This window comes from Electrophorus electricus, chromosome 14, assembly GCF_041902795.1.
Source record: "Electrophorus electricus isolate QZ-2024a chromosome 14, ASM4190279v1, whole genome shotgun sequence".
Classification (NCBI taxonomy): Eukaryota; Metazoa; Chordata; class Actinopteri; order Gymnotiformes; family Gymnotidae; genus Electrophorus; species Electrophorus electricus.
This window is the reverse complement of record NC_137510.1, coordinates 19,320,613-19,392,701: the sequence shown is the minus strand read 5'-3', so window position 1 is coordinate 19,392,701 and position 72,089 is coordinate 19,320,613. Positions and strand designations below refer to the sequence as shown.

General features: G+C 37.8%; 3 protein-coding genes, 1 long non-coding RNA gene and 1 other non-coding gene across 5 annotated transcripts in view; 4 read left to right on the top strand and 1 right to left on the bottom strand.

Moving 5' to 3' along the window:
• Positions 1-7,043, top strand: part of mrs2 (magnesium transporter MRS2) — a 7,608-nt gene extending 565 nt beyond the window's left edge. The window contains exons 1-11 of the mRNA XM_027023211.3: positions 1-65; positions 380-453; positions 840-876; positions 971-1,083; positions 1,323-1,496; positions 1,779-1,909; positions 2,316-2,432; positions 2,625-2,777; positions 3,232-3,349; positions 3,731-3,844; positions 6,577-7,043. The exon at positions 1-65 is cut by the window's left edge and continues 565 nt beyond it. Of these exons, the coding sequence (XP_026879012.2) occupies positions 1-65; positions 380-453; positions 840-876; positions 971-1,083; positions 1,323-1,496; positions 1,779-1,909; positions 2,316-2,432; positions 2,625-2,777; positions 3,232-3,349; positions 3,731-3,844; positions 6,577-6,648 (1,168 nt within the window). The 3' untranslated portion in view covers positions 6,649-7,043. The remainder of the gene's footprint in view (positions 66-379; positions 454-839; positions 877-970; positions 1,084-1,322; positions 1,497-1,778; positions 1,910-2,315; positions 2,433-2,624; positions 2,778-3,231; positions 3,350-3,730; positions 3,845-6,576) is intronic.
• A 729-nt stretch (positions 7,044-7,772) lies between these two features.
• LOC113585632 (syndecan-2-like) lies at positions 7,773-23,925 on the top strand. The gene is made up of 5 exons (XM_027023239.3): positions 7,773-8,105; positions 19,127-19,232; positions 20,201-20,355; positions 20,968-21,109; positions 21,588-23,925. Exons 1-5 carry the CDS (start codon positions 8,049-8,051, stop codon positions 21,749-21,751), a joined length of 624 nt encoding a protein of 207 aa, XP_026879040.2. The 5' UTR covers positions 7,773-8,048; the 3' UTR covers positions 21,752-23,925.
• A 1,386-nt stretch (positions 23,926-25,311) lies between these two features.
• Positions 25,312-27,054, top strand: LOC145651106 (uncharacterized). Its single transcript, XR_014116778.1, has 3 exons — positions 25,312-25,729; positions 25,973-26,180; positions 26,316-27,054. It is a non-coding gene; the product is annotated as an uncharacterized LOC145651106 (long non-coding RNA).
• A 13,262-nt stretch (positions 27,055-40,316) lies between these two features.
• LOC113585627 (uncharacterized) lies at positions 40,317-48,910 on the top strand. Its single transcript, XR_014116777.1, has 4 exons — positions 40,317-42,402; positions 42,720-42,831; positions 44,566-44,657; positions 48,525-48,910. It is a non-coding gene; the product is annotated as an uncharacterized LOC113585627 (transcript).
• A 17,938-nt stretch (positions 48,911-66,848) lies between these two features.
• Positions 66,849-71,375, bottom strand: cmtm8b (CKLF-like MARVEL transmembrane domain containing 8b). The gene is made up of 4 exons (XM_027023210.3): positions 71,193-71,375; positions 69,949-70,122; positions 69,650-69,769; positions 66,849-69,091 (listed from the first exon to the last, which is right to left on the bottom strand). The coding sequence occupies exons 1-4, from the start codon at positions 71,343-71,345 to the stop codon at positions 69,005-69,007; spliced, it is 534 nt and encodes a 177-aa protein (XP_026879011.1). The 5' UTR covers positions 71,346-71,375; the 3' UTR covers positions 66,849-69,004.
• Positions 71,376-72,089: the final 714 nt, after the last annotated feature.

Genomic DNA, 72,089 nt, shown 5'->3' with positions numbered 1-72,089 from the left:
GTCTTCATGGAAAGGAACGCAAAGCAATCTTGTTCTGGGAGGGGCAACGTGGCGAAGACCCAACGGTATTTGTAAATGTTGATAACAATGATAAGAAATTGTTGGGAAGTGCACCACTGAACGCAAGTTTCTTTAAACAGAATTTTATAACCTAAAAATAGTCTCACGGTTTTTGGTGTAGACCTGTTATTTATTTATAAATGTAATAAATATAGAATGAGCGTTTACATAATGGCTTTAATAAAGTGATATGAAAAGTAAACTTAATCTAGAAATGCAGCAAAGCAAGGGTTAATGTTAAATGATATACTTGATCTGACTTGTCTCTGTTTCTGTGCAAAATAAAATGCACGCAAATGATCCCCCCCCCCCCCCCCAGCCCTCTTTTGTCGTGACAGAGTTACGGATGCCTCTCATGCAGCACTGTCCAGTGTGGCTCCTGTTTTTGTTGTGGTAAGATCACAAACTGCTTGGGGTGGGTGGTGCTACCAGCCCAGTGGTTAGAGAGCCACAGCTATATCTGGTTGTCTCTTAGCATGCCTGCATAGTGTAAGTTGCTTTGTAAGAACTGAAACACAATCATGTATTAACTGTAGATACCTTTGCTGCTGTATTAACAGTGGTGTATATAAATCTGCTAAAGTGAGTGTGAAATCAGGGCTATCATAGGGTCAGGCCACTGGCTTACTGTCTGAGTGTTTATTTAACAGCTGCGCTCTCTGTCCATATAATCATGATAATTCAGATGTGTAAGGCACATATCCTTGGTCAGGACAGGAGATGTTTGGTGTGTGTAATGCCAGAGAGACCAGTTAAGCAGGGACTGTTTTGCTCAACAGATGAAATTTGAGCAAGATGGGAATGTCACTGCATTTGGTAAGTTTGTTTATTCACTCATGTCCAGAAACAATGTGGCAGTGTTTTTGTTGTAAATAAGAGCTGTCAAGTGTCATTTGTTTTCTTTCCTCAGAAAAAAAGAAAACAGAGTTCTATCAGGAGCTTGGCTTGCAGGCAAGAGACCTGAGATTCCAACACCTCAGCAGCATCACATCACGCAGTAATATGATCATCATTCGCATGGAAGTATGTCATGTTTTCTTTTATTAGTGGTTTGCTGGCTAAAGGCAAACACCAGAGTCATTTCTAGTGACACATTTCAAAGTTTTGCTATCTTAATGCTTTGTACCATCCAATGTATGAGATGACAGACTATAAACTAACCTCATTCTCTCACGTCTTTGCTGTGATCAAAGGAAAAAAAGTCTGGAAAACTGTAATTGCAAGAGTAGTTTCCAAATAGTCTTTATTTCTGTATTTTGAAGTCCCTCAAAGCTGTAATAACTCCAGAGTGTTTGATGGTGCTGGATTTCCGTGGGCTGGGTCTGGAGAAGTGGCTGGTTTTGGAGCTCGGACCCCAGTTAGCAGGAGATGGAGCCCTGGCTACCTACTCACTGCCCTTTGAGTTCAGGGCCCTGGAGGCCATTTTGCAACACAGGGTAAATGATTGGCATTTGGTGATGTACTGAGGTTGCGATGAGCAAGCAAGTAGTTCTAGAGTAAAACTGTGACACAATGGACTTGTTTTCTCATTGAATTGTAACCACATACAGTCATGTGTTGATTCTGAATAGGAAGCTTTGTCATGTTTATTCTGACAAAGAGGATGATGATGATATCTTTGTCCAGAATATTTGACCTCTGGTGGAAAAACATGGCCAGAGACTTAGGTGTGTGTATGGGATTGGAGAGCTCTCCTGTGTATGTGTGTTCTGATACAGATAAGCACACTCCAGACAAGGTTAAATGAGGTGCAGCCTCAGATCCTGGACTGTCTGGAGTCCTTAGTGGATCCCAAGCTTCTCTCTGCAGACCGCAGTAAACTTCACATGCTTCTCCTGAACAGTAAGAGGTTAGAGAAGAAAACAATTCCATTTTGTCATAATGTTTTGCTTTTGTCATAAGGGTTTTGTCATAATTTTGTCATAATGTCATAATTTTGTCACAATGTTTTTGTCTTAAGCATTTGTCACAATGCTTTTGTCTTAAGGTTTTGCTTGTAAATGCTTGCTTTTGTCATAATGTTTTGCTTTTGTCATAAGGTTTTGCTTGTAATCTAAATCTAATTTTGGCCTTCTTGCTGTTGAAGCACTGTTTCCCATGTCTAGGTTTAGAAAATTGAGCGCACACAATCAAGTTTTTCTGACTTCAGTTTGCATCTTTATGCTATTCACGTAAATAAAATTAAAATGGTAATTTGTCTGATTTTAAGCATGTTGGCTATCTGCCTTAAACTCCAATAACTGAATTCCACGTAGCCTCTCTGAACTGGAAACTGACATCAAAGTATTTAAGGACAGCCTGTTGAAGATCCTCGATGAAGATGAATTGATTGAGGAACTGTGTCTCACCAAATGGACTGACCCACGTGTGTTGTAAGTGAAATGAACACTCACCTTTTTATTGCATTTGGACAAATGGCTGCATTATATAAACCAATTGTATAGCTTGATAATGTTGCAATTATGGTTTTCTCTCTTTTTTAAAGCTCATTTCAATTTATGCATGTGTGGTTTTGTACATGTGTTTGTGAATGCATGTGTGTGCTCATTTGCCTATGGAGGCAGTGAGGAGAGTAATTTACACATAGATCATGCTTATGAGATGGAGTTGCTCTTGGAGAACTATTTCATGCAGGCAGATGAGCTTGGAAATAAAGCACGGGAGATGAAGGGGCTCATTGATGACTCAGAGAGTGTCATCTTCATCAACCTAGACAGGTACCTGTAATATACAGATGGCATGTCCACACTAACAGAAACAATGCCATCTTTGATTTGTTCATTCTCATCTTTAATATTCCAGCAAATTTTATTTTTATCAAAGAAGTTATTATTTATTCATGGTGTTGTTTTTAAATACATTAATAAGACCAACATCATTAATTAGGTTCCTCTACAGATTGGGGTCTTTTTAAAACACTTTATTGTTAAATATATTTGCATAAATTATTAGTGCCCCCCCGCCCCCACCACCAAACACAAATCCATTTGAAAAGAATGTGTAAATGCCTGTCAAATGCCAACAACTTCATACTGTGTGTGCTTTTCAATTTTTTATCTGTACTGTTTACCTATTCATTCTTTAGTGAACCTATGACTAAAATGAGGCATCTGCAGAGATCATGTGTTTATGTACCAGGCTCTCTTATAGTTTCCTTGTTTCTAACACTAGTCATCGAAATGTGATGATGCGTCTGAACCTCCAGCTCACCATGGGGACTTTCTCTCTGTCCTTATTTGGCATGATGGGTGTGGCATTTGGCATGAACCTTGAGTCTTCCTTTGAAGAAGTAAGTGGATTTTTTCTATTGGTGTAATAAAGGTATTCTGTTAGTTCATGTTCTGATGGGATTGCCATTTGCTTCCTGTAACTTGGCAGCATGAACAGCAGCAGGAAGTTGCTTGCAATGCCTTGTGTTCAGTCAGGTAGCTATATACTGCTCAGCTAAATAAAGGGACTTTCCAAGAACATTTTGTTCTCTTATGAACATGGCTGGCTCTGTATAATCTTTAAAACTGTACAACCATACTGTTTTAATAGATGTGTTTTAGTCTTACAATTCCCATAGTTCCAAGTAGATGCTGTACTTGTTTTTCAGGTAATAGTGGACCCATTCAGACTATGAATTAGACACAGGTCTGTGTATGTCTGGGTGAATGCGTGTGTGTAGGATCCACGTGTGTTTTGGTTGGTGACGGGATTTATGTTCCTGGGAAGTGGGCTTATCTGGAGGCGCCTGCTCTCCTTCCTAGGACGACACTTAGAGCCCACCTCTCTTCCTCCAGTAAGATCCCGCACAACAGCAGCTCCCACACTGTAGCTCAACACAGAGAAGCACTTCATAGGCTCACCTCAGCTCAGTGCTTCTTTCCTTCTGAAATAACATGGAATAGAGTTCCTTCCAGAATCATTAGCATCATCAGTTCAAAAATGCAAAAATGCCGGATAAAATGTGCTTCAATTATTTTTGAAGGCTTGGCAACTCTAAGATGTATCTAGCATTTACAAATATCCAGTGTATTAGTGGTTTTCTACTGTTCAAACCATCTACACTATACATTGCAGTAAAATATACACAAGATGCTTGCCATTTATTTTAATTTCTTACAGTGGATGTCTAAATTAAGACACCTCATCAAAATGTTTTTAACTTAATGTTTAAGTAACTAAATCACAATTTGCTCTATAATATGGCAATTTTGCAAGTAGTGAGATCAGGTTAAAAAGCCATAAAAAGGCCTGAGGACCAGCACTTTGATATTTGAGGTTTTAAAGCTCCAGAAGGCAATAAGCAGTGTTCCAAAAAGGTTATTAAGTTATCACTTTAATTGCAGTGGCAAATTCACACAAAAAAAAAGTTTAATGGGAAAGAATGTTTAGAAAGACACACACAACTATACCCACAAAACTATGGCTTCAGCTGAGCAGATAAATAAGTACCTCTGTTACCAGTCTCAACACAAAGTAATCTTTGCGAAAGTGTTGAGAGATGAAGTTGGCTGTAGGAAACCAAAATCCAAACCACTGAGCACTGAACAGTGAAACACAGTAAACACAGTAGTTGTTTTTACTGTTTTCTTTTACATCTGAATATGTCTGTATTAGCAGTAAAACACATCCAGGAAAGCCAAAGAATGTCTTCAACACATAATAGGTGTTGCTAGCTGTTAACATTCACAGTGGTATGACATCCATTGGGAGTATTAGACTGCATGATTGCTATATATGGTCATGTATTTGCTACTGCCCATAACTCCATAATTTCTTGTTCATAAGGCAAATAGGTAGCCCTACTCAATGCTGTGTAGTTAATATTAATGTTAGGTGTGTCCATTATGTTTATAACTGGGATATAGCCTTTATATACGCCTGCCTTTTCATGATTGGGGCTTCTCTGAATGGAAATTAGAGTGCAGTATAAGTAAGCAAGTTTTCTGTGGATCAGTTTCAGTGTGAATCCATGTTAGAATGGGAAATTAGTGTTATCTAAGTGAAGTATCGCCATCAGTGCTAGACTAGCTGGAGCCAGTATTTAAAAATCTGCCTACCATGTGGGTTTTTTTCTAGTGCTGGTGTGATCAAGATAAAACAGTGAAAGGGCATCCTGTGGATATAAACAACTCACTGACAAAAGAAGGCAGATGAGGATGTCAAGAATCATTCTGTTGAACAGTCAAGCAAATTTCAGCTAAATGCACTGTTGGGGCTCCAACTAACATGTCAAAACACACACCTGGTCTTTCCTTAACAAGGATGGGCTATAACAGCAGACAATTTCTGTTTTACCCATTGCTGTCTAAAGGAAACAGAAAGGCAAGACTCCAGTGGGCAAAGGAGCTCAAAAAATTGGATCACTGAGCAGTGGAAAAACATCACCTGGTCAGATGAATCCAAATTTCTGTTGCACTGTGCTTATGACAGGGTCAGAATGTGGTGCAAGTAGTATGATTTGATGAGCCCTTCCTGTCAGGTGTCAACAGTTCAGGCTGGTGGCGGTGGAGTAATGGTGTAGAGCATGATTTCTTGGCATACTCTGGGTCCTCTGATATTTGTGGATGGATGTTTGCACAATAGGGCTTACCAAAGCATTGTGGCCGACCAAGTTCATCACTTCATGGCAGCTGTTTACCCTGAGGCAGAAGGGCACTTTCAGAAGGGCAATGCACCATGCCACAAGGGCCATATAATCATAGATTGGTTCCAGAAACATGACAGCAAGTTTTCTTTGCTTCCCTGCCTTGCACAGTCCCTAGATCTTAATACTATAGAACATCTCTGATGTGGCATAGAATGGGTTCTTCAGAGGATGTCAGTACCTCCATCTAATTTTCGACATCTGCGAGAAACTACCCTGTCTGTATGGGCAAAGATTCCTGAAGAATGATTTCAATACCTAGTAAAATCTATGCCATAACACTTTGCTGTCGTTCTGAACGCCAAAGGAGGTCCTTAATATATATAGATTTTTTTTTTTTTATCTCACAATAAATTGTAATGTATAATCAAACCAGAGCAGTACCTCTGTTGTACTCCTTAAGTTAGACTGGACTGGTGTCCTGTACTCCGTGTTCATTTAGTCACCCTTCCTTATGAGTTATCTGGAAACCTTTAATATATATTTATATCATAAAACATGTGAAAAAACAAGAGAACAAGACAAGCTACCATCAGCTAATGAATTGAGTACACTGAATCCACCGAAGGACTGGTAGCATATAGGTAAACTTCTAGATTAAATGTAGGTAATTAACTGACAACTCAGTGTAATTCTCATGCATTTTATATATAACGGCCATTTTGGCTCATTTGTACCAAGGGTTGCAAACATTCTAGAGTGCACAGTAGTTATTTTTTATTGCCTCTGTTTGTAAATCTGTATATCACATTATGGTGATGTGAAAAGCAGGCCTGTTTTAAAATGGATGAAAGGTTAAAGAAGGTCTTTTTCTTTTAAATGCTGCCATTGTCCTTTGCTTTCCAAAGTCATTGAGGGCTTTTTTTTTCCCTCTTGCACAGATTCCACCTTTTTGGAGGAAAAACCAATTCACAGCCTTAAAAGGATCGGAGATAAAACCTGGAGTAAGATGATGGTATGGGTGTGGTGGGTCTCTTTCTTTCAGCTGCCCCTCCATTTTTCTGTCGTTCTGCCTTGTTCTGCAGATTTACTGTTCATGTCAGTAAACATACTGTTAACTGACAAAAACATGTTATGCTTTTAAAATAATATATATGGTAGTCAGATAATGGGAACCCCTCATCAAAGTAAAAATTCTAACTAGTTTTGAGTTAAGAAGTGACATGGAGTTTGAATTGCAGAGCTCCAACTGTCAACTATGTTGTTATAACAATTTATTTGATCTTATGGATTCAAGCAGTGCATACTTCTTGCCATTGTTGGCAATATATGAAAGATGTACTGCTGCTTTTGTGTACTATAAATTCCATACTATATTTAACTTTAATTAAAAAAGTTTAAATACAAATTGACTCAGAATCTTGAATCAAGCTTAATGTTTTTATTTAATATTTTTATTTGTATAGACTACTATAATGCAAAGTTATTCCACCTGAGGGAGACAAACTCTATTACACAAGTTTTTGTTACTGTTTTTCAAACACCAGCTTATGCTAAGACTGTTACCAAGGAAATTACATTTTTACAGTGTGTAGTTGTTGCCCAATAATACAAAGATATCTGATCCTGGCCGAACTGCTGTGACCAATCCCACCAATGTAACAGTAGAAAAATAGTATTGTTGTACGTTTGTTGTGTTTGGCGTATGGAATTTCTTTGTCCTATTCTCAAGGTTAATATTTCTGCAGATCCAGTAAGACATGTCATGGAAATGCTTCACGCAAGGCTTCTATTCACATATTTTGTAACCAGCTATCCATTAGACTTAAGTTCAGTTTTGTTTAGATAGGTTAGAAAAAGATCTACTATTACTGTGTGTTAATGTGTGATTAAGGTGGAAATACTAACGTTTAGGTACGTTCATACACGAGCGCATTCCAGTTAAGAGATTTGCATCAATAAATCCAGTAATCTCAAGCATTTTTAGTGGTGAATGATTCAGCGCAGTGTGGACAGCTGCCTCGACACGTGAACAGAGCATCCCCTAAATTTGGAGCCTTGACTCCCTGTGCGCTAACCATCCGTCAATCATGACGCAAACGCTCCCCCCACTACATGTAGTTCTCTCTCATCTTCCGCCTCTGCTGTCCAGTGCTGCATACGTCCCCGAAAGATGCAGGGCTTCTAAAAATGATTTTTTTTTTTCGGTCTAGCATCTAGTTATTAGGCAGCAATAGAAACTAAGGGTATTTTCGCCCTTAGACAAGACAAGTTGGTATTAAATATAGAACAACCCGCACTACTGGAATAAAATAGGAAAAGGAACGAAAGAACCGACACCACCGGAGAAGAGAGTGAGACTGTGACCCGAAATTTATTTGCAAAAGCTCACCAGACTTCTCAAAAAGGAATAATGAGGAACACTTGGATATTGCTAACTCTTACAGCACTATGCTTCCTGGGTGAAAAGGTGAGTTTGAGAAAAAGCGACGTGCACGTTTGGATCATTCTGTGTCCCTATACTTAGTATCAATGTAGTATTGGCATTGAAGTATGTTGGTGAAATTCGGAATGTTTTACACATACAGGAAATTTACACCAATTACCCTTTTGTTTGTTTGTTTCTTGTTGCTCTAGAAAATAGTAGCAAAGCTAGTTTAAAGTGTATTTTTCGCCGTGTACTGGTGTAGGAAGAGATGACAGCCAAATGCTAATGTATGTGAATCCGTTAGGCTGTTCGAACTTTTCTACGTGAAAAGGTTTTTACATTGCGTGCTATTTAAGGTAACTTTCAAACTTTCGTCCTAGATAGTGATAGTGATGTAAGGCATGGCGGTGTTTTTTTCAGATGTGTTCTAGACTGATAAGTATTTGTGCTTTGAAACGTCCTTTCCCCCGGTCAGTTCCCAACATCGCTGAACGCAGCCCAAGTGGCAATGCCGTATAGCCCCATAACCAGACCCATACGTCCCTGACACAAAAAAGCTTGGATCCTGATCTTAACGATAAAAGGAAAAATACCAGTTTGATGAATATGAAAAATATTTTCTAGGAATTAATGTTTCTTACTTCGGTTGCGTTCAACACTCATCATAATCTAATTAGTAGTTATAAAACTGGACCAGATTAGTGCAGCAATCGGTGACTAAGTGGCCATAAATACGTATATTAACTAGCTTTTATGCTGTAGAATGTATATATGATCTAGTTTCATTCAATATGAAATAGTAAATTATCATATGGTTATGCTACTATACGACATTAAAAATGTGAGAAAATGCTGTCTTCAAAGCTTTGAAAGATTTGGATTTTATTGGGTAGTGCATCTGTTACAAACTGGCCAGACTGCAGGGTCAAAGTCCTTGTAGGTATAACCTGTAGCATTACTATAGATTCTCCATAGGAATACTGCTCTTTAAAGTGCAGTCGACCAGTTTATGGATTGCCTTAGGACACTTTTAGCCAGTAAATTATTCAAAATGGAAGCTAAAGAATGTAAACAAAAAGCTACTAGTCAAAATAATTTGATGGAAAGGTTTTAAAAGGCAATAAAATTATATGGTATATCTGAAAGAAAGAACATTTTACCCAAGTTTCTTAAAATTGAAGAGAGATGCTTACAATGACCTCACAGCATGGCTTTAGCTTTCTGTGAAATGTTCAGTGATTGTTGTTTTTCTTTCTAGTTGATTCTACAGTGTGGCCCTGACCTTTAACAAGTTGTGCCATGTCTGTGACATTATCCACTTGCTAATCATTTATGTTGAATAAATAGTCTTTTCATCAGTATCGAAAAGGTCATAAATAGCTGTCCCACCACCCTGCTCCCTGCCTCCCTCAGTAAACACCTATGAGGTGGACACATGCTTCATAGCTTGGAATCAGGTTTGCGTGTGTCCTCCCTTTTCGTGTGGTCCTCAGAGTGCTGCATGTAATAATTTTGTACAGCCTCTTGTAAAGATTTACTGCCAGGCTTCAGTCTGAGGAAGGCACATGTTGGCTTCTGCCTAACACTGATGAGAATTGGAGGTACTGTGTAATGAAAATTGAACCGGATGTGATAACATCAGGTAAAAGATACATTAACAGAAAAAGAGTCTGTTTTCTATTTCTTGTCTATAAATAGACAAGTTATAGCAATTATGTTTTTATTTCACATTTTACCTTCTTTCCCTGTGACGGATGATTTTAATTGGGCATAGCATATAACATGAAGCAGGATTTGAAAGGGAAAAAATAAACCAAATGCAGAATAACAAATCAGACTTTAGCAGCGCTGCAGAGGATGACAACATCACAGAGGTTAATATTCAAAGACTATGGCAGAACATTGCATAACCAATTAGTGAGAAAAATTGAATTTACTGTCACTCCCACTCAAACACTGGTTTGTGTGGAGTTTGAACCATATTGACTTGTTTAGACACTTTAACCTATGAACTGAATAGGTCAAAATAGCTTTATTTTAGTCTTTGCTACAATTGATATAAAATATATAAAAAAGAATTTGTCCAGTGGAAAAAATAAATAGATAAATGTGATAAATATATAAATGTGATAAATATTACACTGCATTGTGCAGCAAAAAATCAAGGGTTTATCTAGTTGTTAAGATTATTGTTTGACCCATTCATGCTAAATTAGTCTAAATACCCATTTTAGATCAATGTAGCAGTCATTGTTTTCACCACATAGACCCAAAGAAAAGTAAATGATTTAAACTGTGAATTGTGAAAATGATGTATTTTGCAACTTATGTTGTTTAATAAATAAGCTACAATCTTATATTTTTGGGGAAGCCCAGTCATTAAGGTCACCACATCACTGTTATGTGACCACATTATAACGTGTTTTGTCCAGCTATGGGAAAATCTGTCTAAGGAAGCTTGGCTAAATTCTTTCAAACTGACATCACAGTAAGAAGTCACATATTAAATGGTTTATTTGTCTAAGAATGATCCCTGAATATTGTGAAGTTTACATTTAATGGAATGTAATGATATTTATCTAATGGAATGACATTCATCCATATTAGCCACTTGTTTGGGTCTATTTGGTGAAAACACTAGTTCCTATGCTGCATAAATCAAGTTCTCATAACATTGTGTGATAGGATGTAATCTGTATATAGTGTTAAAACACAATAAATTACACATGTATGATACAGTTATGCAAGACCTTTTATAAACAGAACACAGCCACATAGGCCCGTTCATAAACAGATTCCAATATGGCTTGCATCTGAAAGACAGAGACAGCATATACTAAGCTTGACCGGGAGAGCTTGTTCAGTGTTGTGGAGTGTAGCTAGTGAGGCTCTCTCACCCTCATTCGTCTAGCCTCTTGGTTAGCTGAGCGAATGGAAAGTTGTGAGGGAACAGCTTTGGGGCCAGGGGAGAGCAACTGCAAGGGCAGCAGTGAGCAGGAGCATGAGAAGCAGCTTGTGTGAGGCAGACGTTCACTCAGCCCAGTCTGCCTTCACTTCGTAAACTCTTTCATTAGAGCTCAGTAAGTAGGCAGCATTTGCAGGGTGACAGAGCAAGAGAGAAGGGCATCTTGCTGAGGAGGTGGGTAGAGCTGAACACAGTGAGTGCTTAGCAATGTGGTGCTGGTGAAATTACAGCATGCTAGACTCTAAGGAACACTTAATAAACTTCAGCAGGGGTCCACATACACTGCAGAAAAGAGAAAAGGAGGAGACTTATATTAAGCCAAGATGGGGTATCTTCAGTTACGTATGCCAATTTAGGCTGACCTGACAGAAATAGAAAGTCCTTGATCATAGAATATCAATATGCAACCATTTGATAGAAACTATCATTGGCTGCTTCCAAATCCTAGAAGGTAGCCCTACTCTTTTCTGTAGTCTCTTTGCACTGTTCCATCATCTGAAGAGAGAAAATGTCTCCCTTTGTGGAAAAGCATGTGGCTTTTCTCATCCACTGCATATCTAGGATTACAGCCACGGCCTTGTGTACTACAAAGGTAATGTATATTTTTGGGAAAGACACTTGCTTCTAGAGCCTCTTAGTAGGTACACTTTAGTTAACTTGATTGATGTTATTTGTGTTCTTCACTGAAGGGGTTTAGCGTTCCACAAGTTTTCCAGGCCACGTTATGCAAACGTGTTGACTTAGTGGGTCTGCTGTGCACACAGAGTGGGGGTGATGGCTGATGTATGACGCGCCAGAACTCCACCAAGCCCATATATGGGTGCACCACTGTTTTTGTCTGGACTACAAACACCTCCACACCAGATGGTTTTGTGTGTGTCTATTTGTGTTTGTGTGTGTATGGTGCAGATGTTTACTCTTCCTCACTCACAGTAGCATATGTTGCCAAATTCTGACAGTGATAGTAGTAATGTGTGGAGAATTGTACAGTACTGTTCATTTAGTTCATGTATATTAAAACAAAATATTTAGATATTCCTTACAAAATACAGATTAGATCATGCATTGACTGACATTGACAGAAAAAAAAAAACACCCTGACCAACAGTTTCTGGTGCTATATGTGACTGCTGACATTTGTCCAAGAGTCTACGATTGCTAAGCAGTAAGGCTGCATGTTATAAAAAAAAAAAAAAACATGAACCAGGATATGTTATTTTGCTACATACTTCAGTTGTGGTATACTTTGTAATATATAACACAGTGATGATCCCTTTATGTATTTTGATTAAAGATTGGCCTGTATACAGTTTGCAAGGGGTTTTAACTCTCCAAACTGAGCGGATGAGGGAGCTGAAAATCACATCCACAGCCTGAAAAGAATTTAGAGAAGTGCTTGACAGATAATACTAAACTAACTGGTTCTAAATTGCAGTTATTGGATTTTTGGGGGTCTCTGGGTACCTTTGTTCCTCTGTAGATGGCATTTGGTGAGGTTTTATTAACTCTAGAAGAACAGTGCTCTCTAAACACAGTGCATGCTACCCACAGATTCTCAGATAGCTCTTACTTGGTCTAGTTCTCTCAGAACTCAGAATAATGTGAAACATCTTTCTCTCCCTCCCTCCCACTTCTTCTCTTATCTTTGTACTTTTTGTTAATGTTGTGGAATATTTATTAAACGTTGAACGTATTGTTACACTCTCATTTCTTGTTTACTCATTAAAATGTGGGAGAAAGCAAAGACCGAGGTACGGACTTTCTTTGTCGTTTGTGAAAAGGTATCCACAGAGTTCCAGCCCTGGACTGGCAAAGAACGTGTTCTCCCTGAAAGTTCCTTTGAGCACAATGATCCACTCCAAGCCTGGCTTGGCCTCGATCCAGCAGCACAGACACAGAGAAATGCTAACCACCCCCTGCTGAGGAGAGAGGATGGTCATGCAGATTAGTTTTATTTAGAGGTGTTGACAAACCCTGCCTTGTAACGTGCCACAGAGTTTACTGTTTCATATTATTATGAGTCATTTATTGTGCCCATCATGATGAGTTACAAATTATGGTGCTGTTTTTAACTGTGCAGTGTTTTACCATGTTGTTAAGAGGTCTCATTCTGTTGCATATGTAGAATGGGTACTCTGCCTGTGTAGAATGGGTACATCTGCCTGCTGTTGTGCTATAGTAGTTGTCATGCTGTCACCTCTTCAGATGCAGTTTGTGCACAAGTGTGTGGTGACATGTAGTGATTGTAGGGGCCCCAGTGTGCAGTGTTTGGCAGTGGCCAGGTGTGCTGTATATGGGCCGCTTGTTTCACCGGAGCTCCTCAGATTTCTTCTTAAAAACTATAAATGCGCAGGTGTACCCACCCATGACCTTAACTGATAGACTGACTGGTTAGATACCACTGTGCTCTGAGCTTGTCAAAAGCAGTGTACTGTATATCCAGTAGTCTTTGTACACAACATACATGTACAACTGCATGCATGTTGTTCAGGGAGAAACCCTTGCATCCATATATGCCGAGAACCCCACTAATTTCAGGGTTGTTCTACTTAACTGCCACTATGAATGCAAGAAAAGGTTATATTGTAGTCCAGGTAATCCATTTGAAGTAGTTGAGAATTGTTTGATTTAACCTATGTAAATCCAATTAAATTAAATTCTATTAAAATGTATTTATATAGTGCCTTTTAACAATAGAAATTGTCTTAAAGCAACTTCACAGGAACTAGGTCTAGACCTCTAATGAGCAAACCAAAGGTGATAGTGGTAATGATGCCATCTGAACATAGAGCGAGATCAAGGCAAGGTCAAGAACTCTGAACCTCCATCAAAGAAACAAATCTGTAACACCATTTCATGCTTTGTCATGTATGTGTTTCTGTGTATATATTCACCTGCTCCACAGGTGTCACAGCTAAACAGTCTCCTATGGTGTTCCTGTTTTTAAGTCACCATTTTACTTGACTCTACCTCCAGACCAGTACTCCTTCTCCTTTGTCTGTCTTGTTTGCTCTCTCTCTCTCTCTCTCTCTCTATATATATATATATATATATATATATATATATATATATATATATATATATATATATATATATATATATATATATATATATATATGTGTGTGTGTGTGTGTGTGTGTGTGTGTGTGTGTCTCTCACTCTCACCCTACCCCTTTTTTGTCCTCCCTTCTTTTCCTCACTCTCCCTTCTGCTCAGCACCTGTGTTTGTGTAGACATACTAAGAATACCTCACATGCCTGTGGTCTGAATGGGCTGTATTCATCACTAGTCTCCTTCTCCACAGCTTACTGTAGACAGTGATGCTTGCCTAATGTGCTTAGTGTGTATATCCATCCAATGTGTGTATACGCGTGTATTTGTGTGTGTGTGTGTGTGTGTGAGTGTGTGTGTGTGTGTACATCGGCAGCTGGTCAGGCTCTGCACACCCACTGTGTTGAGAGCTCAGCTGGCTGGTTAATATCAGAGGCACATCTGCGTTCTCACACTTGGCAGATTGATTTCACCAGCATTGCAGTGGACTTCATGTCTGTTTTACATATTTAGGCCACTGCATGAACTAACATGGCTCATACAGCTTAAAACCCCCCATTTGCTTCTCTTGGTTTAGATGCTGGGCTTCCTTTTGAATTTTTGCTTTTTATTTTTTAAATACCTGATGTGGTTATTTTCCTTGGTCGGCTGCAGCTGATGATTACATGAAGATCTGGTGTGTTTTTTAGTTGATATCAACAGAACCATTTCATGTCATAGTTTTTATTTTTTAAAGCTGGTGAATTGTTAACTTATTGTGATAACCACACTGGACATCTGTGAATTTTGGTAATTATTCCATAGCTTTTTGCATTTTCCCTCATCCCTTCCTTTCTCTCTGTGTGTTTGGTCATGTCTCCAAGAGCGTCTACCTGGCCACAGGAGTAGGCGAGGAGGGAAGCAGCCAAGTGTGACTGTTTCAAATGTCACATACTCAGCTCCCATCACAGTAATGAGTATAGAGCACTCTCTCTCTTCCCCTGTGCTTCTTGTGCTACACTATTGATTTCTGCTCATTTTAAGTGATTCTTTGTGTGGATGGATGGGACTGGCCTCGTATTGAGCAGCATGCTACTTCAGGTTTCTGCTTCTCTGAAGGGCAGACATAAATCCATTCGAAAAATTGATTTAAAAAGACAAACAGAGAAGCACATGCTCCAGACACATACCCTTTTATAATTATATATACATCCATGTGTATATAGTTCAACAAATATTGATGTGATGTACTGCCTGTTTCATTCTCAGTATGCAGATCTATAATTAAGATTTATTTATTTGTTTGTTTGTTTTTTAAGCAGAAAATAAACTCCTAATAGACTCTTAACCCATGGCATATATTCTGTGTTGTCAAATGTCATGCTTGTTTCCAGAGCTGATACATTTTGTCCTGCAGGTCAGAGACAGAGCAGCTTTATGGACTTTAGCTGAGAGTCACTAGGAGAGGTAGCTATACCACATCACTGTGTGCTGTGTGTGTGAATGTGGAAAATGAGCCTGAGTGTTCGTCCAATCGCTGGAGCGGAGCAGATTCGTGAAGTAACACTACCTCGCCTTAGGCATATAGAGAACAATTTCAAAAGGAGGCATAGCAGTCGGATTTGTATTGAGATTACACTAAGAGCTGTGAATGCAGTTTGGCATGTGTGAGGGGAATGTCTGGGGTTTAATAATGATATCAGGCTTGCTGGAAGGAGCCCTGCAGTGGCCCTGCCACTGGAACATTCCCTGCATTATTGCTGGAGCTCTGCTCTCTAGACACTAATATGTGCTTTTGATGTCCTAGACCTAATTCTACCATGTCTTATGTGTGTTGGGCCACATTTGGCTGAATGAATATTACAGACCTCCCCCTACCCGTGTGAATATTACAGACCTGACCCATATCACAATGAATAATACAGACCAGTTTCACCAGTGTTAATATTATAGACCTGCCCCTACCCGAGTAAACTTTACAGACCTGCCCCTATCGTGGTGAATATTACAGGCCGACCCCTCTCACAGTGAATATTAAAGACCTGCTGGGGTGAATACTGCAGAACTGCCCCTACCAGATTTAATGTTACAGAACTTCCTCTAACAGAGTAAATATTACTGAACATCTCATCTGAAATGTTCTGTGTGACAGTGAATGAAATCAGAACTGCTTATGTTACAGGGTTTTGCAGCATTTTTATACAGTCATAGAAACTAGGAACTTGCAGATCCAGCCTGTTCACCATGCTGAGTGATCTCACATACAACACACTGCTGTAATTTTGCCTCATCAGTCTACACATCTGATATGGTTTGAGCAGCTACACTAGTTGAGGTACCAATGTTATCCAGTCATGATACCAGTGTAACAGGACTTTCCCTTATGCCAAAACAAATGCTTGAACCATTGTTGTTGCACCTCTGATTTTGTAAGCAAACATAGACAACTTTCACTCCATTATATGGGTCATTGGTTGAAGTTATTAGTTGTGTGCTTAGTCTGTGTGAGTATAGCACAAGCATGTCTGTGTGTTTGTGTAGACAGAGATGTGCCAGGATAGTGGAGACAGGCTTGCCTTATGCACACAGTAGCATGACCTGTATGTGTAGGTCTGATCTGCGGTAATGGAAGTGCACTCACTACCTTACATTCCAAAATCACCGCTGAAGACCCAGACTGCCATGTTCAGGAGGGTCAAGAGCAGTGTCCTCAGTAGAAGAGCTTGGATCCAGTGTTGGTCTGCAGCTTTAGTACTCTGCAGATGTCTGAGCATCAGCTTCACTGAAACTGCTATTAGGGTTTAGCCTGATGTTTATCTCTCTTTGTCCATATGGTTTTACACATACTGCTACAGAATACAGACTTACCTTTAGGCAGAGTTAGAAGAGGCAGTTTTTAATATATAATGTCGTTTGGGATGTTTTGGAGGTAAGGGAATTTAAAGTTAGGATTCGTTTTGTTTACCTTCTGTGGTTGGCACTCCAGTTTTGCACCACTCAGCTTCTAGATTATGTTGTTTCCAATTTTTGAATTATTCAGCTAATTTCGATTGATAAAAATTGTTGTTCCCCTCCCTCTTTAATGTCCTTTGTATGCAGCAAGCTAAATCCATCGTATGTGCCTGTTCCTCCATTCTGCTTCTGCTTTGGGACTTGGTTCCTCCAGTCTGCTTCTGCTTTTGGGACATGCAGCAAGCTGGATGCTTTATGAATTATGAGCTAGTTAGGGTACACTGAATTTGTACATGAGTTAGGCACTGCAAAGATGTGTGTGTGTGCGTGCGTGCGTGCGTGCGCACACGCGTGTGTGTGTGTGTGTGTGTGTGTGTGTGTGTGTGTGTGTGTGTGTGTGAGTGAGATGGTGTTTGGCAAGGCAGTTTGGAGGAGAGAGGAGAGAGTGTAGTTTGTGAGTTTTAGAGTTTCCTGTCCAGCTGTAGTGCTGGCACATACTGAAAGAGTGCAGCTCAGACCAGCACACAATGCTGTGCTTGTGCTGCAGCCTGGAGCTCAGGAATGCTACTCTCACCTTCGTATGGCTGACAGTAGTTTGTTTTGGAATCAGAAACATTATTCAACACACTCTAACTAGCATACTCCCACACCATCTCTTTAATCTCTCTCTAATTCTCTCATTTACTCACTGCAAATATGGTCCTATTAGACTCCCATGAAAAAGTAAATTAGAGTGTCTCTAATTCTGTGTATATGTTTATTCACAACTGTCTGCTGTTATTTTGTGATATTTTGGAGCAATCAGGTCATATTTAAAATCCCGCTCTGGAATCATTTTAAAGTACTTTTGAATGCATATGCATAATCAATAGGTATCCAACTGTCTGAGGAGATACAGCAAAAAAAAAGTCTGCTTATTTTTGTGCCATGGCAGATTTTTCATAATCTGTTGGCTGAACAGAAATTATTATTTCATTTTAAGAGAGAGCTATCCAAGAGTTCCATCACTGACTTTGTGACTCACCAAAGCACAAACCTCATGTGCAAACTGCCTACATGTTCTGGATATTCATCAGGGTGCCACAGTAGTCCCACCCGCTTCTTGCAGCATGTTCAGACCTGGCGGCAGAAACTCCCAGATCTGTATGGACATGTAGAAAATGTGCCCACTGACTGCTTCAGCTTTGACCAGCACAGATCAACACTGATCTATCAGTAACATTAGAATGCTCAGTAGCTCAGTGCTGACTGGAGTTGTATTTTACTGTTGCCATCATTGCCATTGATGGCCCCTCTCCTTTTGTACGCACACATGCACACAGATCCTTGTTATTTCCCCGTATGAGCATTCTCTCAATCTGTGTCGTCACATTTGTGTCAGTGTCTATTACCATAAGTAGAAGATTCATATTTACTCACACATAAATACAGTACATGCATGTAATATATCTCTGCTTTAATTCTTACCACTGAATCTGCTTAGTTTTATTCTCATTCCGCCACATAGCCTGGGTATTCTGTTTGGGAGCAATAAAACCTTTTGTTTCTCACGGATGTCAGAGTTAGCTGACGTTGAACAGTGTTTCAACAGGTCAGGGAGTCACATGCTGATTTTGTTCTAAAGTAAAATTGTATTTTTCCTGCTTTTTTGTGGTTTTCAGGGTTTTGGTTATATAGGAAGGGTTTCTGTGAGATTTACTAATGCACTAAGCATAACTTTGTTATAAAAGGTTTGTTCAAAAGGTTTGTTCAGTGCTTTAACTAAAAAAAGTTTAACATTACTGCATTGGTTTTTTGTTGTTTGACTGGCTAACATGAATATACTGCAATTGGCAAGCTGTTTGTGGCACTAAACACCAGTGAAATTTCATCAGAAATAAACTGGTTGTATTTTGACTTGTGAATGAAATCCTTAAATTCTGGTTCTTTAATTTCCTATTTCTAGTATACATCTGGTTCAGGAGAGGCTATGATTTGCACTACAAGTTGTGATATGTAAGCTGAGTGCATGTCATTAAATCAGTACCTGTTTTGGAGAGTAGGTGTGACAGTGCTCTGAGAGAGCTCTGCGTATGGGGCTTCATATGGGGTGTTTTGTGTGTGTTTACTCATACAGATGGTGGTGACAGGTCAAACTGTCCCACCTGATATCCTGTACCTTGAAGACCATTCAGGTGATTATCCTGTTGATGATGATGACTTCAGCTCCGGCTCTGGATCAGGTAAGTCAGCCTCTCCGGACCAGCCTAAGCATTAAGCCTGATTATTCTAAATATTAACATTCAGTTAGTAGTGTTTTTGTATAGTTTTATTTTGCATATGATTACCAATTCGTTATGTATATTGATTCACTGGATTTGCTTATTGTTATTGTAAGTTCATGACAGTACAAACATCTCATGACACAAGAGAACACGAGACATTGAAAACTGAAGGTCACTAACACTGACACAAATGAGACAAGACCATACTGACAATTCACCCAGTATGGAGAATTTATACACAGCCTTATTATAGCTTAGGGAAAAAAAGAAAGTGTGTGTAACAAGGAGCAGGTGACACTGCTTAAGGAAAGCAGAATGCTTCAACATGCTGCCAAGGGCCCCTCTGTGACAGTAATGGCTACAACAGCAGGAACTTGAGTTTGTTGGGTTTTTTTTTTTCTTTTCTGGCTGGGCAGATTAGGTGTGAGTGTCCAGCCAAGGCCCAGGGTGTGGGCAGTTTGGCATAGCTCACTAAGCTTCTTTGAGTGACTCTGGAGGTAGCTGTCTGCCTTTGTGAGAACACTGTAAGCAGTGTAAGCTGTAACACTGTAAGCTGCTGGCTGGCTGCCAGGCAGTGGCAGCAGCTTGACACTTTCACAGATGTTTCATCTGCGGTCAAATGCGGTCAGCCAAGACAAGCACAGTCATCCAGCAGGTGTCTGCTCCATACATAAAGCCTGCATTATTAATGAACTAGCTCCATCCCACTTTATTTAAACTCTATTCACGTATTCACACTCTTACAAAGACGCTGACTAACAGAAAAATTTTTAAATACCATACATGCATAACATAATGTGTGTGTATTTGATGTTCAGCATTGAGAGTGGCAACAAAATTCAAAATTTAATGCAGCTACATAAGATATCTGGAATTCTTGCAACAATGGTATAAGAGGTGTTTTGTCTCTTTCTCATGACCTGCAGGTTTCAGTGAAAGTGATGATGAAGATATGCTGACCTCACACATCGGATCCACGGAGCACCCCCTGCAGACCAGCAGTGCTACCCTGGAAACACCCTCTCTCCAAGAGGCAGAGACAGTTTTGGAGACCATACTCGAGAGAGAGCTGGAAACTGAGGTGGAAATGTTTTGCTTTCTCATTTCAATAAGATTGCAATTTTGTAGACAAAATTCTATTTTTAAAAAAAATGTTATTATTTTATTTGGAGTTTGAAACTGACTGAAAATATCTCACAGATTTTAACTGGGAGAAAAATTAGAAAGCTCAAGTAATACTGATGTGTTCCTTTTGCATTGCACCTGTTTGTATCAGGTGACTGTTATTCACTGCACCTGGTATGCTTTGTAACCTGTCTATTCAGTTCTGGATTAGTTTTCCCCCTTGATCTGCTGGAACATGCCTTGGCTCTGTATATTAAGTTGAAATTAGTTTAAATTAGACAATGCAACAAGTTCAAAGTTTCATCGGTGGTATTTTTGTCTGTGTTGGTTGAACCAGATAGGAATTCCATCCCTTTCTGTACATAGTTCCCCATTTCAGGTGACCCCAAGTAACTGATCAAAACAGCATTATTTTAAATGTAATATTGTGTGTAAAGATACAATGTGAATCACTATGCAGTTATGTATTGCACTATAAAAAGTAGGTAATAGTCATTATGTGTTCAGTGTTTCATGCACAACTGTCTTTGATTTTCCTAGTACTCTTTATTTTGTGTCTCCTCTCCAGGTACCTGACTATCAGACTGAGGAGCCCCAGGTCAGTGTTCTAGCCATCAGTACCAGCAGTTTCCCTGGTCTGGCAAAGGGATCTGACAAGCAACCCAAGGTACACACAGAAAACCTCTTCCAGAGAAAAGAGGTGCTGGCAGGTATGTTCAGTTCAGAATCATAAATGGGTTTTTTACTTTTGCCACAGAGTTTTCATGTGTAGGGTGCGTTATCAAAACACTTTGTCTGCTAAGAAACCTAAAGATTGTATATAATATTTGTCTTATTTTTAGATGGCTGAGTGCAGACATTAAATTCACTTTGTTTCAATGCATGGATTAACATATACTTAAGGCAAATAAAGAGGAAATTATAGGAAATAAATTAATGGAGACTATTCTGATGATTATTCAACAACTCATTGATTATTTCAGTTATAAATTGCACATTGCAACTTGTTTCACTGCAGATTTTTCATCTCAGGGTTCTTACAGTTTATTTTCTCCCATGTCCATGAATGCACATGGATAGTTCAAATAGGATATTTAATTTTTTAGGTGGTCATATTGACACTGCCTTTGTTTTTCTTTCTGTTATCACCTGAAGAATGAATTTCAAATGAATTTCCTTTTTCTGTAGCTGTTATAGCAGGTGGTGTGATCGGCTTCCTATTTGCTATCTTCCTCATCCTCCTTTTGGTGTACCGCATGAGGAAGAAGGATGAGGGGAGCTACGATCTGGGAGAACGCAAACCACCAAGTACAGCCTATCAGAAGGCTCCCACCAAGGAGTTCTATGCCTAAATGACAAATCACTCTCAAGATTAACATTCATATGAGAACCATTTCCTCAGTATTCTAAAAGAAAAGCTGGAATCACAAAAGACTGAGGAGGGTTTTATTTGGAACCTTTACTTATTTAATAACAAAGGTATTTTTGCTTCATAAAGCCAATCAGGTCTTGTGTTTTCATCTTGGATCACATTTTGTTTCTTTTGTGGTTTTTGAGAAAGTAATGTGGGAGAAAGTAATGTGTATTATAAAACAGTGAATTCTTTCTCAGTATTTTCACCCATTGACTACTTTGTAACTGTAAAGGTACATATTTGAGGGTTTTGGTTTTTTTGTTGTTTTTTTTTAACAGGAAAGAGGTAGAAATGTGGAATATAATTGTATTTCATTTTTTTATGTTTTAATAATTACCCTGATCATACTACAACAGTTTCTCCATAACCTATGATGTCAATATTGACCTCATTTCTAATTTAGATGCCATAAATGTTTTTATTTTTATAAAGGTTTCTCTCTCTTGGGCTTGACATTTTTTTAGTTTTGTCAACATAAATTTGTATATTTTTGTCATGTCAGCTTCAGAGTATGAGAGGACCAATCATCCTGCAAAATGTCTAAATGTATCTTGCCATATTTCCTATATTTCATTTTCCATTGATTGCTTCAGTCTCAAAACTCCCAGATGTTCAGATTTCCTTTTTTAGCCAAGAACAAATTCTGACATGCTTCATCCATCTATCTATCTATCTATCTATCTATCTATCTATCTATCTATCTATCTATCTATCTATCTATCTATCTATCTATCTATCTATCTATCTATCTATCTATCTATCTATCTATCTATCTATCTATCTATCTATCTATCTATCTATCTATCTATCTATCTATGTCTTTCTTTCAAGTTGCTATGCAAGGTAACGTAAACATATTGACCAAGCAGTAGGACTTGAGTCGTAAATCTCAGCCTTCAAATCATAAAATGTTCATTGATGTGTTTGCAGAGGTGCAAAACATTGATGTTCCATAATGCAAATTAGTGGTGATTTAGGTCAGACTTTAAATGTGGTTTCCCATTGTTACACCAATGAATCTGTTGTATTATGAGTGTAGTCATGAAAATGTTAGATGGCCAATCAACTAAGCAGCACATGAGTGATTAAAAGTTAGCTAAGGTGCTCTAATTTGTTTTTATGGTAATCTAAGATAGATACTTAGTGGATTGGAAAATCTCTCTGCAGACTTAACCACTCATATTATTTCTCAGTGTGACATTCATATTGGTAAAATAAAAAATATGGTAAGTTGCTTACATGCTACATAGGCATTGAATTTGAAATAAATATTGTTTGGTCAATCTTGTTCAGTCCCTCTGAATGCCATGTTGCAATGCTAATATTGTTAATGAAAATGTTGCTAGACAGCAACAATCTTCATTAGGAAATGTTGCAACTCCTTGATTAATGACAATAAATTAGCTGGAATTATGAAAAAGATGTTGCAAAATCAAGGCTTGATGTGAAAGAAGAAAGAAAACCTCAATTTTCAGATGTTCAAAGGTTATACAGCAGAATAGAGTTTCTCAGCATAAGTGCACTTCATTGCAATTTGTTGTTGTTTTTTTTGCTATGGTGACTAAAGACTACAGTGACCTGTAGTTGTGGTCATTTGATTTGTTCACTGTTGGTGACTTTCCCTTAATAGGGCCACTCATTTTTCATAGCTGAATCCTTGATTCCTATTACAGAACTGATGTATCATCATTTTCCAAAGACTTAAACAGTGTTGTTCCTATAATTATACATTTTGCTTACGTCTTTACATTCTCATTCCTTTTCCTGTTCCTTTCTTCTTAATTTTCTTTACGGACCTGACCAATGAGTCAATGACATATCTGTATATGTTAATATACAATAATTTATAGAATATAATTATTTATATACAACATATTAAATGTAAAATATTAGTAAAAAATCTATGAAAATGTATATTCACAGATGTTTGAACACCCTTAAAGTGCCTACTGTTTTAAAAACAGATTCCCATTTTGGGCATTTGAGGACATTTGTACAACAATGAAATGAAGGACAGAGCTTCATAAGCATGGTTAATAATGGAAACCTTCCGGAGTTATGATAATGGTGTTGTAATGAGAAACTCTACTGAATAAACATTTTCTCATGGAATGTTGATACTCTGATTATTATGCCTGACATGCATGTGGTGCATATTTGGTTGTGTGTTCTTTTGTTGAATGTCATCCTTCAGAAATGGTCATCAGATAAGTAATTTTCTCCAGAGTGTATATGTATTCGCCTCTGGGAATAAGAGCTGAATTTTGTTATAACATATAAGGAAAAATCTTGAGTGTCTCTCTAAGTGAAATGGCAAAATGGGCAAAGGAAATGTAAGATTTCTATGAGAAATTGCTCTAGGATTTGTCACTACCATGATCTCCAGGTTGTTAAGACCTTTGGCCAAGCACAAAAGAATATAACTACTGTAGCTGCCAGACAATACAGTTGCATGTATACTGTAAATGCTATTACACTGGTCCAATGTACCTGCTTGTCTTTTGACTACTGACAATCCATGAGTACAGGCTTGAAATGTTAAGTTATTGAGTAGTGTGCTTTCCTTTTCTTTCCCCAGGCAAAACATCTCCTGATTCTTGTACTCTTGCCCCTGATTTGGCCCTTTTCATCAGCCCACTTATATATTTATTTGGCAGAAGTGGGAGGTGAATAAATGTGTAGGGTCACAGGGTTTAAATCTATTATAGTGTTATACTAATAATATCATATGCGATTCTCATTGTACATACTTTTTTATATGGGTTTTTAGCTTTTTAGTTGTGAAAACATCAAGACTTTATTTCGAAAAAAACAAAAATATAAAGGTAGAAATATACACATACGTAGCACATGTAACTAATGCATCTTTATAACACAGGGCGAAATGCATTTTCTGTAGCTACCTACGTCAAACGACATTACGGAGGGTGGAGTGTGAGCAGATACTGCTCTTTGATGTAGTCATGTGGTCCTCTAGCCCAATGTTAACAAGGTTAGTATAATTTCCCGCTTATTTTAAACGAACAAATAACAAATGTTAGGTATCTTTTAGAATTATAATTAGTATAATGCAGTTACATTTTTACGAATATTCCTACGAATAAGTCAATGACTTATATAAATAAATTATCGGTGCTCCCGTTTATCTAACCCAAGTATTGACTGCTATGTTAAGTGCATTTATGAAAGTGGCAGCTATATGATACACATGAGATTTTAATTAAAAAAAGAGAATAAGAAATTGTTTTCGGTTAAGTAACAGCATATCTTTGTGCTTATGTAGCTTTGCGCTTCAGCCGAGGCATACATAGATGCGTCTGAATTTAGGAAGTGAGATTGGACTATTTAAAACGCCATTTTCCCGGTGTTCTTTTTTTGCATTGGATGTTATAAAGTACGACATTAATAATAATATGACAAATATACATGTATTCCTTAGATATTTGAATGTCCGGTAACGCTTGTTTCCTTTTTTGTCTTTAGATGACACGTAATGAACAAAACCTTCTATTTTTGACTCTTGTTCTTATTTGTAGTCTATTAAGATGTCACTGTAAGCCTCTTACCTACGAAGGTAAATTGCCTGAAAAAATATCCCAGATTTTAAATTACGCTGATATTGCCCAGAAAATCATAATACTTGCCCTGTATGAGAAGGCCCAGAACCGCTCATACGAAAGATTTGCGGCCTTCACCGATACAGTTGGTAACAGAGTAAGCGGTTCCAAGAATCTGGATCTGGCTATCAAATATATATATAATGCCTCGAAGCTGGACGGACTGGAGAATGTATATCTAGAACTGGTAAAGATACCTCAGTGGGTAAGAGGAGAGGAGAGTGCAGTGATGGTTCTTCCATGCAACCACAGCTTGTCCATTCTTGGATTGGGGAGTAGTGTTGGAACTCCTAAAAAAGGTTTGTAGTTGGTGTGTTAAAACTACTTAACCAGTATTTATTGCACCCTTAAGAATGAATTTTTTTTCTGCATGGAATTTTTTTTTTTTGTCTAAACCTATAAACAGGCTCTTTCAAAATGTTTTGAATAATCTTTCTTCTTTTGTCCAAATAAAAATAAGGCATCTTTGAAGGTCCTTCACATTGGTTCATAAAGGTATTTATGATGTATTCAACTCAAAGCATGTGCTTTCTTTCTGACAGGTATTGAAGCTGAGCTCTCGGTGGTGGAGTCTTTTGAAGAGTTGAAGAGAAGAGCGAATGAGGCTAAGGGGAGGATTGTGGTATATAATCAGCCCTTTGTTAGCTATGAAGAGACAGTGGCATACCGCACTACAGGAGCTTCTAAGGCTGCTAAAGTTGGAGCAGTGGCTTCACTCGTTTGAGCTGTCACTCCATTTCCCATTAGCAGGTTCCCAACAGCTTTTCTTTTAGCCCCTTTACTGGAAAAACAATAATGTAACATTTTTGTCTGGTGATCAAATTAGGCATCACTTTAAAACTACTGTAATCATCAAGCTCAGTCCTCCCTGTGTTCTTGTTGTAGCCCTCACACTAGCAGGCAGTGGTACCAGCTTGGTGTGCCTCAGATCCCCACAGCATCTGTCACTGTGGAGGATGCATAGATCATGGCCAGGATGGCACACAGAGGAACCAGGAATGTGGTGCAGCTGACCATGGGGGCACAGAACCTGGCTGATGTAGACTCCTTCAACACTGTCGCAGAGATCACAGGCACTGAGCACCCAAAGCAGGTAGGGCCTTTATGGCTACGCATACCTTCTAGCACACTGCATCATCCATGGTTCTTATAGTGCATGCATTGATGCATTTATTCATCGTGAGCAGGAATTGTTTTTCTAATGCACACTCATGTTTTTATGGTCAGCTTTTATTGTTTGGGTGTATGTCACATCCACCACTATTGTGCTCAAGCCATGTCTGGTTATTACTTTCCACGCTCATATGTTTGTGTGACTATCGCCAAAATCCTCAGTGGGGTCTTTAGGGGTTTTTATTAGGAGTTGCTCTTTAATTGCCAATCTGGTATCACAACCACTCTGCGTTTTTGTTACAGTTTTGTGGTTTCTCTGAAAGTAAAGACTAGCATTCAATGAAAAAAATGCGGTTCCTGGATCAGCTCAGCGGGATGCCTTCTACTGAAACCAATTATAATACACTGTTCTTTCTGGCACTGAATATGACATATCTGCCCAGGAGTCTAGCACCCACTGTTAGCTGGCTTCTAATTAGTGACTTGTGTTCAAACGTTCTAACAAGATGGCTGTCAGTTGTACCAGTGATGCATTAACACTAGAATCTTGAGGTCATGATACTTTAAAAAATGTTTTATTTTCAGCATTCTGCCAGATTGTGACAACTAAATATTTATCTGAGGCAATACAAAGTTATTTTTCCAGTATGATTTTCTGCAGTAGTTGGTATAAAGCTGTCCTATTAAACTCAGGGAGGATAAAGCGTAACTATTATAAAGCAAGCGACTTCCATTCATTAACCTCTCCGTCAGCATCCGTGTACAAGTAGTGCACAGATGGTTCACAGTGTAACTGCTATTTTATAGGTTTTAGTATGACTTTGTTAAGCTAGTGTGGACTTTGTTCTTATATCTGAAACACACAGTTTTAATTTGTGTTGTATTTCACATTTATAACTCACATTACATATGATGGAAAGAATGTTACTGCTCTGCTGAACAGGGCTCACAGTTGATTCTTAAGAATTTCATTTTATCCTTTGAGAGGAAAAATACATCTAGGTTGCTCTCCAGTGGCCAGCTATAACACATTTTCCGTGATTTTTCACATTGACCTTTTCATGTGTATTTTTATGTACCTTACATTTTGTGCTGGGTCACTTACTTTTATGCTCTTCATGAAAACTATGTCCATTCAGGAAGGGTGAAGATGAGCACTCCTTCAGCTCAACATCTAATAGTAATGGCCACACAGCAATGTTTAAACATCTTCAAAGCAATGCAGGATGGAACCTCTTCTGTTCCCCTATTTAACAGTGCTTGAAGAAGTATTGCTTTTCCTTCTGGAAAATGCTGCCGACAGTTGTTCTTGGGAAATTTATTTTGTGTTGCTTTAGTTTAGTTTCCTAATAAATGCCATTAGTGGTAATAGTTTTAGTTCTTGTTTCCTCTTTAGTCATGCCTTTGAGTCATCAGGTCATGAGTCTAAATGACACAGATGTCCTAATGAGTATGATGTATACATGCACACACAGCACCACTGCCTTTGAAAGGTTACTATTTCATAAGTCAGCATAACAGGAATTATCCTATGACTTACACAGGCATTATATAGTGTTTTGGATGCTATTTTCGTATTTGACCCAGTAAACCATAATTTGTAAGGACACTTCACAGAGCTCACCAAAGCGTTCATGTGCATTATTAGAGGGGCAATCCATTAGTAAGTTATGTCCACTTTCAGCATCTCTTCTCTTACCAGACTTTATTTGAAGTGCACATTTACCTACAGCCCTTCATTTAAGAATGGGGATATTGGCTATCTATTCCCTTTCTATTTCATATGTAATACAAGACTATTAACTATGTTAATTCTCTTGTAATTCAGAGATGTATTAGGAAGGATTGGATTTGTTTTGAACAAACACATGTGCATGTGATTCCTTGTCCAGAAGAGATGGTATGAAAGTTCATGGACTCTTGAGCATTCTGTTGTCAACAGTGTGCCGAAGCTTTAGGCTCAGTTGACTTTGTTTTGGGCTTTGTTGAGAATGGATTTGTTCTGGCTTGGTCAGGTTTAGTTCATATGGATCGATTTAATTTACTGAGTATCAGTGACTTGAGAATATTTAGTAGAATATTTTAGTTCTGTTATTCTGTTATACACATTATATACTATTATTTGTCACTTCATTGAGTCAACCCTTTGACAGACTATATATGTGTGCTATTTTTATACAATGTTTTGTTATACTGTAGTAGTTTAAGTGATATGAGAGTTTTCCTACCAGCCAGTTTGTCACTACTATTTTCCACATAACAGAAATCCTAGCTGGATTGTCCTAGCAAATATTTGCACATGATATTAGCAACAACCATGACAGTCTTCATGACTGGAGTGAGAATTTGTTGCACTCGTAACCAAGAGGGAAAGAGGGTTCTAAAGTTGCATGATACAGTGCTGGGTGCAGAAGCAGGTAAAAGCGCTACTGAAGGGAACGCACTAGAGTAATAATGAGAAATTTTGTCATCAAACAGGTTATCAAACATGGACAAAAAATTCCCTGGACAATTAATAAGATGCTCTTGACAAATTTGGATAATATATCCCACTGAACAGAGCACTTTAAACACCACTAGGCCATTGTATACATAGTAAATAAAATCTAAATTGACTCAAGTTTTAATACCCCACTCATGACCAATGTATGTAAATGTCATATAAACTATTAAACAATATGGTATAAGTCACCTTTATAAATCTTAATTGTTTTTCTGCATCACTGACACTCAAATCAGCACTTTTACAAACCATGATAAATGCAAAGGAAGAACAAAGCTAGAGAAATCAAATGCACATTACTCATAACAATCATGAGTGATCATGTAGCCAAGAAACGGAAACAGGCTTGCAATCCAAACACTTAACACTTGCAGGCTGATGTGGACTCCCTCTTCACATGTCCCGTGTCTGGCGTGCATGCCAGCTACTGCCATCATTCTGTTTTAATGGGACCCCCGCAAGGCAGTTGTTGCAGCAAGGATATGTACACCTATAAGCATTCCCACTGTCAACCCCACATGAATAAAATTGCATGTGGCATCTTTGATCAGGTTTAATCACTTTGCATTCTCACAGTTACACATAATTATATACTGTATGTCATATAATGAAAGTTACCTAAAAATTTTGAATTTTGCTCCCAAACCATATTGTATATGTCGTACATCCACATCGGTTCCAAGTCCAGTGGATTTTGATTATAGACATGTACAAGGGCTGAAAAGAATATGGCATCCATAAAAGATCATTTTTGTACTAAACACTTCATTTAACATTATTTACACTATGTACTTGTTGTTAAATGTCTTTCACAAAATCATGATGGCTGCAACATCCTGTCAGTTTGTAGATTCTGGATGCAGATTAGAAAGAAAAATAAATAAATGCCTGTGTATGAGGTCCCTGTTCAGTGTCCTTTTTATAGCCATCCTGCCTGTGTGCAGAGTCATTTATGGTGTAGAAAGCTTCAGCTGCCTGTCTGTCACTGCCTGTCCTCCCAGTTTGTTTTTTATCTTGCCATCTGTGGTAGAGAATATTCATGATGATACTGATTGGGACCTCATGGTGTGTGCACATACATGCACACACGTGTTTATATGAGCTTTTGTGTTTGTGTGCTGAGAAGGACAGTGAGGGTAAGGGAAGTAGGTTTTTGCATCGTGTGTGTGTGTGTGTGTGTGTATAAGAGAGAGAATGAGTATGGTGAATTGGAGATTCTGGAGACTGGCATTACAGGTTACGTGTTAATGTTACTGAGTCTCTGCCAAAACTCAGAGGCAATTTGCTAAGTTGGTTTTTAAAAAATCACAAAAATTTCATAGCCATCAGGACTTTATACAACCTTTCCCCCTTTATCATGGAAACCTCTGTAGGGCACATTCATGCCAGGAACACTATAAAGGCTGATATCACATGCTTCTGTGCACCTATTGTTATATACAGCATATAGAGAGAGTCATATTGCTGCATTATTGAAGGAACATGAAAGGCATGTTCTCTGAAATGCTCTTCTGGTCACTCCATGTTAAAAACCAAGGGGTCATATTGTAAAATATGATACCAAATTCAAGGACAAGAATAAACATTCAACAAATCATAAGTTAAAAAAAAACAAATTAAGAGGAATATGATAAATCACTGCTCAAACACCTACCAAATTGGCTTAGCAGTCTGGGCATGGTCCTGATGATCTAGCATGCTCATTGGACTGACAGCCCACTGTCATGTAATTGCAGCTTGCTATGCTACTCAAGCAGCGCCAAACATAATCACACAAGAAGGGAGAATCATACAACCATACATGCATGAACTTACCAGTGAGGGTAGGATTTTGCAAAGTAGTATTTGTAGTATTTTTGTCAGCAGATACGCATTCATGAGAGTTGATGGAATGGTAGGTTTGAATGTGTTCTAACAGGAGCAAAACTAAATTATAGGCTTGAACAGTGCATGGTGAAAAATGGAATTGACCTCACTGCAAAAACTTTGCATAGTATTGTCTACCTTTTGATGTTTCCTGTATTTCTTCGTTTGGTAAAGCTTGCATAAACTTTAACATTAGGACCATTACATCAAAAGGGGAAACATTCTGGTGAAATTAAAGGGTCATTTACTGGACTTTAGAATAGTATTCATGGGACACACTTTGCAAAGTATATAAATGTACATATACAATGTACATTATATACTTTTGCCAAGTGCCAGGTACTGTTGAAGATGTGCAGAGGCTGGAGGATGAGCTATGAGCCCATAGAAGTGGGCTGTAGAGGCTTTGCAGGTTGCTCCCTCTACAGAGCTCTTAGTTGACTGAGCATCTCAGGAATGGCTAAGAAGTGGGCCATACAATCTGCAACAGAGAAAGCCACAAGATGGCTTTGGCTCAAAAGGGCTGATCCATGGGTTAGCTGCTGGGACGCAAGTCGGGGCTTGACCCGACTGGGTCCCCTGGGCGAGGGTGTCTGATGTTGAGTGACCCGAAACATTCGATGACTCCAGGTTAAATCATTGATGATGCATCCTAGTGCATCCACATCCACTTTTGAGTTTTTGACTTTCATTAACTTTAACAACTTTAGAAGCATGATGTAGATTTGGTATGCAGTTATCTCTAGTAGTGTTACAATAAGTCATAAGTGACAGAATGATACAACTTCAAATACTTTAGCCTTTAAATGACCTGAATTTGATATAATTACAGAAATGTGGAAGATCTCATTTTATTAAATATGCACACTGTCGTCCTCTAACGGCAATATTTAAGTTAATTCAGTGGGAAATTAAACATAAAGCCAAAAGAGTCTTTTGGTGGGAACAATTAGTCTCATATCTATAGATATTCATTTGAGAGCTTTAATCCAAAGTTCTGAATGTTACTTTGTCTTTGTCACTACTAAAACTAAGTTCAGTCTAGATATGAGTTATGGAATTAAAAATGCACTCCCAAAGGGTGCATTTGAAATCACTTTGTGTTTTCTTGTGAAATGACCCCAAGAGAGGATAGTGTCAGAAATGGTCTGCTCTTCAGGTAATTTCACATGGAATGACCCCTGTGCTTTGCTATGCTGCACAATTCCTATGTGGTGGTGTGCTAGTTGTGGTGTAGTTGGAGATGTGACAGACATGCTGGCTCTGTCTTCAGTAATTACAGATCTACAGGCAGTTCCTCCCCCACAGTGACAGTGCTGGAGCCCTGCTGCACGGGAGCCAGCTCGTTGATTAAACATTGCCATGGCCTGGAAAGTTCAGTGTGGGAACACACCCATGCGCACACACACACAAACCATGCACAGTCACACTTACATTGTCTGAATCTTCAGGACTTGATACTCTGGTAGATTGGGCCTAGCATCTCAGCCAAGCATGAGCTTTATCAACTAGGCCATTTGAGGGCAGTTTTTCGTGCCATGATAACGTGGGGAAAGCCCATGGAGGAGCAGGGCTGATCTATTTACAGTTTTCATTTTGCTGAAGATCCATGAGAGTGAGAGACACTACATTTGCAGGCCAAGGTGTAATTCTCACTGAGCCCCACTTAACTGTCTCTTCTTTAAAGCTTCTTACAGATGCCTGATCCCTGCCCCGTGGAGGATGTTTGTCTAAAGCATTGCTATTTCTTTGTTTAGGTCACAATCTTTTTTACACTAATGTGTTTGCATAGCATTACACCAGCTCTTATATCTATAGTTATCGTGTATGTGTGTGTGTGGGTGTGGGTGTGGGTGTGGGTGTGTGTGTGTGTGTGTGTGTGTGTGTGTGTGGGTGTGGGTGTGGGTGTGGGTGTGGGTATGGGTGGGTGGGGTTTCTTTTTTGTTTGTTTGGAGGGTTTTTTGGGTTTTTTTTAAATAGTGGTCATCAACAGTGTTATTGCATTCATGGGATTGCTTTTTAAGAGTCCTGAATAAATCAGTGCAATGCAACTCTAGTCTGCAAATTTTCCCAGCAGAAGCCATATTATTAAGAAACCATAGCAATTTCTTCATGGCTAAAGCTGTGTATCAAATACACAAGTTGCTCTTTTTGAACAAAAGAGAAATTATATGTTAAAGAAGGCTTATACAGCTAAAAAGAACAGTTTGGGGTGAACTGAGATGGGAAAAAAAAGAGTCTTTGTTAATAGTCTGCATATCCATATCTAAACATCTGTGACTGTTAAGAGGTTTTATTTTCTCATTTTATTGGGTGAAAAGTTTCCCCTTTCAAGCTTTTATCTGTTATAAAAAGGCCTTCGTAAAATAAATTGGCTGTGTCCCAGAGTTGCATATCCTGAAGATCAGTATGACTGAAAATGTTACAAGCTTTCTCAGATTGAGGCTAGATCTTTGAAAATGGCAGATTCATTGATGTTGAACTGGCTAGAACTCATCAGTTGAATCTAAATCATCTAAGAGATATGTCTAATTTTATATTGTAAATACAACTTTACATATTTCATATTCTAATTTGCATACTTATATTTGCATATTTCATGTACATACTTATGGTTGTTTTTTGCTGCTTAATTTTTGTCTCTCTATTAAAGGTACATCTAATTTTCATTTTAAATCTAAACAGAAGAGGTTTTTTGTTGTTTTGTTGTCTTATTTTACCTTTTCTTTTAAATATGTTCTGGAAGAATTACTTAATTATATTACTAGGAATGCAAAATGGTAATAAATAATCAGGTGAATAAATGAAAAATAAAAATGGTTACAGCATACTCTATTAAGTGCAGGTCCTTTTTATTTCATTGGTGCATAATTTCTCCAGAACTGCAGGGTCACTCATCAGTGACTTTGGAGAACTGGGTTGCTGGTCTGGCCTATGCTGTCACTACTGTCCCTTGGGGTTTGTCCTGTCATAACCACTTATTTCTTCAGCGCAAGAGGCGGGCCTTTGCCTTATAAATAATGCATGGAGCAATGATAAAGCCTTGTGACACCCAGAATAGCAGCTCTTATACCACCAGGGAGAAGAGGACTTCAAGAGCATGCTTGGATTTCTCAACCCTTCTGGTGTCCTTCATATGAATTATTTGAGGTTTTAAATCGGCATAAGTTTTCAAATGTTGCGTATGCATATGTGGAGGTGTTTGCTTTATTTGCCAAAGGCAAGACAGAGAAAATAGTGGCTGTACAGTCCCTAAGCAGAGTTTAAGAGGTAGATATAAATCTTAGGAACTGTTCAACTATAAACTTTTAAATATATAGTGCCTTTTCAAAAAACAACCAAAAAAACAACACTTAGACAAGCATGGACTGTTAGTTTTGAACTGTGTAAAAGTTGATTACACACTATTAATCTAGAGATCTAATAGATGTAATGATTGCACATTATAAATGTAATGTGCAAATTATACAGCCAAGATGCCATCTCTGACCAAGTCTATCTACAGACAAAGGTGACGGGCCATACAGCTTTGTACAGCAGTCTGCTAACTTTAAACATGAAAACACGTGGTAGATGCACAGGCACAAAAAAAAATGTGATGACCTACTTTGATCTGAGCTAGAACATTCAATCGTAACTTTTTTCCCCCATTTTTCCAGTGACTAGACACCACCCACTTAGACACAGCCTTGTTTGTGATTAGTTGTATAAAACTCCATAAACAGCAAAATTGTTTTGGTCTCCAATGACTGAAATTTTTCTTTCCCAGAACTTCAGTACAGAGAGTAATCACTGGATTTGCCTCCTTTATTTATTTAGCCAGTATTAGGCTTTTTGTCAACTTATTTGCCTCTTCCCCTAAAACTTCTCCCCTCTTTCTATATTTGGCTCATATTGTCATAGGTTGAGGTTTAGGTGTTTGTCATTTGACAGCAGCCGAGCAATTTGAGACACCTTATGGCTGGGTATTTGTTGCCTTGGACATAGAAATCATGCAGGGGGTCCGGGGGGGGGGGGGGGGGTCACCTTTCAACAGTTTGCTTATTTTCATAAAATGGTTGGGCATAGAATACTAATATGTCATGGTTCCCAGGGTGTAATATGGGCTTCTGTACCAAGCTTAGGTTTAAACTACAGGAACATAAGATACATTTTAGAATCCACTGGAAGTATAGGGAATCCGTTTGCCTGTTCAATTTTGTTTACTAAATTTATGCAATTCAGCAGTTGAGTTTTGTCAATATTTATGGTCAGCAAATACTTTTGCCCTAGTTAACATGATAGATTTGTGTAAGCTGTGGACATTTATTTTATGAGCAAACAGAACCTTAGACTTAGTATTTCCTCACCATGCCTTTCCAGAGTGGTTGCAATTCCTCTTAACAGTGATGGCTTCTGCTGATGGTGAGTTGTGGGAAGGCTTAGTGCAGCGCTTTTGTTACTCATCGAGGATCTTTTGATAGCCCTGTGATGGCCAGTCATTCTTTCAGGCAGTTAGACAGACTTTAGATCCCACCATGTGCTAGTTTATGCTTTAAAATGTTTAGAACTTTCAGTATCAAGAAGAACAGATATATTTTTTAATTACTCCTGCTTAGGACACTACTTTTCTCTAAAATAAACGAGGAGGCTTTATTTCCTGAGAAAATATCTAGCATAGAAAAAATATGATTTTAGCTTTTATTTGGAAACTTGTCCTGTCAGAAAATGGACTTCTGGTAGCTAGTGTTTAGAGTAGGTAAATTGATCTAGTTAAACTCTAGTAAAATCATGATTCGTGTTATGAAATGGATTATCCCTACTAAAGCTTAAAAAACAATGATGCCTCTGTTATGAGATTTGGGTGTTAAAAGCTCAGGACCACAACTATTATAGCCATCTGCTGTATGGTGCAGTAATTTGAGATGACCACAGGAAATGAAACCTGTGGGTGGATGATCTCATATCCTTCTACAAAGCCAAAATTCCTTTTTTCCAAGGACCTGCTTTATTCTGACATTCTAAAGGACCTTAAAGGACCAAAACACCAGATAATGTCTTGTTTTGTTGGACATTAGAGCACATAATGTTCAGCTGTTGCTAATTGCATGCCAGTGTCTATTCAGGATGAAGTCTGTTTTGATCTTGATCAAGATCCCAAGAATTGTAATGTTTTGAATAAGGGTTCTTCAAAAACACTAAAGAACGAGCATCCACTGTGATTATTTCCAGAGTTTATAGTAAGCACTTGAGTACTGAATATTAGATACTCATCTTGGTAGAAACTACTAACTTGTAGATGTATGTTTTACATTTACAGCATTTAGCTGATGCCTTTATCCAAAACTACTTACAATTTTGACTCAACACATCTTGAGCAACTGAGGGTTAAGGGCTTTGCTCAGAGTCCCATTGGTGGTGACCAGGCTGTGGTGGGATTTGAACTTGCAGCCTTCAACTTACTAGTCAAGTACCTTAACCACTTAGCTACCACTGCTTTTGGAGGCTGTATAGTTGGGACTATAAACTCATTGCGATGCACAATTTGTTGGCTAGTCTCTTGTTTTTATGATTGGTCAGTTTCTCAACTCCATCCTGTTGTTGCCCCATGGTGAACTTGCAATGTGTCAACTTGGGTTAACCTGTCATGCCTGATAAACTTGTACTAGAAATGTTTGGCATGGCTGTATATGTAATCCTTGAGTGAAAGGTCTTGGTCAACTAGATTATTAACTAAATAATTAAGGCACAATATGAATTATATTATCTATCTATCTATCTATCTATCTATCTATCTATCTATCTATCTATCTATCTATCTATCTATCTATCTATCTATATCTCTCTCTCTCTCTCTCTCTCTCTCTATATATATATATATATATATAAACTGACAAATTTGTCAGTCTTGGCACAAATAAATGTACCTCTGTTTTAGCAGATTATGAGTAATCGTCTTGTGAAACATAACTGGCATTATAGGAATTAGAATTTTTTCTGACGAATGAGAAAGATACAAGGTGCATTTAGTTAAGAAAAAAAAAGGGGCAAGAGAGTTTTAGAAAAAGAGGAAGTGTGTGTGTGTGTGTGTGTGTGTGTGTGTGTGTGTGTGTGTGTGTGTGTGTGTGTGTGTGTGTGTGTGTGTGTGTGTGTACTAGAAGGCATGAGAAGGTGTTTTTGTGTGTTTCTGTCCACAGGCATGTTTATGATGGCTTTTTCCATAATTACAGATTCCTGCAAACATGCAATGTCAATATATTAGGAAATGGACTGTCTGCTCAGTATTTACTTATGCTCACCAAAATATTTTTCAGATTTGTGTGTGCCTTACTTTCTAACAGACCAGAAATCTCTCATCCCACATAGTGGTTATGTGGGAAATATACACAAATATATTCAAATTAGTGTAGTGTGAGTGTGTGCATGCACGCTGTGGATATGTGGAAAAACAAGATTAAGCATAAATGATTGTTTGTTTTACTGTTTTGTTGCTTGTTGATGTACAATATATGATGCAGCTTGAGAAACATATTAAATGCCAAATAATACATTTTACAGCAACAGACATCTAAAATGCTTTTTAGCTTCAACTTTCACAGGCATTGTATTGGCAGCATCAAGCCAAGGAACAGTATGTCATGAAAATGTGAAATCTGGAGCATTCTAGTTAATAGTGAGCTGAGACACGAACCCTGAGAAATAAAACATCTACTAAAGAAGGGCATCTACCCATCTTGTCACTATTTGGCCACTCTTCTGCCCAGTGACTGGTCAGTTTATGGAACAAGTGAGGCAAAATGTTGTTAGCCTGCGTATCCTGAAAAAGTAATATTGGCCCTTCAATTCTCAGCAAGTATGCAGATACAGGGTTTTTTCTGTTATATCATCACTTCTAACAGCTTAAATGGGGTATTTCTTTTCCATGGTCATAGTGCAGAAACAGCATTTCAAGATCTTAATGAATAAATCAAGATTTACATACCCTACCTAAGCCTATCTATATTGATTCCATTAGGTGACCACAAGATTCTGCCTAATTGGATACTAAACTGGATTGGCTTTCCAGCTCCATTTAGTTGGTTTCTTTCCTACCTGAGCATCTGTGATATTATGGCGCACTCTTGTCTTTGTTCATTTTGTCTTGTGGTATTCCTCAAGGTTAGTTCCTTTGACCAGTACTATTTCATCTATATGTCTGGTTCCATTAGCTAGGATAATAAATAAATGCACTTCCTTTATGTACTATACTAAAATACAGTTGTACATATCATTAGCCACTGAAACCTTGAAGGTATATTTGGCTCCATGTTTGCCTAGAAGACATAAAATCATTGATGTGTCATTTGTCTTCAGGTAAAAACAAACACAAAAATAATTCATCTATGGGTATGGTGAGTTAAGAACTTATTCTTGATCTACATTTAACAGAAAAGACGCATCATCACTGATTAGCTTTTAATTAGCATGTAATTAAAGACTGGTTATTTCCTGAAAAGCCAATTTAAAGAAAAGCAGCTTTGCTTCAGGTGTTTGCTAGCTGTCATAACTTTATGCATGATTGATACATAGACCCCTGCTGGAGTGGGCAGCCATGGTCACAAGGATAGATCCTAATCAACACCAACCAGGTTATGATTGCATTAGCAACTATGCCACCCCAAAGAAACTCAGCCCAACTCAACTGAACTGTATCACATACAAAAAAAACACCAAAACACTCCTCCCCCCCCCCCCCCCCCAATATAAGAGACTCTCCAATCAACCCTCTCAACCTGATGAAAAAGCATGGACAGGTGATTTACCACACAAACACTTTGATTCATTTATTGCTTGATAAATTATTTAAAATATATTTTGAAAATATTTCTGTATTAATATAAAATATCTGATAATATTTATTTATCTGATAATATTTATTTATTTATCTGATAAATGTTATTTATTTGTTGCTTTGTCCGTACACTACTATTTTTAGGGCATGGCGCTGTTTGACAGTGAACCTTGCACTGAGACCCCTCTGTTGTATAGGGAATCAAATTTAACATTGTTTTCTGATGCCACTAAAAATCAGCTGATACACTATGTAGTTCACTATTTGTGTAATGGAGATCTACTTCGAACAAGGAGTTTGATCATTTAGTTAGCTGGTTAATACAACTGCTATGCTGAGCTGTCCCATTCATAGTGGTGTGTCTCCGCCCTTAATAATTATATCTCTGCTATTGCACCATCTGGTCTTAAATTATTTATTTCTCTTTAATCCCCATATAGTGCTTTTTAGAATTACTAAATCTAGCCAGTATATTTACTCAAGATTGGCATATTTGAGCACAAGCTAATTAACAAAATGGATAATTAACATTCAGATGAAGGTTTAGAAATGTGAACAACTCATGTTTAATTGACAAGTCTCATTCTTTCAGAGGAGTGTAAACAAGCGACAAAAACACTTGTTTTTGTTTCAGTTGTTTCTGGCACCATATGAGACATAATGATTTTAAGAAGAATAGAGAGTGCTAGTTTCACCATTGTATGCTTACTTGCAAGACTATTACATCTTGGTAATCTGATCTGAATTATCTGAATGTTGGCTCTGGTTTTTTCTTGCTCTTCTTTGTCAGTTATTACATTTAATAGGCCCAAGTCACATCCATTCTCCTCTTTATCACTTTTTTAATTTCCTCTCTTTATACTCCCTCATTCATATTTAATTGTCTTTTAATTAATAGTACAATCCTGCCTGAGTTCATTCTGATTCACATTTAGGTTTGATTATGAAGGTATTTGACATTTTAGTGCCATTTCAATTGAAAAGTAGCCTGTGATTCATGGTTCGTGATTAAGAGCAGATTTTCTCTCTTCTCAAAAGGTTGAGTTTTGCTTGAGCATGTAAAAAAAAAAAATCCCTGCAATTATTAGAATTTGGTTTGGTAAAAGCATGTTTAACTTAAACCACCAGTTCCACAGTTAGAAGGCACATCAAAGCAGAGTGGGTCTACCTGGCAGTCTAGTGATGTACATAACGTCTGTCAACACAAGCCCGGGAAGACCTTGGTTCCCTTGTTTGTGTACATTTCCTTCAAAGAAATGTGAAGAATATAAATTTTTTTTAAAGTTTATTTTGCTATTTGTAGTTCAATCAGAGTTTTTGACTAAGTCTCAAGCCTTATGGATGTGAATAATATTTCTGTCTGAATGTATTCAGGCAAGTTGGTTGCAAGCAGCTGCAACCCTTCATTTACTGTACAGTTGAGTGTGCTGCATGCCAACATTAATCTTCCTCAATAATGAGGCTTTTGTGAATCAAAGCCTGTCTTTTCAGTACTGTGAAAAGTGCTGTTTGTCTGTTTACTTAGCATTTCCTGGCCATTGGCTACTGCATAGATTAATGTTATGGATAATTTTGCTATAATAAAGAGCTTTCTTCCAGTATCCTTCTCCTAAACTGGTTCATGTTCATCATAAGCACAGAATGCCCAACCAGAATTGGGATCAAAGAACCTTTCTTCTCAGTTGTCCCTGGCAACTATATCTCAGAATGTGATGAATGCAATGAGCAAATATCAGGCTGTGAGTATAGTTAGCTTGAGGAGTAAACTCAGGGCAAAGATGTTAGGGTTGGATGCATAGATATCAAAAAGATGAACTTTGTGACAGAAAGCAGTCCAGTCATGCTTTAGGAAAATGAAAAATCAAGTCTTGTTTGATTTTGTTTGTTTGTTTTATTTTTATTATTCATAGTTGGGTTATTTTTACTACCTTTACTACATTGCTCTAGTACTACAATCACATTTTCTGGAAATTGTTACTGCATTGTTGCAATTTGTCCTCTAATTGCTTCTGGAAATTTCAACATCAGCTTTTGTTTCCTAGTAGTCACTCAAAAGGAGTTTATTTGTTTTCCTTAGCTATGTAATCAGACAAGTATATGTGAATCTGGGTAGTACATGGAGAGGGAATGGAATGGAGTCTAAAAGCAAAAAATAAAACATACACATACCTGCCTCGGTAGCTTCATAATTTGTGGATATGTTTTACATGTATGAAACTGCACAGGAAACCTAAGATGGTCTGTAACACTGAGGCATTACTTATTCCAAAAATGTATTTATCAGTATGACAGTCCATGTGTATGTGCTCCCTGGGAATCGAAGCTGTGACCTTGGTGTTCCTAGCAGGTTGGTAACCTCCTTCCCATTATGCTTCAGTTAGGGCGTTCGTGTAACTTTTAGTCGTCTCATTCTTGTAGAAGAGTCGCACTTGACAGTTTCATGGAAAAGTCCAATAATCACTTGTGTATCTTCCAGTAGAATACTGTGAGAAGGCAAGGCCGAACATCTGGACTCTTGCAAGAATCATAACCAAAGTCAAAGTATTTAAGATATTCAAGATTGTTTACCTTGGCTGAGCATACTGTCTCTGATATTTGTTGTAATATAATGGCTTTAGAGTGGCAGTATTGCAAAAATATTCTGATGTACTGTCCATGCACTGATGCATAAAAATGTAGTTAATTGCTTAAGGGATTAAAGGCAAGAAAGTTTATAAAAATGCTGTTCATGTTCAGATCATCTTGAAGTACAGTGTTCTGAGCTGGCCAGTTAAAATGTTTGATGAATATTTAACTTACTATAGATTACTACTTATAGTAGTATAAAGAGTAAGTTAAAAATTCACCAACATTTCACTAATCTTGTATTCTTAAAATCAAATACACAAGTATTGTTTTTGTAATATGTCAGAAGAAAATGGATGAATTGGACTACCATCAAATAAGGCAGTTGAATGTGCTTTACCGGTAGCAAAATAAAATTAAAGATTATTATTAAATGTATTTAAAAGTCCATTATAATACAAAATAACTTAAAATTTCATTAAAAGTGAAAAACGATTCATTTTAATTAAAAGTGCCATGCTATAATAAAGTGCAGTAAAAATAACATATGATCGCTCTTTTATGGCACATGATTATAAAAGTTTTTAATCCATAACTTATATTTCTGGTATGTCTTCTGAAAGTTGGATCCAGCACAAAATCTAAATGATCATTATGTTTAGTTTGAATTCTGGGCTCTACTAACTGACGTGTGTCCATAGAGCTGAAAGACCAGAAATATATTCTGGGACTAATCTATTTAGTGATTTATAGACTAGTAGAAGCACTTTAAAAATCTATTATTTAAATAACTGGATGCTAGAAGCTAGTATAAAGATTTAGGAACTTCTCTTTTTTGTTAAAACTCTCATAGAAATGTTCTGAATAAGGAATATTGTCAGTGCAAAATAATCTCAGTATGATATTATGTTCATGTAAATTATAAGTAAAACTCCTGTTAATGTAAAATGTTGTTTATGCAGAACAAGAAAAGTTTTGCATTTTATAACATGTTTCACCTGTACAGAAAGTGTGGGGAGGATGTGGAAGCTTTCAGCAGCAGCACAGCAGTTCCTCAAATGTCTGGCCTGCCTGAGAGGGAATTCCCACTCTTACTCACTTCTCGATGAGTGTGTGTATGTATACATCGTGTGTGTGTGTGTGTGTGTGTGTGTGTGTGTGTGTGTGTGAGAGAGAGAGAGAGAGAGAGAGAGAGAGAGAGAGAGAGAGAGAGAGAGAGAGAGAGAGAGAAGAGATTATTATATTATGTGAGTATTTTACTTCAATAGGGGGAAGAACTATTTACCATAACGACAGTTAACCTGTGCAGTGGGATGATGGCAAACCTTTTTCACTCCATTTTTTAATGATGATTAATTGCATTCATTACTGATTACTATTTGCCTGGATAGTCCTATATTTGTTACATTTCCACTTACTTTCTTTTCCTTAGGTTGTTTTGCTGAGTGGCCATCTAGACAGCTGGGATGTCGGACAGGGGGCTATGGATGATGGTGGTGGTGTTGCTATTTCATGGGAAGCCATGTCTCTGATCAAAGGCCTGGGTAAGATACTGTCAAACAGCCTGTGGTACTCCTAAGCCTCTAGTATGAGGTTAGAAACAAACATAGAATGGGCTGTTCAACCATGTGTATGCTTGTACACAAATATCAGAATGCTGAAAACAGATATAACAGTTCATGGTCTGGGATCTCTAGTATGTTATTGATTATGGGGTGGGGCCTCTATTGTATTCATGAAATCATTGCCATCATGATGAAACTGATTTTAAAAAGAAGACCTGTCTGTGGTTTGACCATTTTAAACTGCATCTGTCTGGGGTTGCAGTGGTGCCTATCTGTGCCTTTATGAGGAACAGGCTAACCCAAAGTTTGATTACTGCTGATTATTTCTGATTATTCCTCTCAAGTCAAGCCATAATACCTATACTTTTACATTTTCCCCAATTTTGTCATTCCAACTAGGGATTAAAACTATTTTGCTGGAAGAAAATGAGTGACATTTTCAAACAGAACAAAGGCAAGAATAAAAGGGATGCTAGTAGCAATTGTTAAATAGTGGAACATTATTTTAAAAGGTTACTGCCAAATTTTCATTCTTCAACCAGCTCTCTCAAATGTACAATACTTCTAGGAGCTCAAGAACTTCACTTTCATGGTTTGTGCCAGCTTGCATGTCAATCATTGTTCATTAATAGTTCTTAAAGTCTCTGTGCTACTCTGTGTGGAAGGTTTAACCTATGTGTGGAAGTCTACATTACAGCATGATGGGTGTACAGATATATATGTTGTTAAGTTGTTGCTACATACAGATGCCTATTTATATCCTGCAGTTTCATTCACAAGGAAAATGGAACTCTGCCATTAACAGTGATTTTGCACACCACTGGAATGCTGACAGTGTTATTTTGATGAACAGTGTCTTGCAAGAGTACATGTCAGGTTATAGATAGTATTTCAGCAACAGTACACTAAAATGAAAATGAACACTAAAACCCTATTTTACTTGGAATAATAATATTCCATAGAGAGAAAATATGTGTACATAAAAGAGAAGAGAAACATGGTGATTCATTGGTGAGAAAAAGCGCTGACATTTTCTGTATGAAAGCGTCCTTGTCACAGGCTGTTTCCCTAAGTCATTGTATAACAATAATAAGTCACTACATATAGCATCCAACATCTTTAAATGATGGCCTATGAGGCGTGATGCTTTTATTGCAAGGCCTATCAGTAACCACACACTCCCTGATTCTTAAATATTTTATTAAAGATAAATAATGGTCATACTGTACCAATCTCTTAAAATGTGTATTTTTAAGTGAGACCAGAGAGATGGGGTCCGTAGATTCAGTCATAGTCCAGTTGGTGGATGTGACCTGTATGTACCACAGACAACATTCTTAGCCTGTTCCTCTGCAGTCCTGCCATTCTTGGACACCATGACAGAGTTGTCCATATGGGAAGAACAGTCTGGATACCCTGAGTGTAAAGGGACAACTCATTCTGCAGCATGGAACTCTTGTAATTCAGTAGCCAATTTAGAACAAATGTATCATTCATCAAATACAATAATTGTGTTCATACAAAGGTATAGGTGATGTACAGTATACACTTTGTCTGCTCTTTTCAGATCTACAGCTTCTCACACCACTTAGGATGTATTTTTGGCTTCAGAGATCATGCTAACTTTGACCTTAGCCACTCTTTTAAAATTTGTTATGAAAGAAAAGTGAAATGGCCTACGGTTGGCTTATTCTGTGTATTGCTTGGTCCCAGGGCTGCGCCCAAAGAGCACTCTTAGGACAGTGCTGTGGTCTGCGGAAGAAACAGGGGGCATGGGAGCAGCGCAATACTACCAGCAGCACAAAGTAGCTATATTGCTATACTGCTTTTCTTTATAGAATGAGAATGAGTGTATTATCTATGCAGTGTATATAATGCCCATACTGATTTATTGAGCTGCTGTGCTTCCATCTCTCTCTCTCTCTCTCTCTCTCATATATATATATATATATATATATATATATATACACACACACACACACACACACACACACACACACACACACACACACACACACTGTAGGGTGAAACATTGTTATTCAATGTTCATTAGACAAAATCAAAAGGCAGTAGAAGGCAGCAGTAATGAACAACTATAGTTCAAATACTATATTTCTATGGTATATGCTGTAACATACTATAAGGTGTTTGTTTGGTTTCAACTGTACTTCATGAAGCTACATGTAGAGCAGTAATTAATTCAGTACATTTATACTTTAAATTACTTTAAATTATACTGCTAAATTTATACTTTATTGAAAATAATTCCAACTCCTTTCTTTCCCCTGAAAGCCTTAAGATATAATTAAGTTATATCATTAAATGTGAATGCTAAGATCCCATTCTAACTTCATATAGAGACCATATGCTATGCTATTCTTTCTATCTATCTATCTATCTATCTATCTATCTATCTATCTATCTATCTATCTATCTATCTATCTATCTATCTATCTATCTATCTATCTATCTATCTATCTATCTATTTATCTATCTATCTATCTATCTATCTATCTATCTATCTATGTTCTCTCTCTTGCTCTCTCTCTCGCTCTCTCATTCATATATATATATATAAAATACTGTTGTAATCTGGAGAAAGCGCAGGGTTTATGGATTGCTTTTTGAGGAGTTGTGTGTTGTACCTATCACAGTAAATGTTTCGGACACCATTTCCTTCATTCTTTGATCCGGAGAACTGATTAACTGGTGAACAGCTTTTCCCTCAAAGTCCAGCCATTCATGAACTGATTCACATGTGTTGGAACCATGAAACCCTAAACCATCCAGTGCTGTGCCTATCCACCACTGACAGTGTAAAGCACTGACTTAAATGATTAGACCTCCCAGCAGATATCTTATTCTGTCTGCACTAGATATTTATGAAGACTTCTTTAATTTAGTTCTATTCAAAAACCCAGAAAAGCTTAATTGCTACAAGGCATAAAAACTGAAGTCAATTCCTAGAATTTTATATAATCTTTTTTTTTTTTTTTCCTTTACAGGCAAACATTTCCAACTTTGACCTGGTAATGGAGTCAGATTTGTGCACATTTGCCCCCGTGGGTCTTCAGTTCATTGGCAATGACAAAGTTAGTGCTGTCATGAGGGATGTAATGAAACTGCTGACACCTATTAATGTCACTTCCCTGGAGGAACATGGGGAAGGAACTGACATCAACATGTGGATGGAGGCTAGAGTACCAGGCCAGTTGAAATGACAGGTTCCTTAAAAACAAACAAACAAAAAAAAAAACTAATAAAACGCATCAAAGATTGGTCAGAATCAGTGCAGCCAGTGATTATGTAAAGTACTTGTTGAAATTTGTGCTAGTGAATGTGTCATCTGAATCTTGATCTGTATAGAAGGTCATTTTAGATTATTTAAATTATTGTTTTGTTTTTCTGTAGTTGTGACACTACAAGTCTATAAACTGTCAGAAAAACTGACAGAAATTGACAAAATCACTAGGATGATTTGGCTCCGACATCATGTTTAATTACTTCTCCTTAGTTTGTCCAGATTGAGTTGATGGTGAAACTTCTTTTAACCAATAGCTGTGGCATATGTGAATATACAAAAGAATAAGCATAGCACATGGAAGACTATATCATAACCTGTGATGACCACTGTGTAATACTGATAGTCACTATTATTCTGAACATTCGTTCCACTTTGTTAGCCACGCTTACATCAGCTGATGGCCTCTAAGTACAGTATATCATAACTAACTACAAATGCATCCAACAACCAACCCCCTAAATCTATGCATTATTTCTGCATACATTATGTATACATATTTTTTTTTGTTTAAGGCACCGGAGCTTTAAAGTAATGAGCTGTGGGTTTAACTCTTTTGAATGTCAGTTACTTGGATTCAGTGAACCTTGTTTGTGTCTCATCTTCCACACAGACAGTACATTTAACTGCAGCTTCGTTTGTGCAGTGAAGCCATTATGCCTCATTCACTCAGGTTTTCATGGACCTGCTCCACCAGCAATCTCCTGACTAAAAGGGCCATTCATTGTTTAAGTTCAGGCAAGGATTCATGAAACTTTCTTCATAAAATACTTCAAATGCTTAGCCAGAGCACTGAGGTTAGATAAAACTGGCTGCAGGGACAGGGTGGACAGGCAAAATGACGAGCCTATAATAGAGCTCTGAGTCCTGCGTACCCTGCAGACAGGAAGCATTTTTATAGCAACACCACTCCCTCACATATGTCATTAACAAAGTTATTGTTCGGCCTTTCAGCCTCTCAGAGGACAAAAGTGCTTTTGAGGTTTTTTGCATTAAGCTTAATAGATGTTTATATGAGAGATGTGGCCACCAAATTATGGCTCAACTATTTTTCTGCTGTACAAAATGTTCTGTCACTGATATGAAACAGACCAATGATATCACATGGCATCTTAGGAAAATGTGAATCGTTCAGGGAGACTTGGGAAATGTATAGAGAATCTGACAGCAGTTCAGAGTCATCATGTTAAATAAATGAGTCACACACACAGCTGTCCAAACATCTACAGCCAGAACAACTGAGCTGAGATGATTCTCCTTGCCCTCTATTCAAGCATTTTGTGCAGTATTTGAAGTGTAATCTTTGTAATCTGCTCGGTGGTATTTTTCCTTCAGTAAGCAGTGACAGCTCCTACTCTGCCAAACTCTCTGGAGACTCCTGTTTTTTTCTCAAACCCACCATAGCATGTACAGCTGTTTTTGGTTCAATTTGACAATGGATAGTGTTTGGCGGAACAAGAACACCTTAACATTTTTACGTAAATGTTCATAAATTTCATCCCTAAACCTTTATTATCATCTTTGCAGGTAATTGGTGAGATCTTTATTTATCCTACAACTTTAAAACATTTAGAGGTTGGAGGCAGTTTCAGTACTGCCTAGGTCCTTTATGCCACCCTGTAGAGAGCCAGAGTGTAGTTAAAACCAGTGGCTCAGCAAGCAGCCTCCTATTGTAAAGGCTGTGCGAAACTATATTGCCACATTTTGTCAAGAATAGCTGAGGGTTCTGCATGCCGTTATTCCCATCTGGAAACAGTACAGGAACTGGAGAACTCTCTAACTACAAACACATGTATGCTTCACTGTGTTCCCACTTCCCCTTTATCCTGGAGACAAAAAGAATCTGCTTTAAGTGTAGAATGGAAAACAAAAATGGTCTCTAAGAAACTTGTCTGAAATTGATATTAGGAATGTTGTATGTAGACGACAGTTATGTGTGAACTTGTAACTGGCCTGACTCCAAAGCATCCTTTTAAAATTCCAATTAAACTCTTTTTAAGAAAAGAAAAGAGTAAGGGAATACATGGTGTACTCAATTTGGAGGAAGAGCAAAAACTATATCAGATAGACCATTGACATTTGTTGATCTTATTGATGGTTATTGACAGTTATCAAGCAGCATTCAAATGAGGTTTAATGCAGTGAGCCATATTTATTAAGCTTCCCAATGTAAGAATATTGAATCCAGATCCTCCTGTCCAACTAATTATAATCAATGGGATATAAAAGATGAGAAGTGATTACAGAAATCTGTGTACTTGCCCCCCTTTGGAAAACACACTTCAGGGAATTCTGTCTGCACTGCAGCTTGAAGAATGATTGCTGATGTGCATGGTTAACCTCATACTTCATTACTACTTTCTCTCACCAGCTGCAAGCCTCCACACAGCAGACAGCAAGTACTTCTGGTTCCACCACAGTCAGGGTGACACAGTGACGGTGCAGAACCCGACATATGAACCTGAGCTCAGCCGTATGGGATGCGGTGAACTATGTTGTGGTTGATCTTGATGAAATGCTCCCCAGATAGCACACTGTTTACACATCATGGCATTTAGCACTTTCACCTCTCCAACACAACAGAGACTTCATTCTACTTATTTTAGTTTGTTTAGGCTCATATATTGTGAATCTACAGAATATTTTCACAAATATCAGGCATTTATCACTATTTGGATTATTTAGATATTTATTGTGATTTTCTACTGAACTATTCACACTTTCATGTACTGAATTTGCAGATGATGGTGGTTTCTGGTTACTGTGTACAAATAATGCTGATATGTTAATAAAACGTCTATTTACTTATGAACCCTGCATAGACGGTCATCTGTTTTCAGTTGGCTACAGTCTAAATTCGGTCTTTCTTTATGACTGATTTAAAGTTAAATTATCTGAGGTAGGATCCCCAAAACAACTAAGATAAAGATAATTTAAAATGGGAAATGGTAGGGTATCATTTCCCCTTGCTGTAAAACATCCTGACTTCCCTCTCTGTAATTAACTTCCTTGAAAGATCAAAATGTACAAGCAAGTTATTTTAAAACTTACTTCACAAAATCAGTATCAGGCATAAAAATAAGAGAGTGTGTTATTTTACTCTGAGACAAAGTCAGAAGTGGTCAACGTGTCCAAACCTCAATACTACATAATCATGAAGCTTTAATGTTCAGGAACTGGTATTTTTTATCTGTCATGCTTGATATACAGAGAGTTCAGTTTAGCACACTAGTTTACTTCCCTTTAGACAAATAATTCAATAAGTTCTGCACTGAAAACAAATGTAGACAGGAACATTTTTATAGTATGCAATGCAATATATACATATATATATATATATACACACACACACCCACACACACACTTTTTTGGTGCTTTATCATGCTTAACAAACCTCAGCTCCTTTCTTTTTATTAGGAATGTTGGTAGTGAAGTGTGAAGTATTTCCTCAGGTTGAAAAATGCAACTGATTTATTTACATTGATAGTCAAACAAACCAGGAAATATTTTGTTAATATTCAAGTTGGGAAAATGGCTTATTTTGAAGACTTATGGGTAAATAATTTTCAAGTGAATTAATGAATGATGTGGTAGTGGCAAGCAAACTATACAGCTATATATAATTTGTATCCTTTATACAGCTATATGTAATTTGTAGACCAGTACAAGTTAGATTTCTATACATGTTGTCACTTGTGTCTTTATGTAACGAACAACTTTTAGGTTAATCAGAGATTCAACCCCACCCCTCCTTGGAATCCCCAACACATTAAATGCAAAAATTAAAATAAACTGTATAGATGTATGCCTTAGGGTATTGGGGGGGGAATGTGTGCTATGTATTCTGACTTATAGTTAAACACATAGCTTCTTGTTTCTATGACAACTTGGGAGATGTAGCTTATTCTAAATTGTGGGAAGTTCAGCTGTGGTCTTTATGAGCTGAGAATGTGTCTGATCATCATCAAACATGTCTTCAGAGGTTAGAACCAGGATGTATGCCTGACTTTGTAGGCTTCGCTGCTGCCTATTGAATTTTGCTCTGTTCTCTTTTTTATCTTTTCATATTTTGATCTTTTCATATTGCAGTATATTGTTTTTTACACATGACTCTACACCAGCTCTTTCGCTGACTGATCGTTTCATAATGAATGATGGACAAGTTAACTTGGAGATAATTGAACTTAATTAACCATTCATTACTAATGAACTGTTATACAAATGAATTAATACAAATGTTAGCTATGCCCATACTTTTTTGTGCTTTTCACACACTTGACAATTGTTGAGAATGGTGGTAACAACACAACTATGATAGCTATCTATACATAGAAGAAAACCTTTCAGGCAAAACTGATACAAAGAGAGCTGGAAGCGTTTAACCCCCATTGTGTATCTTGTTGAGAGTGAGATCAGGACTTCTGAATGCACTGAAAGGGCACATTGTGGAAACGGGAATCTGCTGCTCTCCATTAGGCTGCAGTTTGCCTTGCTGCCACTCTGGGTCAGACTCTTCCCCAGCAGGGCCCAGTCCTGTTGACATTTCTAGCCAACCCAAATGGGGAAAAGCAGGGGTGACTTTTCAGCTTTCAAGTTTTAACAGACTGCATTCTAATCTAAAAAGAACCAAATGTAAGTTTTAAACTCCAACAGCACTGCTGCATCTACATTATGATGTGACACGTGTCAGTGTAGATGAGCAAGAACAAAGTGCCTAATTGTGCTGGTGGGAAGCTGATTGTACACAGCCTGTTATGTGGTGCTTGAGAGGTTTTTCACCCGCTTATCTTGGCAGTGATAGAAAGGGCCATGGAGCCTCAGAGAAAGTGAGAGCAACACTATAAAAAATTCAGTCTTGTATGCTTTATTGGCCTTGGTGCACACTTCACAAGAGACTTTTTTTATCAGTAAGCCACATTTCCTTTAATGCCATTTGCAAAGCACATAGTCCCTCTATAATGTGTGGTATATTAAGAGCCAAAATTACATTTATCTGACACTTTTGTACAAAGCAACTTACAATTACAACTGAATACAACTTGAGCAATTGAGGGTTAAGGGCCTTGCTCAGGGGCCCCAACAGTGGCAACTTGAACTAGTAACCTTACAATTACAAGTCAAGTAACTTAACCACTGCCCTGCCATATTATATTATAATAGTCTTTTCATCCAGCTATAGTCTATAAGGTCATCTTTGTTCAAGAATAATAATTATATGTCAGAGTACTTCCATGTTGAGTAGAGGCCTAACTAAAGCCAAACAAAGTGGTGGTGTTATGAAAGTAGGAAAAGTTGAAAAATTGTCCCTTACAGTTACACTCCCGCTTCAACCCATCTCCAGGGCCGGTATGTGATTTCTGTTGTTCTTCCTGGGAAATTACAATTGTTTAAGGAAAATAATGTGTTGCATTCATTTTTCCCCAAGATCTTGTATTGATGATGCGAGATTTGGACCACTGCGCAAAGTCTTCTCCAGCACATCCCAAAGATTCTCAATGGGGTTCAGGTCTGGACTCTGTGGTGGCCAATCCATGTGTGAAAATTATGTCTTCATTTACAACTCTTTTACAATTTGATCCCAATGAATCCTGGCATTGTCATCTTGGAATATGCCTGTGCCATCAGGGAAGAAAAATCCATTGATGGAATAACTTGGTCGTTCAGTTCAAATGAGAAGCTACTCACTGCATCAGTTAGGGTTAAATAACTTGTTGCCAGCAGAAACTTAATTACCCACACAGTAATTATCCAATGGGAGGCTCTTACCTGTTTGCTTAGTTAAATCCAGGTGGTGGCCTTTTTTTTGGCCAGGCAGTATATCTGCAGTATTAATGTTTTGATGTGGTAGAATGGGAGAGAAACATAAAAGATTAGTCAAGTTACGCAGCTTAGACTAAATGTGTTAATGCCACATATCAAAGTTTCAAATGATACTTATAAAATTAGACAGTGCAGGTGAACATGAAAGCTGAAAATGCAGAATGTATTATTATTTTAAATTGATTTATTTTTTTTGTCAGGGACCATGCTTGTACAAAATGCATTCATCTCAAATGAGAAAGCTAGCTAGTTAATTTGTGTCTGAACTCTGTAGACCATAGAAATCAATTGCTATGTTTTTATTTCAGTCAACAGTCAACGTCCTGAGTCAGAATTCACAAGTAGTTTAGAAGTGATAAAAATCCACTCAATGATTATTATTAGATTTTCAGAAAAAGAAGATTAAATATTTTATTATTGCAGACAGATCACTATTTGCATGTATCCAAGGATGGTGTATCTGTTAATTATTCTGTAACTCTTCTTAATTTGAATACAACTACTGACAGTGTATAAAATTTCCATATGTCTTAAATGATTGTTTCCTACATTTTACTAAAAGTCTGAAATTCTATTGTGTGCAGATGATTTCCACTGATCTTGTAGTCATTTAGTGTTTTTTTCTTGTATATGTCAGTATATGATTCAGGGAAACTGGACAGTTTCTATTGGGTGTTTCAGCTGGTTTTCAGAGTCCTTCCAATATATATGATACATTAAAAATATCACTGACAAATTCAGTGACACATTATAAAGGCTTGCAATAAAAAATATACAAATTTGCAAGTTTTTTTCCCCACCAATTTTCTAAGCTGGAATGATTCTCTGCAGCAGAAAATGTGATACAGTCTGTTTTTCCCAAGATGGTAGAGGTGAAGGCTACACCACTGAAATGCAAAATGCGATGATGCAACTCACTGCAATTCTGAGACGACTGCAGCTCTGTATACTTTTAATAACTAATGTATTTAATCAGAGGCTGTTTCAAAACATCTGAACAAAGAAAGGTGGAGCTTAAATAAATCTCAAATGTAGAGTTCACTTTCATTACTTGTGTTGACATGGTTTACCAAGTTGCAAAGAGGGAGCAATCTAGAGTGAAATGTATTTTATGTGTTAGTGCTTCACTTCCCTCCCTGGAATATTTTCATCTTACTGAGGTGCTGAGTGGCCTAGATCCTGCAGCATACAACTAATTCACCTACATGTGTTCAACACCTGTCTATTAATCTGATTCACCTACAAGAGTTCATCAGTTTAAACTAATTTAAAACTCTTTAAAACTAATTCACTTACAAGAGTGCAGTAAATTCAGCATTTTGTTTACTTACAGTCTGTGGTACTCCCTAAATGACAAGGACATTTGAGCACTGTGTGTGCGCGTGTGTGCATGAGAGAGAGAGAGAGAGAGAGAGAGAGAGAGAGAGAGAGAGAGAGAGAGAGATTTGTGTGAGTCAGACCCGTGTGATGGGAAAAGCTTAGGAGTATGCTGCTTTCACAGTATTTTCCCACTCCTTCTCATGCCCACGCAGATTGAGACAGGGCCTTAGGATGGGCAGTTCTTATTTGACACATTTTAGGAGGCTAAACACTAAAGCTTTTTTGGACATCCTTAAAATATGTTGCTGCAAATTCTTTCTTATTTGCTTGCCTTATTGAAATAGCTATGCAATTTCTCAGTCTGTAAAGTTTACATTTTATAGTAATGCACGCTACAGCAGTTTATACTCAGACTGAAAAGGCAAACATTCAGGTCCCTGGAAGTGCTTTGGGAATGAAACTGACATACTATCTATGTGAATTTCCCACATTCATGTGGAATTAACATCCATCATTTTGTGTAATCCATAGACTAGGTGTTCTCAACTCTAAAAGTCTTATAATATATGTGGTTTCCATCCAACCATTCCTGTGTATTTAAGAAATGTAATTCTAGTAGCCTGAATAACCTACTCACTGTATACAAACAGGAAAGACCTACAGTACTGAGAATAGGCTACAGTGAGTGCTGGGATATAGTGGGCTAAATAAATAAATACATATTTTTAAAAAGCCACTTTGCCTTTAAATGATTTTATGCTGCTTGATATCACATTTTCAACAGTACTTTTCTCCCCAAATTCCGGATACACTCTTTTTTCTTCCCTTTTCCTCAATTTTTCCATTTTCCATCTAGCACATTTGTGAAAGATTGCCGAATCTCAGTTCTTCTGTCATTGTAAAATGCCAAGTTAGCTGTTCTTTATGATATAGCTCCCATATCCATTTCTCATAGATTATTTCCTCTTACTCACATAGCCCATATACTTCCAGAGGCTGTGCTGATCACCTTGCCTTCACTGAACTTGTGATGTCACATAATGGATTCTAGTAATGGCATGTAAATGATGTTTGTGTTGTATCAGGTCCAGGGAATGAGGTTCATGGTGTGGCTGGAATGTGCGTGATGGAGCGTACATTTATTTACCCAAGGCTGCATTTCAGTGTTCAAACCACAAGTAAGCATATAGTCTACAACACTCAGGAGGGCTCATAGACTGGGTCTCATTACAGAAGTCTTAGTACAGGGCCTGTGCCAGATTTAATCAAAGATGCTACAACTTTACAGCCAGCTTGTGTTTATTCCAAGATAGGGCAGTCTAAAATAATATTTATGCAACAGCACAATGCCTTCATTTCCCTATTGCTTTAATGTCTACATCCAGTGCCTGAGATAAACTAAACTGTAGACAGTCTATTCTTTTCTGTGCTCAGAAAACTGTGGGTGGGAACTACTTCTCTACTGGCAGGTAGCTGTCCCAGAACCTGCAAACGTAGCTTACTGTGTAGTATGCAGAGCAAATTGGAAATAAAACCAAGAAAACACACACCCCACACAAAGGCTCACAGCAATAATGCATTAAATATAGATGAGTTCTTTTAGGTCTCTCATTAGAAACTGATAACCCAGAGTACAGTGTGGTTAGATACTTATATAAGACCACAGAGCATAGAAACACCAATGCATTTATCTTATAGTGTGTACTTTGCAGATTTATTCAGAGTGAAAATTAGGCATTAGAGAAAAGCTGCAAACCTATGAATTTATAATGTGTGTGTGTCTAAAGTTGCTTTAGTGAGAAGTTTTTTTCATAAAATCCATATGCATTGTGTTTGCATTCTAAACCTATATTTAACTAATGCCATCCAAGTGTGGATGATGAAGTGATTCACAAATACATACTAACCTGTACTCCAACAAATCCCTATTTTTTATCTCTATATATTTTTCTGTAATTGTAACAAGTTTAAGAAATTTGTTATGCATTTACTGTTCTGCATCACATTAGCATGTAACTTCTGTACACCTTTTGTGAGCTTCTTTCCTGAGTGCTGGAAGCCTTTTCATGCTCAGTGATATTTTGAGGTTAGGTGTAAGCATTGTCTTACACTACATAACTTGTTTAATGCCTGTACTTAAAAACAATCTCTAGTTCTATGCTATAGCAACTGAATCCAGAACTGCTATACTGGTACATGATCAGTTTGGTGGACTCTGGTTAGTCCTACATTAACATTAACAGTTACCCATATATTTTCTCTCTTTAAGTCCAAGATTGCAGTTAATTTGGAAATGGACAATTGATCTTTTGTCATATGTTCACTGGGAAAAGAAGAGACCTAAATCAATAAGTACATATTTAAAAATCTAATGAAAATGAATGTAAAAAAAAAAAAAAGCTGTTCACTGCTGATTGTTATGATGATTTGTTGTCATAACCAGTGATGCAGAGGTAATAAAATAAACACCTCAGCAAAATTAGAGGAAACTGGTATACTTGTCACAGGACTTGTGAAGATATCTGACTGAATTACTAGAAACATGATATGTTTGTTGCTGCTTTTTATTCTGAGCCTCACTGTCTTTATTCCATACAGCCCATACTGCTCTCCCCCCCCCAGCTCTCTGTACATCAGAGTACACCAACACATGCTAATTAGTGTTCTCATTTTGTTCAAAGTCCAAACAGAACCTTTTGCGTGCTACATTTTTGTAACTATGTGGAATATATTGAGTAAAGAACCAGAGAGAGAGTCCACCTGGAGCAGGTGAAAGGGTTTTTGCTGGGGGTCTCTTAAATTTCCCCAGTTTCCTATTTCTTCAGTGTCACTCAGTAATGTCCTCATTAGCCTGCCTCAAGCTGCTGAACATCTCCTGATCTCACTACATTCAGCATTTCTCTGCCATACTCTCCCACATAAAGCATTGCACTGATATATGCTAATATAAGATGATTTCCCAAGCCTTTTCAGCAGAAGCTTTTTATATGGAAATGTGTTCTGAATCATCTCATATTTCCTTGTAAGTGCTTTCATTTAGCTAGGTGTAATATTCACCAATTCACAAAGACCCTCTTTTTACAAAGGTTTTATTGGGTGGGTGAAAGTGGGGGTGGGCTCTGTGAAGGTCTTTATTCACAGTGTAACACAGTTTGATCTTTTACTTATAAGTTACCAACTCTTACAGTTCTTGTTGAGGGCTTTCTTTTGGGCCCGAGATCCTGCCTGTTGACTTGGCTCACCATCTGCATTTGTATATGCAGCAGTGCCCTCTTGTGGAGCTGTGGTGTCTCATGCTGTTCATGTGCTTAATCTAATGAAAATAATAAATAGTAGGCCAACTTGCTTATTTGAAAGTAGCATTAGGCTCTGAGAATGTCATGCATTTGACTACAAGTATTCCAAGTTATCTTAAGGTATATATCTCCAATTGACTACTGAGAGTTAAACATCTCAAAAGCTGCAAAAGAGCTAAAAAATCATTTCAAAAGAACTCTGTCAGAAATTTAGGTTCTGTAAGAAAACCTGTCACAAGAAGAAAAAGTTATTGTGATTTTGCTTTTCCTCCAGTAGATGGCATTTAGCAGCAAATTGCACACCCGTATAAATATTTTGTTTTGACTGATGTTTAAATTAAACAGGAAAAACCTCAACTTGCCTCTTTTCATCTGAGACTTTTCATCTGTCTGGTTCTCCTGTCTGAACTGTTGTGAAACCAGAGCTTTTTTTTTTTTACAGTCTATTAGAACTTTGGAGTAATTTTTTTTGTTGTTACAATGAATATACAGTTCTCTGTACCATTAAATATTCTATTTTAACTACTGTAACATTATAACATCCTTTTTTCATATCATAGGCAATATGTGAGACCTAGGATGGTCAATTACCCACCTAAAAATATCTTGGATTCCACATCTGTTGGATGTATTCTACAATATCCAGTTCATCCAGTTCATTTTGATAATTGTTCTATATTCATTATGGAATACCTGTTACATATGATGTGTTCTGTTCTTAATTAGATCACATTCACATAACAACAACAACAACAACAATAATAATAATATGTTTCATTTATATATTCCTTTCTCATACTCAAAGTTGCTTCACAAAAACAAAACTGGAGGAGGGTGATGAAACTACTGAGAAAAGAGGTATGTTTTAAGTTCAGTTTTATAGAAATGGCGAGATTGTGGTAACGTGTACCATAGATTGGGGGTCATGACACTGAAGGATCTGCCCTTTGCAAAGACCAATCTGAATTTAGGAATCTAGAGAAGATCAACATCAGAGGACCTAAGTATACAGGTATGGGTGTAAACGTTCAGCTAAGACGGGGGTGTGAGACCATGTAGAGATTAGTAAAACAAAGTCATTGGTAAGAAAAAAACTCAGTGTAGATGTGGGAGCCTCAGTTCCTCCAGTGGGTCTATGGTGGGTGGGCTGTTTGTCAGCATCGGTTCCTCTACTGGCAGCTTTGGTTCCTCAACTGGCAGCTTTAATTTATCTTCTGGCAGCTTTGATTCATCTAATGGCAGCATTGATTCATGTACAGGTGGGACTGGGACATTTTCTGAGATGGTTTGTTACCAGTGAACACGTCTAGTCCAGTGTTGGCATCATCTCTGCAGTAGCATGCAAACAAAACAAAGATGTAGGTTAGATCTGTAAAGATGAACACCACAATTACAGTCCATATACAGTACATGTACCAGTGATTAACATGTAGCTTGGGTACTTTTATCTGTAGCAGTATAACTAAAAGGGAGGGCTAGATGGTGACCACAGTCTTGAGGGCTCTCTGAGACACTACATTCCACCCTTATCAGTGTCCCAAACCTAAAATGAGTGCATGAAGTGACCACCAAATAAACCACCACTGCCATAAATGAAGGCTCTACCCCCAGCTGAAATCTAACTAATTCTAGGAATTAAGAGAAGCCCTGCATTTTGAGAGGGCAGTAGGTGAGGTGCGTTATAATATGCAATGAGTTCAATCAGATACTGTGGGGTCAGACCATTTAGTGCTTTATAAGTCAACAAAAGAATTTTAAATTGGATTAAAATTTTAAATGGGAAGCAGTGCAGAACTGAAAGAAAGGACTAATGTGGTTGAACTTTCTAGTCCTCTTTAGGACTCTGTCTGCTGCATTCTGAGTTTATTTAGTGAGAAAAACATTACATTAATCCAAGATTGATGAGATAAAAGTGCGGACCAATTTCTTATGAGGAAATTATATGTCTCAGTTTAGCAATATTACATAAATGGAAAAGGCAGATTTAGTAACATTATATATATGAGTGTCAAATGTGAGATCGGCATAGTAGTAAGTCCTACGTTGTTTACAACAGTTTTGGGTGTTACTTTGTTATGTGAGCAGGAAATGTTTAAACTGAATGCATAGCTCAGTGGTTAAAGGTACTCAACTTGTAATCAGAAGGTTGCCAGTTCATGACTGTTGGGCCCCTGAACAAGGCCTTTAACCCTCAATTGCTCAAGTTGTATTCAGTCATAATTGTAAGTTGCTTTGGGTAAAAGTGGGCATATTTTATTAGAATGTGAGAGAATACTAGCAGCTGAATTTTGAACATACTGAAATGAGCAGATGGTTTTGCCGATGAAGAGAGAGTTACAATAATCTGGGATGATATGAAAGCATGAAGCAGAGTTTTAGCATCTTGTTTGGTGAGCATGGGCCAAATATGAGTAGTGTTGTGGAGGTGTAAAAAAAACCCATCACATGGTGAAGTTCACATGGTTTTTAGTGAAATGATCACACATCCTGTGGTTGACATGGAATTCCAATAATACCAACAGTTCAAATATCAGCTCTGTAGCATTTTCTTCTGGTCAGTTATATGGCATCTGAAAGTAGAAGGAATGGTGCCTCTCCCTAACTGCAAAGGCACGGTCTCCAAGCCAAATCTGTGAAGGGGCACACAGCTAACACATCATGACAAAACAACAGTTCAGGCTTCAAGAGGCTCCACATTTTAGTTTACCACTTTTAGATTGTATTTTAAAGTTTATTTTGTTTTTGAATGTTGCAGTATTTGAATTGGATCACCACATTTCCCTAAATCTCCTGCTATTGTTTCTGTAGCAACATAAAAGTTCAAATGCTTTATGAAAAGTTCAACAAATGTGCCACATTATTTGTTTCAAAATGTTGCAAGCACACAAAAAGGTCATGCATTTGTAATTTCTCAGATTTTAATGTATTTGTGCATTTTTCATCCAGTACTGAGGACCAAGTGCACTTTTGTCGTGTGTAGAGGACTATTACATAATTGAGTTATATTGACTAGAACCATACCTTTTATACATGAAAAACATTTCATGGTATAGGAGGAACCTATATCAAATATTTTGAATACTGTTACTGTTAAATGTCCAATATTCATTGAATATTGCCAGAGCAATATAGCACAAGACTAGACTTAATCCATGTTCAAGTGTGACGCTGGCAGCACAGAGGGAGCAAGAGGCGTGGTTGCTAGAAGGTGCTCTTTATTTTCCATAACTAAAGGCACTAGCATATAGCAAGAAAAATTAAACAAAAGGTAAGTGAGCTTGTCGTGGTTTTCCATTTCGGTTCTCCAACAAGTAATCCGCTAATGCACAGCGCCGTTCCTGCTGACCTGCGGGTTGAAATAGTGGAAAGGAGAAACAAGGGACAGGTGCACATGGTTAGTAGGCTGGTGATTGGGAGGGGGGTAGGTGTGTACTGTGGTCCTCCCAGCGAGTGGGCGTGTTCCCCCTGCTGGGAGACCAGCCACCCGTGACATCAGGAAACTGGACTTAGCTGTTTAGTTATCCACAAAATCCAGGACAGAAAATTAGATTTGAGGTCTGATGCATTATTCTGAATTACAATTATACAAGATAACCTTTTCAGCATCTTCTGTTACTGTTAACAATGCAGAAAGTTTAAAACACCCCATTTTTTAATGGATATGAAATCCTATTGGTTGAATGGTTGAAATAATTGCATATTTTAAGTGTTTAGGTTTACATTTTTCAGTGACAGCAAAACTTAAAATTATTTTGTAATTTTGAAATTAAGCTCAGTCATTACAGCACAACAGGCATGCCAGATAAAACAAAACCTTTCTGGACTTATAGGGTTTTTACTTTACAGCAACAGAGGTGCAGTGGGAAACATAATAGACTTATTCACATAGGTTGTGACCAATAAACTGTCTTAAGTAAGCCAATAAAGATCAAATTTGTTTGTTTAAACGCTGAATGCAATGAATAGTGTCATTTGTTAGCATGCAGGTATTAGAAATGGCTTGTCTAGCCTATGAAGAGCAAAGGAACCGAAGAGGTATTTAACTCCAATGATACCATTTTCCAAGATAGCTAGCTAGCTAGTTATATGATAATAATACTATCTCACCTCTAAAGGATCCTCATGCAGACCCAAATCTGTGCTCACATTGCCTCTTTATATGTGGTGTCTGCAAGATGCTCAAAAGGTGCTGCAGACAACTGCGTTTTGAAGCAGAGCTGGTCACTTACAAAGTCAAATCATCTTAAACCACAGAGGGTTAAGTTTAACGTTCGTGCAGGCAAGGGCACCAAGCATAAGTTAATTTAATGCTGGCATACCTTTGTGTTATTAAATACTCTAATCACCCCTCATAAAGTTTAACAGTGTGCATATCACTGTGCCAATTTCATTCATAAACTGAAAATTGTTCTTTAGACAGCACCTTTTCTGCTCAGATTGCCATGTGTGAACATACTCTAAAGAATGTTTTGAACATTCTGTGTGATGCTCAAGGACTTATCCTCGTGCTATTCATCAAGGCATGGCAAATAGGCAAGAGATCTTTGCTGCTAACCTCCTTATGCACCTCAGACTTAGCTAGACACTTAGAAACCCACTGCACAGATGTGCTGAAAAGACAGGGGAGACCACCATATGTTTTATTGAGTATGAGGTTAAACTTCAGTAGCTTATAAGGTCAAAATAAGAAACAGGCTCAAAGATTTGCATAATTGTAGAATTACTAAAAATTAGTCATAACAACACGCATTTGAAAACATTCCTAAAATGTGTTATTTAGCTACATCTTGATCATGGCACCACTAACCTGATGTTACTTATTTTTATTGACATTACAATTGTTTACGCCTAAAAGACGACATTTTTCAGGCATACTCCAAATTTGGTTGTCCAAAATTTGGTTCATTGTTGCCCTTACTATTACCCTGTGTAGGGTTCTATACTGAACAGTCCATATATATATATACAAATTCAGACACATCCACTAACACAAAGCAGACAAGCCAAATAATGTCTGGGTTTGCAACAGTGCTCATTTCAACAAACAACTGTGCCTCTAATAGGCAGTATGGCAACAATAAGAAGAAACATTGCTTAGTAGATATGCTAGGTTTTTAACTCTTTGAGTAAGATCCTATGGAATCTTAAGCTGTGGGTCTTTAAATTTTATCCAACTTCATGCACGCGCACACACACACACACACACACACACACACACACACACACACACACACACACACACACACACACACACACACACACACACATCATTCCGTCCTCTTGTGCCTGTCTTTATAGGAGGCATGAGCAGCAAGCAGTGTACTTTTACTCTTCTGTGCAGTGCAGCTCTTGTCTTCAGCTCTTTTACAAGGAAGAGAGAGAGCCAGAGCAGGCTTCCACACAGTTTGCACCGTCATTATGCACAGACGCCCTATCTGCAGAACTCCTTCACTGTTGCACTCAGACACACAGCATATATCACGTCTACTCAGAGGTCTCTGCCAGCACCACAAAGCTGGAAAAGTCAATACAACTGAAGACAGCTGGGGAAGGAATGTGCTTACATGTAATTTACCTGAATGGAGTGATTTGATGGAATAGTGTCTTTGGATAGGTTTACCTTATATAAGGCTTGTGGGGTGGAAACTAGTTATACAGGCCTTACTCTACCTTGATTCCCAGAGCTCATTTACATCAGATCCATTTACTCATACTTTTTTCTTATAGTTGCATGCAGTCAGAATGATGAGCAGTGTATTGTCAAATTGCACTCTGTTTCTGACAAGGATGCTGAGGGACAGACTCCCTCTGTCCCTCCGGAACTGAGTCACCAGGTAGCTGTAGCATCTGGGGCAGCTACGGTTGCTAGCAGAGCATGTTCAGCATGGACAGTGCATCTACACCCTCGTCCTGCCAGAGAACGTGTCAGAGCAGGGTGGATGCTGGCTTCCAGAAAACCTTGGTAGAGATGAGGGTAACAGGATTCAAGGAGAGGATCTACTCTGTTTCACTAGCCTAACAGAGACTACAACACCTGGAGGTGGCAGTGGACAACTACACTCAGTGGCTGTAGCGGGTAAGTAATCAAGTAGGTGGATAGGCTATAGCTGATGTTTGTCAGGATTGCAAAATACATGAGAGAGTAATGTCAAGAAAGGTTACTTGAATAGGTATTATGTAACATATTTACAAGGTTTATTATAACTGGATGGCTCCTTTTGACCTATTTGCCAATCCATTTGTGTAGATCTCATTTGGTGACATACAAATTAATAAAAGGTTTTACTTCGGATGCTGTTGGCAATCTAAGGTAGCATGGGAATTGGAATACTGTGTACTGGTACTGATGTGACCTATGGAGGCAAATGTTAAAAACATGAATTTCAGGTAAAATCTATTCATTCTGTCTTTCTATAATTCATTCTATCTTTCTGTTTGCCCTTCTCTTGTCTTACAACTTAATGCAGTGCCCCACATCAGAGTTGAGGAGATGTTGCAAGTCTATTTTTGTATACTTTTTATGTCCATATTGAAATCCACTTTGGCATATCTATATCAGCTTTCTTTCTATTCCTCCCTTTTAAGTGCTGGATAAAAAACACTAAGCCCACTATCAAAACTGGAACATGGCTGAATGCAATGGGAACAGGCTATTCTCTTTACCATTCATACTTAAGCTCCCCAAATAGACATAACTTCCATAACAAGCTCACTGGCAGTGTTATATACACTTTTTAGATAAAGGAGGCCAGTTTACATAAATAAGAGATGAACCCATCTGGATTGCTTCAGCCTTTTGGATCTATAATTTCAGTAGAGACCCTTATTTGCTAGTGACCTTTGAGAGAAGTTTTTTTCCATTTTTCATTGTTTCAATGAACTTAAAATGAGTTTAAAGGGATTTTTGTATGTCAATTAGTGTGGAATTTCTAGAATTCCAGAGGTCTACTTATAAACAGATTTGATAAGATGTGTTTAAGCAAGTGTTTCTTTACTTATGATTGTCCCTCTTACATCTATTTAACCCAAATCCCTGTGAAATCAGACTACAGCCAGACAACATTAAGCATTGCTTAATTTTCAGTAACAGAGGAGAATTTCCACTGAACTGTGTAGTGTTCTAGTGTGAGAAGCCGTGCTGGATAAAGATTAGCCCAGGCTGAAGGGCTTGAAATGGAGACCAGTTGTGTGCTTGCCTCTGATCACCTATGGCTCCTGGCCATAAAAGAAGGGCTTCAAGTCTAGTCTCACATACCCGCCACTGCCAAAGTGACTGTATTTGTGTGGGTGTATGTGTGTGTTACCTAGTTAGTTTCTGCTCTTTTTATTTCACTGTTGGCTCTGCCAGTGTTGAGTTATTGCAGTTTTTGTGCCGTTATTGTGCTGACCGAATGCTTTCGGCCCATTGCTAATTGTCACCCTGACCTTAAAGTGCTACAACAATATTCAAGAAATGAGTGGAAGACCTGGGAGAACATTGGACTGTGTGTGTACTCATTCAGAACCATCTTGGTGTGGCCATGCTGGAACTGTCAGACATATAAGACACAGATTATGGAGGCATTACTGTGTGAGACTGCTTTAAAACAAGCCTACTATTGTATTTTATCTTGATAGTGATGATTCCTGAATGAATAAGTTATACATTTCTCCCCATCTTGTATATGAACATGAGATCAAATGCACCATTACCGTGAAGTAATGTATTGCTTTTATGCATTACATAATCACAAAATGCTGAAGAACTGCTGTGACACCGTAAGGAAACACCACTGGTTTTGGAGGTCTGCACTGGAGTAATATTAAAATAGAGTTTTAGTGTGCTGTTGGATGGTAAGTTGTGGCCATTGTGGTTAATCTGACCTTGAAAAAAGTGAATGGCTGTGATGGAGCCATTAGGAAGGTTAAATGGGTGCTCTGGCTACTATGGCAGGCAGCTGGCTCTTTGGTCCAGTGGTCAGAGCTCATGTTTACCTCCTGTCTGGGTAGGGTGGCTGCCTTCAGCTTTTACAATGGCATGAGCGATTCACAAGGGCAGAATCTGGATGAAACTCCCTGACTGCAAAGGAGCTGAGCATGTACTAAAAGACTTGCTTTGTAAACTTTTGATTTTTTAAAATGATTTCCTTTATTTATTTATTAATGTTATTATTTATTTATGATTTCTCATGCAAGTTTAAATTAAACTGATAATGTGTGTGTGTGTGTGTGTGTGTGTGTGTGTGTGTGTGTGTGTGTGTGTGTGTGACTGTGTGTGTCCAGTCTGAGGATTATGTTAAGGGCAGCATAAAGAAGCTCATGAACCAGCTGGACCTCGGCAGCAGTTTGCTTTACCAGACTGTTCATTACACAACGCGACTGACAAACATGAAAACACAGGCACAATGATACAATACAAGTCATGTCTGTTCAAACATTAAACCAGCAGTTTACTGCTTGTCTGTGCAAAATCCTAGAGGAGCGGGTCCTGGGCATGGAGGCTTGCCACTGCACTGAGCTGGGCTGAAGAACAGCTGAGTAGGACAGGTTTTGGAGGATCCTCACCTCCCAGAGCTCCACAATTGACAGCCTGGACTTCACTCTGGAACAGGCCACCACCAACAACGCTACACTCTACAGCCAACAGCTATGGGATTCTGTCAGCATAGTGCACCATTTTTATTCTCTGGATAACGATATGCAAACAACACAGGGAATACAAATCTTTTCTGTAATAGTGAATGTGGAATTATGGAATATTAAATAGAGTTTGTAAGACATGAGACTTGAGACTTTGTAACAAAGTCTCACTGTTGAGAGTTTTGGGATGGTTAAATCCTGGAAAAATCAGTATTCTCTTCAGCTTCGATATACATTAAACCTGCAGATGAGAGACAACCTCATCCTCAGATCTTGGCATTTGCTTTTGCAGTGTCTTGAAATCATTTTATTTTGACCATTTGCAATTTGGCACTACTAGATATTTACTATGGCAGGCAGCTGGCTGTTTGGTCCAGTCGTCAGAGCTCATGTTTACCTCCTGTCAGCCTGGGTAGGGTGGCTGCCTTCAGCCTTTACAATGGCATGAGCAATAAGATTTTCACAAGGGCAGAAGCTGGATGAAACTCCCTGTTTGCAAAGGAGCTGAGCATGTACTAAAAGACTTGCTTTATAAACTTAATTTTATTAACTGCCTTAATTAATTTGTAATTTTGCTCCCCAGTAATTGATTTTTTAAAATGATTTCCTTTGTTTATTTATTAATTTATTTCTAATGCAAGTTTAAATCAAACTGATAATGTGTGTGTGTGTGTGTGTGTGTGTGTGTGTGTGTGTGTGTGTGTGTGTGTGTGTGTGTGTGTGTGTGTGTGTGTCTGTGTCTGTGTGTCTGTGTGTGATTGTGATTGTGTGTGTCAAGTCTGAGGATTATGTTAAAGTCAGCATAAAGAAGCTCATGACCCAGCTGGACCTCGATGAAACTATATTTCCTCAGGATGTGGAACAGATTATAAGATTGTGAATTCAGTGAAACAGCATGCCTCAATATCATGAAATTCATTGATCATTTAGTGCATTGCAACAGATAAAATGTTTCTTATTTTCTTCTGGTTTAAAGATTAAATAATGAAGAATATTGTTTATGCATTGTTTCTTTACTTATGACACCTTCACATTCATTAAGCTTTTTGGACTGTAAGTACTGAAGCTTCTTGTAACATTTATTGTTAATTAAAATATCAAATGCTGTCTAGTGCAATGCTGCTTTCATGCCAATGTCATGTAAAGCCTCATATATGTTTATTCAAATGTAAATACTGTGCAGTTTATATATATATGCTTTCTTTTTCCCCTCCCCTTGTTTTTGCTTAATATATGTTTGTTCATGTGCAATTATGTGTCTTGCTACTGTAATGCTGCAATTTCCTTTGGGATCAGTAAAGTTCTTGTCTATCTACTTGTTTTATAGCAGTTATTAAAAACATACAACCATAATAAAAAGTTTAGGATTTTGTCTGGTCTTGTTGGCAGTGCTGAGTGAGCTGTATCATGTCCAAGGAAGTGTAGATCAGTAGTTTTTGATAAACCATATTGTGGTAGGCAACACTGTGCACCTCCCTGCAGCTGTAAATTAGCTTTAAAGCAATGCTTATTTCATATTGTATGTAGTCATTAATAGTCATTAATGCTTGATTTGTGCATTGTGTTGATTCAGCTTGGTCACATCTATTTCTTGTTTGTGAAGGTGTGAGTGTTACAAATCACAAGGATAGGAGAGTATCCAAATGCAAGGTGTAGTTTAATACACAGCAGATGCACAGAAAAACAGTCCCCAAAACACAAAAACAGAAAACAGGCAAAAGGTAAATAAATTAATCAATAAATAAATACTGGAGTTCAGAACAACAGGCAGTAGTACAAAATCAGAAGGCACAAATGGTCAATGGACAAAAAATGATCAAGGCAAACAATTTTTGACAAAGAGAGTGAGGATGACCTGTCAGAGATGCTGGGCTGGACAATCTGGACCACTGTGGGGATGTGACAGTAAGGACAGTCTTTGTGAGTGTCTACATTTTTGGTTAACCTACCCATTTCCCCCATTAAGTGTATTCTAGTTCTGTTTATTGTGTTTGCTCAATAAAGTGTGTGTTAATGAGCAGAAATGATGTCTTTCAAGCCTTTTGCATGATGATTTTCCTCTCATATGTTGGTGTTTGTTTGTTGCTCTGCAAGTTTTATTGCAGGTATTTGGTTCTCTGTCTGGAGAGCATTGTGTTCCAGCCAACAGGTCAGCAGCAATATGCTCTGAGAGTGGAGCTCACAGATGGGGAGGGACAGCAAGCCACTTTGCTCTATATCAGGTTCCAGCTAGTCAGTGAGAAACACAACTACAGGTAAAAAAAAAAAAAAAACTACGACTACTGGGACCAACACATACCAGTTGTGCATGAAAGTGTGGTGCTGGTATTGTGTAGGAGGCCACTATGGACATTGTCTAGGGAATGTTAGTATTGAAGTGTTTCCCTCAAACTCTGCTCCAGATTTCTACTCCACCATTACAAGCCCATCTTTCTGGTTCTACATGTCTCTTTGCTGAGGCATGCTTGTTTCATCAGTCTGGGACAGTTTTTATTTTGCCTTTAAATCATCCCTCCTTTTGTTGTGCTTTGTTGCTTTTATAAAGGTTGGTGATTTGATGCTTGTGGGCCATTGAATCTGAATAGTAGCTATTACTTCTAATGGCAAAACACTGTCAAATATATTGGCATCAAATAGCACCATTTTAAATGATCCAACTACTCCCTGCATGCCACAACCATGATGATTTTACCTGTAGACATCTGAGGCAGCAGGACCACACATCAACCAATGACTATTCATTATTACTTATCCAAGAAACTCATGGCTTGGAATGGTGATACTGCAACTTGTTTTGCAGTAAGGAACTACAGAGTAAGGATGCCTTTACTGATGATTGCCTGTTAAATTAGTTTTACAAAGACTGTGTAAAACCTTTTTGGAGGAGAAAGAAATAATGTGTTCTCATCTGCTTCCTTTGCAATGGAAATGCATACAACTGGATTAGGACAGCACATGGCCCTGCTGGGGCTGAGCTGCAGTTTCCTATATACACTACACTGGGAACTTTACTATTTATGGGATTATGTAGGATGTTGCATAGAGTCAGTGTTTGTTTGTTTTTAAGTTTTCTTTATTTCTTTAAACTATTTTGATTGATAAATACCATTTGTTTTCTTTCTTTTGTTTTGGTATAGACTGAGCTATATGTCTTACTTCCTTCTCAGTCTTCCTAATCTCATTAGACTTATAAAGGCCTGATGTATAAAAAAGAACAGACATAAAATTCATGTCAAGACACCACTGGCTGGCATTGCTCAATATATTTTCTTCAAGACTGTGGATAACTATTTGTGGTTATTATTCACTGTGATTATACCTTTTCTCATTTTGAAATACTTCATTTAGAGATGGTACACTGTATCACTTTAAAATATCAGTATACATAATACACAACCAGCATACTCTCTCTTTCACTCACACCCACACACACACACACACACACACACACACACACACACACACACCCATTTATATATATAGATGTTATATACATCCCATTTTCAACACAGCTGTGCCATTTACAAAAATAGAGTACTATTATTAAAATCGTAAGAAAATTTGCATCTAAAGTGAAAAACAATTGAAAATCTATCAGTCTCTGAACAAAAACCGTGAAATTCTTCACACTTGACAAACTGCACAAGAATGTGGATGTCCTGGATTCTTGCATAAGGTTTATACGATTACAGTTGTAAAGAGACATAAAAAAATATTAAAAAAGAAAGTTACTCTTTGCAAATGAGACTGCAAATGGACTCGTAGTCACTGCATTTGTTCCCCAAGAATATTTGGTTTAGGCATCATCACTTTTGGATCTCCAGGATTTGTAGCATAAATATGCATTTACTGCATAACAAAGCACCACCAAGAATGCAAACACCTGAAAAAAAGAGAAAGTTGTTTTTAATTCAGTTATTGTTATATTCATTTGAAGGAAGCTGTGTAAGGAATCAGCATTTTCTGATTAGAAAGAAGTGTAAGAACAATATGTACAACTACATGCATAATCATTAGCAGAAAAATGACATGTATAAAATGTTTTTATATCCTTGTGTGTAGACCTACATTTCTGCATAACTGGTCCTAAACATTAAACATTACCTTAACCCCAACCTCTAATGCGTTGACCTTGATCTTTAACCTGTTCCAAACTCAAACCTTCACTTTCATCTTAACCTCAATTACAGATAAAAATAGTTATTTCTATTTCTTGTGGGATCAGGATAACTTTTACAATGAATGTTTTTTGCATGATGCTATTCACAAATACGCACACACAGGCACACACACGTCATCTCTTGTAGTTTCTCACATCTAACTTTATCTGTGAAAGCATTAGGAAAGAAAAGAAGGAGAATATTTTACAGTAAATGTGGCCATTGTGTTCAAGTGTGGAAATATAACTTGTGCTGAATAAGTGAAGTGACCCTCCTCTTACCGTGGAAGCCATCCAGCTAGTGTAGTAATAGCGCCCCCTAATGGCAGATGTTACAGATGCAGCATTAATCACTGCAGCTGTCATGTAAAGAACAGTGGCACTGCTGTTGAAGCACAGTCCCTGTGGACAGCAGTAAAGTGGAACATTGCAGTTAAAGCTTCATCAACATTTTAGTTTCTGCTAAATTCTTTTCAATGGCTAAAAATAAGAGCTGAGTTCCACGGCATGGATGCTGACCAAACCCTTTTCCTGGAGTATACAGCCATATGTCTCTTGTTATTTGATGTGAAACTACTTACAAGAAGTGTCCATGGGACTTGGGGCATCTTTACATGGGTTGTGGTCAGGTACAGTAGAAGGTGGCAGACAGTTAGCACCCAGCAAACCACTGACACAAACATTACCCAGCCCAGTGCAGGGACACGAACATACTCGGTCCCACCTAGAAGAGTCCACACCAGGAGGCCACATACCTGGTGAGAAACATGAACAGAATAATATATTACAATAAATAAATAAATAAATCTGATCCTCATATGTGAAATACATGGTGTATTGTGTGTGGTGTATTAAAGTACATTTGTGCAATTACAATAATAAGATACACTTATTCTTGAAATAATTAATGGTATGAAGGAAAAAAATCACAAATATTTAACAAGATCAGTTCGCGCAGATCTAGTTTTGTTATTCACTATGAACTGTGTGAATTCTTAGTAATAAGTCCTAAGTGATAAGTTTCTGTATTACACTATATACACACGGCCTTTCTTCCTGTTATAAGAAACAAAAGAATTTGTCCCTGAAAGCTTGGTGTCACAGGAAAAGCTGTCAGATAGACCTAGCTGGAGATTAAACCAAGTCAACACTTGGATGTGATTCAGAATGGATTGTGGAAGGAAAACGAACAATAAGGGAGAGAGGAAGAGTCTGTTTGCCAAGCTGTTCTGGTTTGTTCTCTTCCTGTCATCTGTGGAATCTAGATACCCCTCCTTTTCATTAAATCCAAGTTGGAAACTTGATTTGGTACAGATTGAACTAATTCTGTTATCCAGTCTTAAATAACCAAGTGTGCTAAAATGCTTACTGCCATTAAAAAGGCCTACACTTTCTATGTCTGTAACTATAATACATAAACACAATGATTATATACAGTTTTTGATTTCTTTGTCAGTTTCAGTATTTGCAAGACAAGGGCAAAGCCAGTGAGTTGTCACTTTAGCCAGACTACTTCTAATTGTGGCCTCGTTTAATGCCATTTAAAATATATATATCACAGCAGATTATTTTTGTCATTGCGATTGTTGCTACGTTTATTATCGCAACAAATAAATAAATAACAAGGAAAAGTCAATCACAAATCACGTGACAGTTCAAATAGTCCACATACCTGACCTACTGTCTAGCCCTACGTACGGAGACTCATTACACAGATTAGTTCAGTTTGCTTATCTTGTTAACATGTTTATTAATTGCAAGACACATTTCTTTTACAAACTGGCTACGCTGCCTGCAAGGCTAAACATTCACAAAATGTACTTACTATTTCTCCAAGCATAAGCACTCCTGACGGAGAACAAACAAAATTCTTGTCATAAGACAGAGAAGAACGTGATAGGCCTAAACTGTCCAAGTTCGAACTTTTACTCGTCCTGTTTACTCTGTTAAGTGTGCTGGCCTCCGGGTCTTCCTCCATTGTAATCGACTGATACAGTGCGTATGTGTCTGATGGGGTATTATGCTTGTGATGATGGCTATGGGTGGAAGTTATCCTTTTGCGGACTTCAGGACTAGCGCCCCCTATCGCAAACCAAATCGAAACTATCGGAGAAAGTGGTTGCAGATCCACATAAACGTTCCACCATCAACACAGCGTACAATTCTTTTCATCTAACGAAGAGACGTGCGTCCTCCGTCGACGAATGTGGTAAGACATTGTTTAGTCCATTTAAAGCTGGCATTGAGTCTAAACCATAAAATAGCATCAAAAAGACAAAACGAGACTTAAACTTGAGAATCTAAAGCCGAAAAGACGTTTTTTTCCTGCGCGGCTTTTATAAGCCGTCGTCATTCTTTCACTTGTGAGAAAATACATTTACCACAAGGGGGCAGCAAATCATTACCACTAATCTCTCCGAAACCGAACTCACTTCGTCTCAAATAGCCATAATCCTGTTGCATTAGAACGCGACATGGGACTATAGCATGCTGAAATAGAGAAGAATAAATGTTATTATATTTAGTACATTTAGTCAAATATGCAGGTTAGATATTAGTGCATCTTTTATTGTCATATAGCTAAGTAGCCTATTCAATTTAACTAGGTGATTTTTAAATATAAAATATATTAACTAATACTTTTTGTTCTATTGTTCCTTAATCTTTATATTGTATTACTTTCTCTCCAGATAACAATTTTTATCTGATTCAACTGTTAAAA

Excerpts from the sequence above, each read along its gene's own strand:
- cmtm8b (XM_027023210.3), bottom strand. The coding sequence starts at position 71,345 with ATGGAGGAAGACCCGGAGGCCAGCACACTTAACAGAGTAAACAGGACG. Across the intron at positions 70,123-71,192 it reads TGCTTATGCTTGGAGAAATA|GTATGTGGCCTCCTGGTGTG; the intron begins GTAAGTACATTT and ends GTTTCTCACCAG. Across the intron at positions 69,770-69,948 it reads AAGTCCCATGGACACTTCTT|GGACTGTGCTTCAACAGCAG; the intron begins GTAAGTAGTTTC and ends TGCTGTCCACAG.
- LOC113585632 (XM_027023239.3), top strand. The coding sequence starts at position 8,049 with ATGAGGAACACTTGGATATTGCTAACTCTTACAGCACTATGCTTCCTG. Across the intron at positions 8,106-19,126 it reads TATGCTTCCTGGGTGAAAAG|ATGGTGGTGACAGGTCAAAC; the intron begins GTGAGTTTGAGA and ends TTACTCATACAG. Across the intron at positions 21,110-21,587 it reads GAGAAAAGAGGTGCTGGCAG|CTGTTATAGCAGGTGGTGTG; the intron begins GTATGTTCAGTT and ends CTTTTTCTGTAG.